General features: G+C 44.8%; 1 protein-coding gene across 1 annotated transcript; it reads right to left on the bottom strand.

The window, feature by feature from the left end:
• Positions 1 to 26,156: 26,156 nt before the first annotated feature.
• LOC109867387 (teashirt homolog 3-like) lies at positions 26,157 to 46,004 on the bottom strand. The gene is made up of 2 exons (XM_020456531.2): positions 45,637 to 46,004; positions 26,157 to 30,436 (listed from the first exon to the last, which is right to left on the bottom strand). The coding sequence occupies exons 1-2, from the start codon at positions 45,674 to 45,676 to the stop codon at positions 27,129 to 27,131; spliced, it is 3,348 nt and encodes a 1,115-aa protein (XP_020312120.1). The 5' UTR covers positions 45,677 to 46,004; the 3' UTR covers positions 26,157 to 27,128.
• Positions 46,005 to 72,089: the final 26,085 nt, after the last annotated feature.

Below are 72,089 nucleotides of genomic sequence, written 5' to 3'. Positions count from 1 at the left end.
GGTCCTTCTCAGGTCAGTCCCAGCGTCACTCCTATAGGCTGAGTCAGTCTCAGGTCAGTCCCAGCATCACTCCTATAGGCTGAGTCAGTCTCAGGTCAGTCCCAGCATCACTCCTATAGGCTGAGTCAGTCTCAGGTTAGTCCCAGCATCAGTCCTATAGGCTGGGTCAGTCTCAGGTCAGTCCCAGCGTCACTCCTATAGGCTGAGTCAGTCTCAGGTTAGTCCCAGCATCAGTCCTATAGGCTGAGTCAGTCTCAGGTCAGTCCCAGCGTCACTCCTATAGGCTGAGTCAGTCTCAGGTCAGTCCCAGCGTCACTCCTATAGGCTGAGTCAATCTCAGGTCAGTCCCAGCGTCACTCCTATAGGCTTGGTCAGTCTCAGGTCAGTCCCAGCATCACTCCTATAGGCTGGGTCAGTCTCAGGTCAATCCCAGCGTCACTCCTATAGGCTGAGTCAGTCTCAGATCAGTCCTAGCGTCACTCCTATAGGCTGGGTCAGTCTCAGGTCAGTCCCAGCATCACTCCTATAGGCTGAGTCAGTCTCAGGTCAGTCCCAGCATCACTCCTATAGGCTGAGTCAGTCTCAGGTTAGTCCCAGCATCAGTCCTATAGGCTGGGTCAGTCTCAGGTCAGTCCCAGCGTCACTCCTATAGGCTGAGTCAGTCTCAGGTTAGTCCCAGCATCAGTCCTATAGGCTGAGTCAGTCTCAGGTCAGTCCCAGCGTCACTCCTATAGGCTGAGTCAGTCTCAGGTCAGTCCCAGCGTCACTCCTATAGGCTGAGTCAATCTCAGGTCAGTCCCAGCGTCACTCCTATAGGCTTGGTCAGTCTCAGGTCAGTCCCAGCATCACTCCTATAGGCTGGGTCAGTCTCAGGTCAATCCCAGCGTCACTCCTATAGGCTGAGTCAGTCTCAGATCAGTCCTAGCGTCACTCCTATAGGCTGGGTCAGTCTCAGGTCAGTCCCAGCGTCACTCCTATAGGCTGGGTCAGTCCCAGCATCACTCCTATAGGCTGAGTCAGTCTCAGATCAGTCCCAGCGTCACTCCTATAGGCTGGGTCAGTCTCAGGTCAGTCCCAGTGTCACTCCTATAGGCTGGGTCAGCCTCAGGTCAGTCCCAGCGTCACTCCTATAGGCTTGGTCAGTCTCAGGTCAGTCCCAGCGTCACTCCTATAGGCTGGGTCAGTCTCAGGTCAGTGGTGGTACTGTGGGCCAGTCATTAGGAATGTTTGTGGGTGTAGTCTCGCTCTCTCTCTCTCTCTCTCTGTCTCTCTCTCTCTCTCTCTCTCTCTCGCTGTGTGTGTGTGTACGTCTGTGTACGTGTGTGCATGCATGTTTGTATTACAGTGTTATCTCTAGAAGTGTGTCCCACTGCACAGATCAATCCATTTCTTTTCAATAATAACTCAATCCATCCCTAAATGGGCATTGTGATGTGTAACATGAAAGTCAGAGGCTACTGTTGTGTAGCCTACCTGGACACTTAGAGGTGTTACAGCAGAGAGACACTGACTGTATTGTTCAGACACCATGCTGATGGATGGACAGAGCTGTAGCCTCTGGTTCACAGCCTCTGACATTATTGGGCCATTTATAATTGAGGGAACATGTGGTCATCTGACACTGCTGTGCTTTGACAAGCTGTAGCACCTCACTGACGACACGTATTCTGAGGGCCTCGCCTCCCTAACACACCATCAGCAGCAGCTCTTCTCACTCACCTCCAGTCTCTGACCTGACTGTGTGTGTGTGTGTGTGTGTGTGTGTGTGTGTGTGTGTGTGTGTGTGTGTGTGTGTGTGTGTGTGTGTGTGTGTGTGTGTGTGTGTGTGTGTGTGTGTGTGTGTGTGTGTGTGTGTGTGTGTGTGTGACAGGAGAATGAGCGGCTTCCAGTTGTTAAACATCTGCAGACATACAGTATTGGAGTCTAGGCAGTGAGGGGAGGTGGGTAAGTGACATGTTTTCTTAAACATTAGCCTTAAACAGTCCTTAGAAGTTATTCCCTTGTGTAGATGAAATCCTTGTGTATCTAGGCATTACTTCTACTGGTCTATTGTTCAAGAGAAACAAGATGTGTGTGTGTGTGTGTTTATGTCTCTCTGTGTCTCTGTCTGTATCTACATATACAGTACAGTTTGTTCATTATGTCACTGAGGGGTCGATCAGTTTCACGTCCCAACCCCGGAGACTGGAAGACATTCCTAGTGAGAACAAACCTTTAATTGTTTGCCCTGTCTCCATGTAAGGGAAATGATGCGTTCTATTGCATCATCACTCTCCCACCAGTCCCCCAGATGACCCCTGAATCAATGTTCCAGCTTAATGGGGCTATTGTTGTATCAAGTTTTAATCTCAAACCTTCAGACAGTTAGCCTGAGTCCCAGATCTGTTTGTGCTGTCTAGCCAATCCCATGACAGCAAGGAAGTTGTCAAAACAGCACAAACAGATATGGGACTCAGGCAATCAGACAATCATTGTCAAACAGACGCTACTTTGTCTTGTGTCTAAAACACCCCCCTCCAATAAGATCTTCAGTTTGACAATCCATGAGGAAGTGTATCTGCTTTTGGGAATTTAGGGTGGTCAATCAGAAAAACGTAAAATATCAGAGCTGTAGTACATCATGCTACACATGGTATACCGTCTATGAAGTACTGCATACACTCCACTTTCCTCTCACCTTCAACTCTAACTCAATTACTATTCAACCACCCAAGAGAGTGCAAGTTTGGATCAGTTACTAGTGACATGCACATCCGGGGAGCTGTGGAATGGGGGTCGGAGAGAGGGTGTAGTGGTGGCATGTTAGTGGTGCTGCTGATTTGGTAGGTGCTATGGCATAGGGATAGATATACAGTACCAGTCAAAGGTTTGGACACACCTACTCATTCAAGGGTTTTTCTTTATTTGTACAATTTTCTACATTATAGAATAATAATGAAGACATCAAAACAATGAAATAACACATATGGAATCATGTAGTAACCAAAAAAGTGTTAAACAAATCAAAATATTTTATATTTTCTTCTACGTAGCCACCCTTTGCCTTGATGACAGCTTTACATTCAACCAGCTTCAGAAGGTAGTCACCTGGAATGCCTTTCCAACAGTCTTGAAGGAGTTCCCACATATGTGACCCGTTTCAGGAATCTAGGCGTATATCGCGGCTCACTACTTGACAGGAGAGGCGTTTGAACGTAAACTTATTTTTTTGATCAAAATGCGTTTTTTGTCAGAAATGCCTTCTCAAACATGTGAACTTTCATGTGCCTTAATAACAAACTTGTATGCCATCTGTAAATACAAATAAAATGGTCAAATTACGAGCCTAGTTGGTTTAGCCAAAGAAAAAGTGGCAACATTCCCGTTAGCCATGATTGGCTGAGATAATGAGTGGGCTGTACATGAGATTGGATTGGTCTGCCATATAGCAGGCTTCTGTCTATTTGAGATGGTCAGTATGTCTAGGTAATCCTGTCTAATGCAGCTTTTTTTTTTTAAATGTACCGTGTATTAAAACTGCATAAGTGTTATTCTCCACTTTCTGGAGGACTGAGTTTTGAAATCAGTGGAATTCGAGTATGGTAGCTTCGGGATTACATCTTCAAACTAAGTGCAACCATGGCATCCGACAGGACACGCGTCCAACCTGAATGATGTATACAGGTATGATAGTCTGGCTAAATACATTATCAGATATGACATTCTAATTTTGACAGGAAGTACCATTTACTTGGCTAACTATAGCCTAATGTTAGCTAGCTAACATTGAATCTGGTTTGTTAGTTACCTGCAGATTCATGTAGGGTAGTAACATCATGAGTTGTGATTATGATTCATTGTTACCTAGCTAACTAGCGAGCTAGCTAATGTTATGTGTATGACTTTATTATTAATATCTCAGAGCTATTTGCTTAGCTAGCTATAGCCTTATGTTAGCTAGCTAACATTGAATCCAGTTGGTTAGCTACCTGCAGATTCCTGCAGGGTAGTAAAGTCAAGAGTTGTGATTTTGGTTCACTGTTGACCTAGCTAGCTAGCTAACGTTAGCTAACTCACTAGCTAACATTACATGTATGACCTTATTATTCATATCTCAGAGCTATTTGCTTAGCTAGCTATAGCCTAATGTTGGCAAGCTAACATTGAACCTGGTTGGTTAGTTACCTGCAGATTCATGCAGGGTAGTAACGTCATGAGTTGTGATTATGATTCATTGTTTACCTAGCTAGCTAGCTACATGTCTTAACAAAACAATTTTGGTGAGTTCGTAAATTCAGTCTGCCATCTACTCTGATTTCACTGCACTCTCGGCTGAGTGTGCCAGAGAGCGCAGAATAACTGATTAATTAACGAAACTCTCTAGTGTCAATAAACGTCAGTAAACTATTGGAGAGCCCTTCTTTGTCTACACCCATTCAGCATCGTGCACACCCTCTTTAAGCTCAGCTGTTCTCTCTCACTTAGTTGTCTGGAAGTAGCTAGAAAGTTAGCTTGGGTGCTTGACTGCTGTTGTTAGTACATTCAGATCAACCCCTGAAGAGATGGGTGGGGCTAAGGCTTAAGAGGGTGTGAACGATGCTGAATGGGTGTAGACAAAGAAGGGCTCTCCAATAGTAGTACCAAATAATTCAAAGGCCATTTTCTCAAAAGTGAGTTTACAAGTTCATCAACTTTCAAAGCAAATTACTTTCTGGTTACTATATGATTCCATATGTGTTATTTCATAGTTTTGATGTCTTGCCTATTATTCTACAATGTAGAAAATAGTAAAAATATAGAAAAACCATTGAATGAGTAGGTGTGTCCAAACCTTTGATTGGTACTCCACACATAATGTTACACAAAGTACAGAACAGTAGACATCTAGCACACCATAGGCTATAGGGACAATCTTAATTTAATCAAATCAAATCTAATATAATGTGTCAGCCAATGACATACTGCCGTAGAGACTGACTATTTCCTTTCTCTTAACATGCTATACATTAGTACAGATATTGGAAGACTAATTAGGCATACAGAAAGACTACCCATTCTTTTCAGAATTCTGAGACATTGTTGAAAGGCAACAACGCGCCAGTGAGTGAAGACATTGTAACATTGTATTCTTCGAAAAGAAAATACATTGTTTGGCCGACCTTATTGATTTCACGACCAAAGGCGGAGATCAATGAAAAGAAACAGGCTGAGACAAAGAATGGCATTTAAGGAGGGGGAGAAATAGCTGACATTTTCCCCATCACTGTCATAACCCTCCCCCATAAAGCAGCCACAAATATTAAAACATTTCTCATCTGCGCGGGAGTATTGGCAGCAGAAATAGTTTTCTTCTCTGTGTGATACTGTGCCTGAACTCCCGGAGCGCTCCCTAGAGACGGCAGATTGGTGCCTGTGACAGATCAGCGGCAGCATTTACACACACCTGCCACTCATCCTACTCATCCCTAACAGCTTTGGTTAGAGTCTGGAGAGTCTGTAGAGGGCAGATAGGAGGAGCACAGGATGTGTGTCTGTTGGATGTTGGACCGACTTCAAGATGGTTGGGTGTGGCTGTATTGTACTTGAGCCTAGGTACTCTCTGAGGCCGACGTGAGTAAGTATTTTAAATGGGTCAACACTCGTAAGGCCGCAGGGCCAGACGGTATTCCAGGGCGTGTCCTCAGAGCATGCGCAGAACAACTGGCTGGCATCCTCATGAAAATGTTCAACCTCTCCCTGTCTCAGTCTGTAATTCCCATGTTTCAAGCTGACTAACCATCATTCCTGTTCCCAAGAACTCTAAGTCAATGTGCCACATTGACTACCGCCCTGTAGCATTCACATCAGTGATCATGAAGTGCTTTGAAAGGCTGATCATGGCACACATCAATATTGACCCTGGACCCACTTCAATTTGCATACTGCTCCAACAGATCCACAGAAGACACAATCTCAATTGCACTCCACTGCCCTCTCCCACCTAGACAAGAGGGATACCTATTTGAGAATGCTGTTCATCGACTACAGCACAGCGTTCAACTGCCAGGTCGCAGTTGTTAATGAGAACTTGTTCTCAACTAGCTTACCTGGTTAAATAAAGGTTAAATAATAAATAAATAAAAACTATTGTGCTCTCCAAGCTTGTCACCAAGCTCGGGACCCTGGGACTGAACATATCCCTCTACAACCAGATCCTGGACTTTCTAACGGCTGACCCCAGGTGGTGAGGGTAGGCAACATCACCTCCGTCAAACTGACCCTCAACACGGGAGCCCCAGAGGGGTGTGTGATTAGTCCCCCGATGAGACAACCTACAGGGAGGAAGTCAGAGACTTGGCAGTGTGGTGCCAAGACAACAATCACTCCCTCAATGTCAACAAGACGAAGGAGGTGATCGTGGACTACAGGAGGCTGAAGAGATTTGGCATGGCCCCTCAAATCCTCAGAAACTTTTACAGGTGCAACATCGAAGCATCCTGAATGGTTGTATCACCGCCTGGTATGACACTGCTCCATGCTCGACTGCAAGGCTCTACATAGGATGGTGCTGGCGGCACAGCGCATCACTGGGGGCAAGCTCCCAGACATTCAAGACTATCATGCCAGGCGGTACCTGAGAAAGCCCCGAAAAATTGCCACCCAAGCCATGGAGGGTTCACTCTGTTCCCGTCCGGTAGGCAGTACCGGAGCATTGGGTCTCAGACCAACAGGCTCTGTGACAGCTTTTGTCTCCAGGCCATAAGACTGTTGAATAGCTAACTACCCCTGCCCTCCTGCTCTCCCACAGACTATCTGCACTGACTACCTCCACGGACTCTATGCCCATCCTCAGGTCTCTACCACTCAGCCACACACACCTACACTGACACACTTCACACTCACGCATACCCACACACACATACACTCATGCACCCACACTCACTATTGACACCTCACACATAGACTCACATTCACTCATTACCATGCACACATATGCTGCTGCTGTAATTGGTTGATTGGAGTGATTAATGGGTTGTTCCACAAATTTGTGTAACTTGATCCAAAACAAACTCTGATTTTACCCATATTCACCATTCTGCCACTTCCTCCCTCCTCATGACTTCCTCCCTCGAGGCTGTCTCATTGGGGGATTAAGCACACACCCCTGTGGGGCCCCAATGTTGAGGGTCAGTGCGGCGTAGGTGATGTTGCAACCCCCCCCCCCCCCCACAGGGTTGACGTGTTACACTATATATACAGAAGTATGTGGACACCCCTTCAAATCAGTGGATTCTGCAATTTCAGCCACACCCATGACAGATGTGTAAAATCGAGCACACAGCCATGCAATCTCCATAGAGAAGCATTGACCGTAGAATGGCTTTATTGTAGAGCTAAGTGACTTTCAACGTGGCACATTCATAGAATGCCACCTTTATAGCAAGTCAGTTTGTCAAATTTCTGCCCTGCTTGAAGTAACCCAGTCAACTGTAAGTGCTGTTATTGTGAAATGGAAACGTCTAGGAGCAACAACAGCTCAGCCCCGAAGTGGTAGGCCACACAAGCTCACAGAATGGGACCACACAAGCTCACAGAATCGTCTGTCCTTGGTTGCAACCCTCACTACCGAGTTCTGCTTCTGGAAGCAACATCAGCACAAGAACTGATCGTCGGGAGCTTCTTGAAATGGGTTTCCATGGCTGAGCAGCCACACACATGCCTAAGATCACAATGCGCATTGCCAGGCGTCGGCTGGAGTGGTGTAAAGCTCGCCGCCATTGGCCTTTGGAGCAGTGGAAACGCGTCCTCTGGAATGATGAATCATGCTTCACCATCTGGCAGTTCGACGGACGAATCTGGGTTTGGCGGATGCCCCGAGAACACTACCTGCCCCAATGTATAGTGCCAACTGTAAAGTTGGTGAAGGAGGAATAATGGTCTGGGGCTGTTTTTCATGGTGCAGTCTAGGCCCCTTAGTTCCAGTGAAGGGAAATCTTAATGCTACAGCATATTATGACATTCCAGACGATTCTGTGCTTCCAACTTTGTGGCAACAGTTTGGGAAAGGGCCTTTCCTGTTTCAGCATGCACAAAGCGAGGTCCATACAGAAATGGTTTGTCGAGATCGGTGTGGAAGAACTTGACTGGCCTGCACAAAGCCCTGACCTCAACCCCACCTTTGGGATGAATTGGAATGCCAACTGCGAGCCAGGCCTAATCACCCAACATCCGTGGTGGACCTTACAAATGCTCTTGTGGCTGAATGGAAGCAAGTCCTTGCAGCAATGTTCCAACATCTGGTGGAAAGCCTTCCCAGAAAAGTGGAGGTTGTTATAGCAGAAAAGGGGGGACCAACTCCATATTAAGGGAAAGGGAAAAGGGGATACCTAGTCAGTTGCACAACTGAATTGAAATGTTTCTTCCGCATTTAACCCAACCCCTCTGAATCAGCCCATGATTTTGGAATGAGATGTTGGACGAGTAGGTGTCCACATACTTTTGGTCATGAAGTCTATGCTCCACCACAAAATACCAGAAAATGGCCAAAAAGAGTAGGACCAGCTCACCTGATTTTACAAAAAAAAAAGAATATTAGATTATTTATAAAATATGAATTTAATTCATGTAACAGGGCTGACCCAAAAATGACTGACAGACTTAAAGGAATCACTAATGACATGAAATAAATAAGAATCTCCAGAAATGACTTTGTCAAAGCAACAAAATAACTAGGGCTTTACAATGATGGTGACATTTTGAAATGTTGGGATTCACCTTTTACTGCAGTGGGCTAAATCAGGGTCACACAGAGTGATTCGTGGTAGTCTTAAACCAATCTTCTGTGAAACAACAGTATACACCTCACACAAGTGGTTATGGGCTTAAAAAAAGACACTTGTACCAAATCAAATATAGAGGTGAAATGTATTACATTTTGAGTTTTCATCCCAATACTAAATTTACAGAAGACTGAAATATAACAAAACTGTTTGACATAGAAACACCGGATTTTCTTTTTTCTTATCATCTTGGTTCATGATGAAATTAGGAAAAATATGACCAACATTCCAACCATGAGGCCAAAGAGGACGCTTTATGTCATTGACTGCAGGAAAGGACTACGTGGGTTAAAATCTTACTAGACATGACAAAATGCTTAATTTGGGCACTTTAACAAAAGTTTACTCATATTAAAAAAACAAATGCATTTAATGTTCCACGTAGTCTATATTAAAGGTCAATTAATTTAATATAACAGGCTTTTAAATGCAATATTGGTGCACAATTTCTACTTGAAATATCAAAGGGACACAAAAGGCATTTGTGCCGACCATTACCCATCGACCATTACCATTCGATGCTGCTATTTTGATTATTAAGATTATCATTACCATTAGTATTTATCCTGCTACCAGCTACTTTTACCCCTGTTTACGTGTACATTCCTTCCTCAATCACTCCAGTACCCCTACACATTGTAATAACAGTACTAGCACTGCACTGACCTCTATATAACTGCATTCACACGTTTCACTGACCTCTATATAACTGCATTCACACGTTTCACTGACCTCTATATAACTGCATTCACACGTTTCACTGACCTCTATATAACTGCATTCACACGTTTCACTGACCTCTATATAACTGCATTCACACGTTTCACTGACCTCTATATAACTGCATTCACACGTTTCACTGACCTCTATATAACTGCATTCACACGTTTCACTGACCTCTATATAACTGCATTCACACGTTTCACTGACCTCTATATAACTGCATTCACACGTTTCACTGACCTCTATATAACTGCATTCACACGTTTCACTGACCTCTATATAACTGCATTCACACGTTTCACTGACCTCTATATAACTGCATTCACACATTTCACTGACCTCTATATAACTACATTCACACGTTTCACTGACCTCTATATAACTGCATTCACACGTTTCACTGACCTCTATATAACTGCATTCACACGTTTCACTGACCTCTATATAACTGCATTCACACGTTTCACTGACCTCTATATAACTGCATTCACACGTTTCACTGACCTCTATATAACTGCATTCACACGTTTCACTGACCTCTATATAACTGCATTCACACGTTTCACTGACCTCTATATAACTGCATTCACACGTTTCACTGACCTCTATATAACTGCATTCACACGTTTCACTGACCTCTATATAACTGCATTCACACGTTTCACTGACCTTTATATAACTGCATTCACACGTTTCACTGACCTCTATATAACTGCATTCACACGTTTCACTGACCTCTATATAACTGCATTCACACGTTTCACTGACCTCTATATAACTGCATTCACACGTTTAACTGACCTCTATATAACTGCATTCACACGTTTCACTGGCCTCTATATAACTGCATTCACACGTTTCACTGACCTCTATATAACTGCATTCACACGTTTCACTGACCTCTATATAACTGCATTCACACGTTTCACTGACCTTTATATAACTGCATTCACACGTTTCACTGACCTCTATATAACTGCATTCACACGTTTCACTGACCTCTATATAACTGCATTCACACGTTTCACTGACCTCTATATAACTGCATTCACACGTTTAACTGACCTCTATATAACTGCATTCACACGTTTCACTGGCCTCTATATAACTGCATTCACACGTTTCACTGACCTCTATATAACTGCATTCACACGTTTCACTGGCCTCTATATAACTGCATTCACACGTTTCACTGACCTCTATATAACTGCATTCACACGTTTCACTGACCTCTATATAACTGCATTCACACGTTTCACTGACCTCTATATAACTGCATTCACACGTTTCACTGACCTCTATATAACTGCATTCACACGTTTCACTGACCTCTATATAACTGCATTCACACGTTTCACTGACCTCTATATAACTGCGTTTCTCTTCTTTTCTTTATTTTCTTTTGTTGTACATCTTTTTTTCTCCTTATCTGAACAAACATATAAACGCAACATGCCACAATTTCAAAGATTTTACTAAGTTACAGTTCATATAAGGAAATCAGTCCATTGAAATAAGTTCATTAGGCCCTAATCTATGGATTTCACGACTGGGAATGCAGATATGCATCTGTTGGTAAAAAAAAAATTTTGTGGCGTGGATCAGAAAACCAGCCAGTATCTGGTGTGACCATCATTTGCCTCATGCAGCGTGACAACTCCTTCACATAGAGTTGATCAGGCTGCTGATTGTGGCTTGTGGAATGTTATCCCACTCCTCTTCAATGGCTGTGCAAACTTGCTGGATATTGGTGGGAACTGGAACGCTCTGTCGTACACGTCGATCCAGAGCTTCCCAAACATGCTCAATGGGTGACATATCTGGCTTCTTGATATGCCACACCTGTCAGGTGGATGGATTATCTTTGCAAAGGAGAAATGCTCACTAACAGGAATGTAAGCAAATTTGTGCACAACAGTTTAGAGAAGTAAGCTTTTTGTGCCTATTGACATTTTCTGGGATCTTTAATTTCAGCTCATGAAACATGAGACCAAAACTTTCCATGTTGCGTTCATATTGTTGTTCAGTGTATATTATTACCTTTATTGCGTATGGTTGGGAAAGACCTTGCAAGCATTTCACTGTACTGTTTTACACCTGCTGTATCTTGTGCATGTAACAATACATCTTTAAATGTGTGTGAACTCGTGCAAATGCCTACACGTGCACATGTGTGTGTGCACGATCCTCTCTTCCTGCACTCTGTCTTGAACTCTGCGTGACACAGGGGTATTGCAGGGTCATTATGTCTATTTGTGAGGATAAATGACACTGCTCTGCTCTAAGAGAATTACATAGAGGATGTTCCCTGGAGTAGTCCTCAGTGATCACTCATAGTTACTCTGTGTTCTTTACAGGCCCTCCATGGCCATCTATGGCCAACTTCTGGTCTATAAGGTGTGTTTAATGGGTCCTAGTCACCATCTCCGTTATAGGCCTTTCTTAGATACTGAGAGAAAGGGGAGAGAGGGAATAGGAGTGATGATAAGAGGAGAAGAGAAAAGAGGAGAGGAGGTATATGACTTCATCTGGGTAGCAGTTTTTTCTCTCTGCATCTCTTTCCCTATGTGTAAATTATCAGCTCTCTCTTCCTCTCCCTCCTTCCCTCCCCCTCTCCCTTTCTCTCTTGCCCCTCTCCTTCACTCCCTCCCTCTCCCTCCTTCCTTTCTACCCCTCCACCTCCCCCTATCTCTCAGTGATGTTTGTATAACTCAGGGTGGATGCAGGAGACCACACAGCAGGTGAACCCTGTCTAATACTCCACTGTACCATCTGCTGTTGGACCTCTCCGCCAACCCGCTCTGCCTTCCATGACGCCCCATCAAAGTCTGACACACCCATCAGTCAAAACCAGGAGAGAGCAGTCAAAAGAGAAAGAAGCATATTAAGGGAAAAATAAACAACTTTCCGCCACTCTAAGGTCTTGATAGGGAGCGAGGAACACATTCAATTAGCACGCTGTTAACCACAGGAAATGATTTCTGTCAAAACTGTCCTTACTGCAATTAGGCTATGTTAATCATGTATTTCATTAAGCAAAGTGGATTAGGGGTTGTGTTGGTGAAATCATGCAGGGGCCTGCTGGAGGATCAGCTATAGAGGACAGAGAGGATGGCAGGCATGTAGGGTTGGACTGATGTCTCTGTCACTTGTCAGTCACACTGTTCTACACCCTGTCATGCGCTTACAAATACTGTGGTTTTACCCATCCAGGGGTCATTGCACTCATTTATATTTACAATTGTTTGTTTGTCTACATTTTACTAGCTGATGCTACTGTACTGCGACTGTACTGTATGTACCTATATTGGACTAAATTGAATCGAGGTCAAATGAATTAAGGGGGGCATACATCCATGAGTGAGACGTTTCATGTACACGTCCTCTTATTTCAGCCAGTCCAGTTCATTACCAGGTGAAAACAACAGCACAGAATGCAGAGCACATTTCCCATCTCTATCTCCCACACACTCTCTCTCCATCCCTTTCTCCCTCATCCCTCTCTCCCTCAAATTCTCTCCCCCTCTTTCTCTGATGTTTTATTTGATATCCCACAATAAAGCCTCCCTTTGAACTGCCATCAATTGTGTATGGATTTTCCCTCCAAGGAGGAGAAGCAGAGAGCTGTCTGAAAGGCCTCCAGTCCCCCAGGCTGTCTGCCCGGCTTCATATTGATGCAGAACACCACTGCCATCCTCATTGCTGGATCAATCAGTCACGTCACTGTTGTTTTATGGCAAGGGCCACTTCACAGAGGAGCAGTCTGAGAACATGACCACTTGGTTTGCTGAGGGTTGCTGAAAACGCTAGAGGAGGAAAAGGAGGGAGGATTCAGATTCCAAACTTGCCATATAATTGTTGTGTATGTCTGTCTCTGTCTGTCTGTCTGTCTGTCTCTGTCTCTCTCTATATATATATATATATATATATATATATATATATATATATATATATATATATATATATATGTATATGTGTGTTGGTCGCCCAGGCCTGGTTTAGCCTAGGCTACAGCTTGCAATGGTAAAACACTAAGCGTTAACACATCAGACACCACAGGATGTCCTGACCTTACCTTGTGATACTGCCTACCTACATACATACCCCCTCTCTTTGGTCACATCGCCTGGGGGACTGCAGGCACAGCTGTGGGGGAGCATCTCACTCACTGTGTGTGTGTGTGTGTGCGTGTGTGTGTGTGTGTGTGTGCGTGTGTGTGTGTGTGTGTGTGTGTGTGTGTGTGTGTGTGTGTGTGTGTGTGTGTGTGTGTGTGTGTGTGCGCATGTGTGTGTGTGTGTGTGCGTGCGCATGTGTGTGTGTGCGTGCGCATGTGTGTGTGTGTGTGCATGTGCATTCTCTGCCTGGGAGAGTTGCAGCAGAGTGAACATGGCAGAGGAGAGCGGACACCAGAGCCCCTCACTATAGCCATCACTCATACTCTCTCACTGCTGAACTCTGCGTGACCTTCCCCTTCTCTCCTCTGGAAGGAACAGTTCACTATTTGGCACCTCAGTGTTTCACCTTAAAGTGACAGAAACCTATTTTCTCTACAATCCCTTTTTAATCAGCTTGAACCCTGTTTAAGGATTGGGATTGAAACAACTACCTGTAAAGATGAACGAACAGTAATTTGGTTCCTTTGTCTAGCTATGTGTTGTCCTCTTCCCCAATCCCTGTAATTTCTCTCCCTGACAGAAGGCAATAGTTGCCTGGAGGAGGGTCAGGACACCAGTTGGCATGAATAGACACATTTTTGTCCCAGCTCCAACTTTCTCTGCTCTGTGTGCCTGCCTCCCTCCACTCACTGTAACATCTCACTTTTTCCCTCCCCGCTGCCCTCTAAGTCACAGCAGTCATTCTTTACATTTACTGGCAGCTCTCTGTGACTCAACAATGAATAGAAGACATTATGCCAAAGCACAAACATGTATAAAGCTGTTCTTTAGAGTGACATTTAAAACAACAGATAGGTCTATAGATCTATAATTGTATTGATTTGTAAACTCAGAATGACTGGATGCAATGACCTGAGAAAGTAGCTTGAAGCCGTTCTATCTTCATGTGGCTACTTCAGAATATATTACATTTCCATTGGGCGGAGTGAATAAAATTGGCTTATTCTGGTAATAGCTTGAGGTGATATATATATATATATATGTAAAATAAAAGAGAGAGAGAAAGAGGGAGTGAGAGAGAGAAAGAGAGAAAGAGAGAGAAAGAGAGAGAGAGAACGAGAGAGATATTAAACTTGACCTGAGGGGACAGAGTTGAATGGAAACCAGAGTCTGGACACACATCACTTTGAATCTGATTTGTATTGGTGAAAGTGACTCATGGCCAGCTGAAGTGTTATTAGGGAAACTCAGAAGGAGAAAACAAAGACATTAAGGCAGAGAAGGGAGGAGGGGGAGTGACAAACTTGATCCCCTCTAAAGTTAAAAGCCTTGTCCACACAAACATTCAAATAAACAGTGCCTTCAGAAAGTATTCATACCCCTTGATTTATTCCACATTTTGTTGTGTTACAGCTTGAATTTGAAATGTATTCAATTTAAAAAAAAAATATCACTGACCTATACACAATACCCCTTTTTGTCAAAGTGGAATCATTTATTAAAGATTGAAAGCTGAAATGTATTGAGTCAATAAGTATTCAACCTCTTTGTTATGGCAAGCCTAAATAAGTTCAGAAGTAAAAATGTGCTTAACAAGTCACATAAGTTGCATGGACTCACTCTGTGTGCAATAATAGTGTTTAACATGATTTTTGATTGCCTTCTTTAAAAATTATACAATTATCTGTAAGGTCCCTCAGTCGAGCAGTGAATTTCAAACACAGATTCAACCACAAAGACCAAAGCCTCGGAATGAAGGGCACCTATTGGAAAGATGGGTAAAATAAAAAATCTGACATTGACTATCCCTTTGAGCGTGGTAAAGTTATTAATTACACTTTGGATTGTGTATCAATACACAAAGATAGAGGCGTCTGTCCTAACTCAGTTGCCGGAGAGGAAGGAAACCGTTCAGGGTTTCATCATGAGGCCAATGGTGACTTTAAAATAGTTACAGAGTTTAATGGCTGAGGATGGGTCAACAGTGTAGTTATTCCACAATACTAACCTAATTGACAGAGTGAAAAGGAAGTTTTTTCAGAATACAAATATTCCAAAACATGCACCCTGGTTGCAACAAGGCACTGAAGTAATACTGCAAAGAATTTGACAAAGCAATTCACTTTTTGTAATGATTACAAATCCAATACAACACATTACTGAGCACAACTCTCCATATTTTCAAGCATAGTGATGGCTGCATCATGTTAATGGTATGCTTCTAATCCTTTGGGACTGGGAAGTTTTTCAGGGGAAAAAACAAACGATATGGAGCTAAGCAGAGGCAAAATCCTAGTGGAAAGCCTGGTTCTGTCTGCTTTTCACCAGACACTGGGAGATTAATTCACATTTCATCAGGACGGTAACATAAAACACAAGGCCAAATCTACACTGGAGTTGCTTACCAAGAAGACAGTGAATGTTCCTGAGTGGACAAGTTACAGACTGACTTAAATCTACTTAAGAATATACGGCAAGACCTGAAAATTGTTGTCTAGCAATGATAAACGACCAATTTGACAGAGCTTGAAGAATTTTGAATAGAATAATGGGCAAATGTGGCACAATCCAGGTGTGGAAGGCTCTTAGAGACTCACACAGAAATACTCACAGCTGTATTCGCTGGCAAAGGTGCTTCTACAAAGTGTTGACGCAAGGGGTTGAATACTTATGTAAATGAGATATTTAATTTTCAATACATTTTCAAAAATGTCTAAAAACATGTTTTCACTTCATGGGGTTATTGTGTGTAGATGGGTAAAGTAAACTCTAGCTGTAACACAACAAAATGTGGAATAAGTCAAGAGGTATTATAAGGGTACAAGGCAAGGCCCAGATGCAGACACGGGAGGCAGATGGTTTGAGTCTTTGATATTTATTATAATCCGAAACGGGTAGGCAAGAGAATGTTAGTGGACAGACAAATGGTCAAAACCAGTTCAGAGTCCAGGAGGTACAGTGTGGCAGGCAGGTTTGAGGTCAAGGCAGGCAGAATGGTCAGGCAGGTGGGTACAGAATCCAGAAACAGGCAAGGGTCAAACTGGGAGGACTAGAAAAATGGGATAGAAAAAGCAGGAGCACGGGAAAAACACGCTGGTTGACTTGAACATACAAGACAAAGTTGCAAAGAGAGACAGGAAACACAGAGATAAATACACCGGGGAAAATAAGTGACACCTGGAAGGGGTGGGGACAATCACAAGGACAGGTTGAACAGATCAGGGCGTGACAGGTATGAATACTTCTTAAGGCAGTCTATGTGTTCAATTTGCCTACTTAAAAGCTGCGACCTACTCTTGTTTATCTAGGAGGGGGATCTGGGTACAAATACATAAAACATACATGATTTGGTATGTAATTGAAAGGCAATGATGTGAGAGTCCTCCCTTTATTGACTCACTATCATCTCTCAAATAAAGAGATACATTAGGCCAAGTAGATAACATATAACCATGTCCAGATAATACACAATGACTGTGGAGGCATAACATGGATACATACATACATGCAGTATTCCCTTCACACTCTGATGATAAGTAGGCATTGGGTTCGTGTGAATGGCTTTTTCTAGCCATCTCTCTCACCCAGACAGGCACTAGCCCTGGTACTGATCTTGACTGAATGGCTCTGCACTACAGTAATGACAGTCAGAAGGGATGGCTGGACGCGGAGACACATGTCTGTTCTGGGCTCTTCAAACGTCCACTCTAAACTCCCACTACGTGTGAATAAAGAGGACAGGAAGTGGCAGTTTGGCAGCTCCAACCAGGAGTGTCACTCTCAATTGCATCCCGTGCCAACTCCAGACACGTCGCATGGCCGAGGAGGTCACGGCGCTGGCTCCGCTCTCTTGCTGCTTCTTTCAGGCGCTCCGTCTCCTCGAGAGGTTGGCAACGCCACCTACACGACACCACGCATTCGGGAGGAGACAGACTGACATACGGAAGACGCAGAGGGAGACCGACGGCCCATTTTTGAAAGCTCTGATAAAACATGAGGATGTCTTGTTGGATTAGCCTGACGCACTGTGTCAAAATGTCTGCCGTGTCTAACCACTGTGTCTGGATTGCAGAGGAGAGAAAAGGATGTCCTGAGCTGGCCTTCTTACCTTCTCTGTCCAGAAGCTGAATCCTCATCCTAAAGGATGACGTTTTCAGATGGAAAAAATACATTCTCAGTCTAGCTAAAAAAAGCTATTTTTTTAGCTTTAAGGAGTGACTTGACTTATCCAAATATTGGTCTCTGTATGCTCTCTCTGTCTCTGGTATACGTTAATGTCAAGATACTGTAAATGTTCATTTTACAGAATTTGTAAGGCCTCTTTTGTTTATACATGTCTATCTTTGACCCATATAAATCTTGTATGCATCTGTGCAGTAGGCTACAATGTGTGTGTGGAGGGAATAAAAGCCACAACATACTGTAAACACATGCCAACAGCATCCCATTGTTGAACTGTAACCCAAACTGTTACCTGCTAAAATGCTTCATAATACAGAGGCTCAAGAATGAGGATTTCAGATTCACAGCTCCATGTGTAAATGGTCTCAAACAGCGTATGATTCTTGAACGTAATAATCCCTTGGCAAATAGAAGGCTTGATAAATTCAAGTAACGCTTTATTAGGATAGTCTGTAGAGCATCTACAGATGGACTATCTACAGTAAACATGTCAACTATCTACGAACCCTAACCATAGCCCTTAACCCTTCTCCTAACCCTAAACTTAACCCTAGTCCTAAACTTTATTTTAAACTTAACCCTAAATGTAACTTTAGCAAGCAGTTGCATATCAACAGATAGTTTGTTGATAGTATGACCATTTGCAGATGGATAATCCGGACTATCCAAATATAGTGTGGCCTAAACTGATTTAGATTTGGGCCAAATCATTCATTTGCTTTCACACTAATGAAACTTGATCAGAGCCTGTCCAAACCATAATGACAGTTGAGATTCATTTTGTCAGCCTTGTAATCATACCTTATTGATGTGGTTGCTCTGAAATGGCACATTGGAAAAAGCAGTCACCACTACAGGCAACAGTTTCATATAGTGGCCATGTCACTGGACATTCAATTCTATTCTGTAATGTGGACCTGTTGCAATAATTGTTTTACACACGCACACACACACACACACACACACACACACACACACACACACACACACACACACACACACACACACACACACACACACACACACACACACACACACACACACACACACACACACACACAGGTGTGCTTGCATTAAGCTGATTTATGGAAGGGTAATGCAATTATTCCTATGCCTTAGCTGGAGGGTATTTTTATCCACAAAAACTCATCAGAAAAACATGATAACAAATCAAAAGTGATTTACCAGATAGTTTAATAAAGGTGGCATCAGAGGTATCTATCAGAGGGGTGGCAGAGTGTGGACGTGGTGCCATGTGGGCAGCGTGGTGCCAGCCAGGCGAGGTGCCAGTCGGTCCGAGATGTATCCTCCATGCCAGCGCCCTGAGGGGGTGTCCTCATCACAAGGACAGGGAGGTCGTTAGGACCAGCTGTACTAAATCACCCCCCCCCCCCACAGGCCCACTGACTGTCATAGTCGACAGGGCAGGAGAACACAAAGACAGAGCCTGCATCCCAATAATCTGTCATTTCTCAGTGTTTACTTCCCTTCGTGGATTTGAAAAGAAATGACTGGTATAAGTAATATGGTGGAAAGTCCCTACTGTAACTACTTTTAAAATTGTGGTAAGCAGTGTACAAGAGGACGCTTCAGAAAGGACAGATTATTGGGATGCATGGAGGGAGGGAGAGCTACAGAGCAATGTGCAGGGTGAGTCAGTGGACTCGTCAGAGGTTTGGATCGCAGACTCTAAGATATGACTCTAAGATATGATATCTCCAGTTTTTGAAAGCTCAGAGTATCAACAAAGCTTTAAATCGAGTGATTTATATGCCTTAAATGCATTCTAGGCTTTCGCACATTGTTTACTTTCCAGTGCGAAGTAAACAATGCCAGCCATTATCTAGATGTATTGTTCATGTTTCTTCCAGTGCCTCTCTAAAAAAGACAGCATGGTGAGCGGAGGTAGATTTTCCATTCAGTCAGCACTTCTGTACTGCTGGAGAGATTTCTTAAGGTACCACTTAATGTGCTAGGAGACAGGATCTAATGGATTGATACACAGGTTTTGACATGCTATTTGAGCATGGAGCTCACTATGATTGGTAATGTCATTGTGCATTAAACTAACGATATAAAGAGTAGTGCCCTGAGAAGAGTGTCTTTAGTAAATCTGTCAGATATCAGAGCAAAATGCTTCTGACAGCTATCTCAGGATGGAGGTGTCGTGCCGGGCCTCACTGCAACTCAGCAGCATGAAACCCTTCCCGCCAGTCACAGGAAATTTGTTACATCTGATTTTTTTTCTCGTTCATCTCCTTGGCTTGTCCTTTAGGATAACTCATGTAATACGCTAAATCAGGACTTTTTAACATTTTCAGGTAAAGCAAAGGGTTAGGTGTTACAAAGGGTTATGTGTAGTAAGAGACAGGCCGTTGACCATGACACCGGCTGTCATCATAGGATGTGTTGATCCCTTTCTTTCAGAGGACACAGAGGTCAAGGGTCAAAGGTAAAGCCATCTCAGCACTACCCATGATTCCCTCTGTACTGTCATTAAGCATCATGTCACCTCGGATGGAGCGGCCGCAGTGGGAAGAGACTCAAAGATCAGAGTGGAGTATGCGATACAGCTGATAATCAAAGTCATCCGTAATCAGATTGGACATATGAGTTGTTGTGTCTTTCTCGTAAATCCATTGTTCTTGTCACCAAGTAATCGTAGGTCATCAATTTTATTTTCCAATGATTGAACGTTAGCAAGAAGAACGAATGGCAGTGGGAGTTTCTCGCTTGCCTCCGGATTCTCAGGAGGCTGCACGATCTGCAGCCCCTTTTCCGGCGTCTTTTCTTCATGCCAAAGGATCTGGGCCTGTTCCAGTAAAAGTGTTTACTCACCACGGACTGGAAGAAACTTTTTCCTTTAACGAGTCCGACGAGAAGGATATCCTGCTTTCACTGGCCCAGACCATCCTACCAACGGGACATTAAAAACTCTAACATGTTCCCTTGAGACATGGCTGAACGAAGATACGGGCAATATAGAGCTAGCGAGATTTTCCATGCACCGGCAGAACAGAGACGCTACCTCTGGTAAGACCAGGGGTGGTGGTGTGTGTCTATTTGTCAATAACGGCTGGTGCACGATGTCTAATATTAAAGAAGTCTTGAGGTATTGCTCGTCTGAGGTAGAGTACCTTATGATAAGCTGTAGACCACACTACCTACCAAGAGAGTTCTCATCTGTATTATTTGTAGCCGTCTATTTACCACAACAGAACGAAGATGGCACTAAGACTGCTCTCAACCAACTCTATAAGGCCATAAGCAAAGAAGAAAATGCTTTCCCAGAAGCGGTGCTCCTAGTGGCCGGGGACTTTAATGCAGGCAAACTTAAATCAGTTTTACCTCATTTTTACCAGCATGTCACATGTGCAGCCAGGGGGGGGGGGAACTCCTAGACCACCTTTACTCCACACACAGAGATGCATACAAAGTTCTCCCCCACCCCCCATTTGGAAAATCAGACCATAATTATAACCTCCTGATTCCTGCTTACAAGCAAAAACTAAAGCAGGTAGTAGCAGTGACTTGCTCAATACGGAAGTTGTCAGATGACGCGGATACTACACTACAGGACTGTTGTGCTACCACAGACTGGAAATATGTTCCGGGATTCATCCAATGGCATTGAGGAGAACACCACCTCAGTCATCGGCTTCATCAATAAGTGCATTGACGACATCGTCCCCACAGTGACTGTACGTACATATCCCAACCAGAAGCCATGGATTACAGGCAACATCCGCATCGAGCTAAATACTAGAGCTGCCACTTTCAAGGAGCGGGACACTAATCCAGACGCTCATAAGAATTCCCGCTATGCCCTCAGACTAACCATCAAACAAGCAAAGCGTCATTACAGGTTTAAGATTGATGAGATGAGCTAAATGCCTTTTATTAACACTGAAGCATGCACGAGAGCACCAGCTGTTCTGGATGACTGTGTGATAACGCTCTTGGTAGCCGATGTGAACAAAACCTTTAAATAGGTCAACATTCACAAAGCCGCTTGGCCAGACGGATTACCAGGACGTGTACTCAAAGCATGCACGGACCAACTGGCAAGTGTCTTATCTGACATTTTCAACCTCTCTCTGACCGAGTCTGTAATACCTAGATGTTTCAAGCAGACCACCATAGTCTGTGCCCAAGGAAGCGAAGGTAACCTGCCTAAATGATTACCGCCCCGTGGCACTCATGTCGGTAGCCATGAAGTTCTTTGAAATAGCTGGTCATGGCTCACATCAACAGCATCCTCCCGGACACCATAGACCCACTCCAATTCGCATACCACCCCAACAGATCCACAGATGACGCAATCTCAATCGCACTCCACACTGCCCTTTCTCACCTGGACAAAAGGAACACCTATGTGAGAATGCTGTTCATTGACTACAGCTGAGCGTTCAACACCATAGTGCCCACTATAGCTCATTACTAAGCTAAGGACCCTGGGACTAAACACCTCCCTCTGCAACTGGATCCTGAACTTCCTGACGGGCTGCCCCCAAGTGGCCAACATCATGTCTGCCACGCTGATCCTTAACACTGGGGCGTTTCAGGGTTGTGTACTTAGTCCCCTCCTGTATTCCCTGTTCACCCACAACTGCGTGGCCAAACACGACTCCAACACCATCATTCAGTTTGCTGACGACACAAGAGTGGTAGGCCTGATCACCGACAACGATGTGACAGCCTATACGGAGGAGGTCAGAGAACTGGCAGTGTGGTGCCAGGACAACAACCTCTCCCTCAATGTGAGCAAGACAAAGGAGCTGGTCGTGGACTACAGGAAAAAGCGGGCCGAACAGGCCCCCATTAACATCGACGGGGCTGTAGTGGAGTGGGTCGAAGAGATTTAAGTACCTGGTGTCCACATCACCAACGAACTATCATGGTCCAAACATACCAAGGGCATGACAAAACCTTTTCCTCCTCAGGAGACTGAAAAGATTTGGCATGGGTCCCCAGATCCTCAAACGGTTGCATCACCGCCTGGTATGGCAACTGTTCGGCATCTGACCGTAAGGCACTACAGAGGGAAGTGTGAATGGCCCAGTACATCACTAGGGCCAAGCTTCCTGCCACCCAGGACCTATATAATAAGCGGTGTCAGAGGAAAGCCCATAAAATTGTCAGAGACTCCAGTCACCCAAGTTATAGACTGTCCTCTCTGCTACCGCACGGCAAGTGGTACCGGAGCGCCAAGTCTACGACCAAAAGGCTCCTCAACAGCTTCTACCCCCAAGCCATAAGACTGTTGAACAACTCATAAAATAGCCGGACAATTAACATTGACCTCCCCCTTTTGTACACTGCTGCTACTCGCTGTTTGTTTGTTAGCTATGCATAGTCACTTCTCCACCATCTACATGTACAGATTACCTCAACTAGCCTGTACCCCCGCCCACTAACTCGGTACCGATGCCCCCTGTATATAGCCTCGCTCTTGTTATTCTTATTGTGTTACTTTTAATTATTACTTTTTATGTCAGGATACTTGGTAAATATCTTCTTAACTCTTCTTGAACTGCTCTGTTGGTTAAGGGCTTGTAAGTAAGCATTTCACTGCACATGTGACAAATAAAGTTGGATTTGATTTGAATCAGTCCCTCCAGGACTCCTTTTTTTAACCAACAGTCCACTCCATATTATGTGACGGCTTTTGCAAATGTGACCAATCACTGCACTATTTCCGCATAAAACAGTAAAATCGCAATGTTATCACATAAAACGGACCCATCTCCGCAATACAAACAGAGGGCTTGCAATTTCAACCAACCACCTCACATTTACCGCGCCTTTTTGCAATGAATTTGACAAAATCATTGCATATTGCCATGCAAAATGTCAGAATTGCCCAGTAACATCAAGCATTTTTGCTTGCAAATCTCACAAAAGATCCCTGCAAAATCCTGAAGGGACTGATATAAATATTTTATTGTTACTTGGCCCAGATAATAACAACACATTCATTGAATCAATGGCCCACAATGTAATTGGTTTCAAGAATGATTTAGACATAGTTTTATCTCTATGGATTTAGACATGCATATATACAGAAATATACACCAAGTATTTTACACTATCACTAGCATTTTGAGACCGGTGCAGTGTATCCATGGCTCGATCCAAATCAACCCCCTGAAACAATGGCAGCCATTTTGTTTTCCTAAAACACTGAGCTGTCTGCCCTGTCAGTCAGCCTCTCTGTTCAGATTGGTGTGATGGCTCTGATGCTCTTCTTTCATTAGTCTGGGCCTGTCTGTCCGCCACACTAACACAAATCACATTGACATTCTAACTCGTCAGATACACACAGAGCAATTTAACTGATATTCATTAGAGAGATGACAAGAGCTGATGGGCCTCTCTGGAGGAGGAGAGGGGACTCATTTCTCCCTCTCTATCTCTCCACCCGCCTGCACGACGCTGAGTGACTTTGTTTTGGGATCAGTGAGGCGTGGCATCGGCTATCCCTTTCCTCGGCTCGGGTATCCTCGAGACAAAGAGACATCTCATCTGAATTACTTTCTACAATATAAAACCATCTAGAATCATTCTCCTCAATCTCCTGACATCTCCTGAAATGTCGCTTTTCAAGGGCTAAGGCAGTTGCTTAGCCTACCTAACGGTCTGTATTAATGCTCATTCAAACAGAAGTCCAATCATTTAGGACTTTCTCCTCAAGCCCCTCATTAACCCCCATAGTGTCAACTATCTTATCTTCGCCACAAAATCTTAGCCGTGTTCCCCAAGAAGTCAATACGATTCACTCACCCATCAATTCCTAAGGCATTAGCAACAAACACTTAGATTCAGGGCTATACCTTTAAGTCACAGAATACTGTATACATGTTCATGTCCTCAGTCGTATGTTCTGCACAACAGTGTTGTCAGCTGAACTATACTATAATCAATGTCGTGTTACGCCCCATCTTTCAATGGTCAGTCTTTATTAGCTATAGACTTTACTCAGCTAGTCTGAAGTGACTGCTCACAAGGTCCCCATGCAACGTTATCACAACATATTCCAAAAGTCTGAGGCGGTAATGAGTTTGTGTGAGAAGACAGGTTCAGGACAGTGTGTGTTAATGTGTTCTCGGATGAGAGGAACTGAAGCGAGAGGAGATTTAAAAGAGTAAATGGTGTGTTGCTTGAGCAGACTTTCCTCTGTGAGTGAGGAGAGAGAACAGGGGGTTAGTCTGGGCAACTGCATCACTCACCATAGTAACCAACCAACTCAAAGTCAGATCACTCAGTTTAGACAATGTAGCATTGTATCGGAATTAAAAATATATTTTAAAAAATTATACAAAAGGCATTTGAGGAAGGCCCAAAAAATGGTCAAACACTCCAGTCACCCAAGTCATAGACTGTTCTCTCTGCTACCACACGGCGAGCAGTACCGGAGGACCAAGTCTAGGTCCAAAAGGCTCCTTAACAGCTTCTACCCCCAAGCCATAACACTGCTGAACAATTTATCAAATGCCGCCCGGACTATTTACATTGACCCCCTTTGTTTTTACACTGCTGCTACTTTCGGTTTATTATCTATGCGTAGTCACTTGACAAATTACCTCAACGAACCTGTACCCACCGCACATTGACTTGTGTTCCGGTACCCCCTGTATATAGCCTTATGTCATTTTCTTGTTACGTTTTGATATTTTTGTAAGTAAGCGGTTCACAGTAAGGTCTACCTGTTGTATTCTGCGCATGTGACATTGTTTTGATACCATAATAACAAACTCTGCATTCATTTGGTAACAGTGTGTGTATATTCACTTTATTCATGGCCTCAAGGATGTAGTGTGACCTAGCAGTTAGTCTGTTGTAAATTACAGTACCTCATGAGACAGAATAGGAGTTTGTTTCATGTCCTAGCTGTTTAGGGATGCAACTGCTAAGTGTAAGTCTGGCTGTGAGGATCATCTGTATGTCTGCCATGACCATTAACCAGTGATGTCCCAGCTCCTGTGCCCCTAGCTGCCTCATGGTAATGACATTGACGCCTGGTAGTAATCAGCCCACTCAGCCTGCTGTTGCTCTCTCCTCCAGTGGCTTGTTTCAGGAACATCTGGTGGTTGACATGCAGCACACAGCACCTGGCAGACTCCTCAGTGCAACACACCCTGCTCTTAGCTCGCACATGCAGCTTGGTTGGCCTGCGCAGACCATACAGTCTACTACACAGATCTGAAGGCTCTGCCTGCAGTAACTAACAGTGTTGTTGTGGATGCAGACTAGTTTCTGTAGTGCGTTTTGGGACTGGGTAAGAGAATAAATTAAGGTGTTAAAAGCATTTGTGATATTTGAAGAAACAACAGTTGCGTGAAGCAATTTAAGTCAATTTAATAATAGAAGCCACAGGGCATGAACAACGTTCCATTTGATATATTTTGTTTTATCAAATAACATTTAGAAAACTATTGTGCAAAACATATTCATGTTAGTCTTCTTCAAAGGCTCTGCACCAGTGGATAGTCATAGTCCTCTTAAATGAGGAAATATAACAAGTATGCATAACAGCAAGTGGTAAGCCTATATACTGTATGTACATTTCTACATAGACCTGGATTTTGAGGTCCCCTGACTTGATGATAAGCAATGTGGCAGATTTGACATATCTGCAACACAAACTGTATATAAAAATCATATAAAATGTGATGTAAGACTACATACTATGTTGTCAATTCATTTGGCAAATTCTCAGAAAGAGCAACTCCCACATTCTTGCCAGATGTCTTACATTAAAAATGGACCAACTAAAAACTGACGCACCAAATTTGTTTTGAACTGTTAACTTGTCAATGCATACATGCAGTTCAACAAATGTATAGAAACTTCACAAAATAAATACCTGAAATGACTATACTTTCCAAAAGGGAGAGTTTACCCAAAACACAAAATGACTTAAATGTTTCCTAACCTCAGCGAAGAAAACAATCTGTGTGTATCGTGGTCCTTCCTGGTCAATAGACAACTTACGGTAAAAGGTAAAGAAACATGGAACTTTGCAATTTGAGGAAACTATCCCTTTGAAAGCTGAATATTCATGACCTATATCTTCAACATATGAAATTAATGTCTTTTGAAAGAGAAAAATACAGATAAGCAAAGGCCATGGAAGTAAATACCATGTGCTGACACTTAACAGTAGTTAATGGCATCATTGTGCATTTTTGTCACACACTTCATTTGTTTTCTTTTTTCCTTTATAAATTCTCTTCTTTTTTTTACAGCGTATATTCCAGTATGTCCAATGCTGGCAGCACTCAAGTGTTTCGATAATGTAATGACAATTCTACTTGTGTTTCTCCATCTCAGAGACATACAGCAGGTGGTCCTCCGGGGACATCCCGTGGCTCTTACTGAGGTGGAGCTTGATGGCATGCTTACTGGCAAACTTACGGATACACAGCTGGCACCGGTACACAGTCCCACTGGCCTCCTCCAGTGACTGGGAGGAGGGTGGAGAAGAGAGGAGGAAGGGGTCCGGTTGGGGCAGTTTATCAGACCCACCCTTCAAGGAGTCCCTCAGGGTCTGTTTGGGGGAGAGCTTGGCCAGGTCCTTCAGTCTGAAGCCCAGGTGGGCCTCAAGGTGGCAAATGTAGGCAGTGGGGGTCCGGATCTGTGAAGCACACTCGCTGCAGAAGAACACTGGGTGGCCCGAGTCCAGGTTCTTGAGGAACTTGGTCCGGCCAGTCCTCCTAAGCTGGTACTTGACATTGGCCAGCCAGTGGCTGATGGTAGTCATGGAAAGGCCAGTGAAACGGGACACGTGCATCCTCTCCTGGGGGCTCAGGTCAGACATGATGTACTTCCCCTCGGTCGTCTGCCTGAGGCTGGAGGAGAACTGGGCCTGCAGGAGGATCAGGTGCTGGGGGTTCCAGTTGGACTGACGCCCCTTCCTCTTATTGGCCATGGACCCCTCAGCATCCTCTGCGGTGGTGGAGCCCACCATGTCTGTGACCCGCTCTGTGATCCTGGTCCGTGAGGGAGGCATGGAGATGTGGTGTGCTGATTGTGTCAGGTTCCTCAACATGTCGGAGATGTCCGACAGGGCGTTTTCATGGTGAGGGCTGCTGGATGTGAAGGGAGAGACCACGGTCATTTTAGCAGGGATCACCATTGAGGAAGGGGAGATAGAAGAGGCTGTTGAGGAGGGAGTCAGAGGAGCAGAGCCAATAGAACCACCTCGATCACTCTTCCCTTTGGTCAGGTCCATGGGCTGGTCATCACTGGACTGACAGACACTACTACGAGCCGCGGGCACTGGGTGTTTTTTGTTGTGCGTGGGGGGAGCGGCCACGGCGGCCCTCTCGGCCATAGTCTGGCTCAGCCTGGACATCAGACTGAGAGGGTCCTGGCTGGGCAGGGTGGGCTTGGCTGCTTTCCCCAGGTGGATATTCATCACAGACTGAAGGGCACTTAAAGGGTTAACAAAGGGCTGCTCCAGAGGGTTGTGGCCTGTTATGAAGGCTGTGCTGCAGCTCAAAGCGGAGGCAGGCGATTGGATCATTTCTCTCATGCACTCTCTCTCGGACAGTGAGACCCTGTCGCTATGGCTACCTCTGTTGCTGCTAGCCAGGGTCACTGACCTCCACTCTCGGGGTGAGTCTGCTCCAGTGGATTCCCACCCCTCACTGCTATAGGGTGAGAGGTTCACCTCTTTCTTGGGGGACACCTCGCTCTTTACCCTCCTCTCCACTTTGGCCACTTTCTCTGTCACCTTCTTCACCAGCTCCTCCATGGCCTGGAAGTTGTTGAGGTGGGGGAGGGCAGAGCTCTGACTATCGGGTGGGAAGATCGGAGACTGGGACATGCTGAGGGAGGAAAGCCCCCCCTCCCCTCCACTGAACAGGTACTTGACAGGGGAGCTCTTCTCAGGGCTACCCTGGGGCATATTCAGGGAGTTGGGGAACTGATAGGCAGCGTGGATACTGGGGTATCCCCCCCAGCTGGGGTTACCACTCTGGGCTTTGTTGATCGCTGATGTCACCGTGTTCTCCAGGGACTTGAGGATGTCGAAGCCGCCTTTGGGGCTCTCTTTCAGGTCCTCCTCAGTCAGATAGTTATACTTGGTGGAGATGTCAAACTTCTCCTCCACCTCATCATCATCGTCCCCGTTCAACACCTGCTTGTCATGGCTAACCATGTCCTGAGTAAACTCTTCCTCCATCTCCTCTTTCTTAATGTCTTTGAGGGGAGGGGAGATAGCTCGGGGTGATACGGCAGAGGGTGGAGGAGGGGAGAATGTAGAAGGAGCTAATGGGATAGATTGAACCTGCTCCTCATTGGTGGGCGTGGCCTGTACAGGGCTGGGGGACGTGGCCTCTGGGACTGGCCTACCTCTCTTACTAGGGGGGTTGCCGTTGGTGACCCTGAGGAAGTGACCTGTCACCATCATGTGGGCGGTCAGCTCCTGCAATGTATTGTGGGAACTCCCGCACTCCATGCACTTGAGGATCTGGGACTTGCGAGATTCGAACTGCCATGTATAGCTGGCGCCGTTCTGGTGGCCAAAGCGGTTGTTGGGGGTGATGTAGGGGTTGGAAGCCTTGTTGGATGGGATGTTGTGGTCACTACCTACAAAGGCTTTGGGTTTGGGGGTCACCTCTCTTGAGCGTGGGGAGCCAGGGAGGTCCAGGCTCCCAGAGAGTGGGCCTCTCTTCCTTGAGATCATTTTGGCTGCCACAGGGGCCAAGGGTTCCTTCAGAGGCACTTTCTGGTAGTGTTTGGTCTTGATCATGTGAACGCTCAGGTCCTGCAGGGACTCGAAGGAGTGGCCACAGTACATGCACTTCAACACCTTCGCGGCATCCTCCTTGCCCTCCAGCTCCAGCAGGGAGCGCTTGCGAGGCTTGGACCAGCGCCCCCTGGCCCCATTGGCTCCCCTATCGTGGTTGTCATCGCGGTAGTGACCCGTATCATTCATGTGCACAGTGAGGTCCACCAGGGTGTCGTAGGCAGCGCTGCAACCCTTGCAGCGAAATTTGCTGGCCCCGGTGAAGATGTTGCCGTACAGTCTGGGGTTCTGCCTGTGGAGCTGCACTGTGCTGAAGATACTGGGCTCTGAGGGAGGAGGGTTGTAGAGGCTCTGAGAGGCCTGCTGCTGCAGGGATTTAGCCACTGCGGACTGGTGCCAGTCATAACTACTGCTGCTGCAGCTACTGCTAGTGCTGCTAGTCCGCGGTGGCTTCTCCACGGGTGATGGTGTCTGTGTCAGGGCTGAGTTAAAGTTCAGGGGTGACCAATAGGAGTTTGTCAGGAAGCTGGAGTAGATTGCCTTCATCTGTTCCAGGGTGTCCTGCGCCAAGGGAGTGTCCAGGCCCAAGGGGGTCCCTACCCTCACCCCTGTGCCATTCAGAAGCTCTTTGGCAGGCCCCTCAGATTTGACTGAGGCGGTCTCAAAGTCTGACAGGGGGTCGCTGGCCTCGCTCACGTGTGATTCACTGTCCATCTCCTGAGCAGAGAGCTCAGCCCCAGCAATGGAGTCCTGGTCACCCAGTGGCTCTTTGGTGAGAAGGTCATTTTCTGAGCTCTCTACCTCCTCTGGAAAGTCCACATCCTCTTCTTCCACCTCCTCCTTCATCTCCTCTGGAGAGTAGGCTGGAGGGAAAACAGAAAAGAGAGTGAGTTATATTAAGGCCAGTGAACACAGTGTTAGTAGAACTACTGTAAAGAAAGTTTATCTTCTACAGGTGCCTGAGGTCTCGCAGGAATAAATGAGCCATCTGCGAGGGATCCGAGTTAAAGCCAAGTTGAGAAATGACAGTCATCCCATTTCACCTCATCAACCGTTAAGGTGTTATTTTCCTCCAAAGGCAAGCCAGTGTTTATATACTACCCCAGCCACATGTATAACTTACTGATGCTCCTTTCACCTTTACTTTGTTTATGGCCGGGAAAAATGTAATCTTGGCAAAAACATAATGTGCCATTTTATGTATCTCAGGGCACAACAGCTTGAAATGAAAGCTGAATCTGAAATTAATGAAGCCCAATCGCGCCGTGGCATTCTCCTCTGGGGTAATAAATGAGTTGGATCAACCTCCATCTGTCAGTTAATATGTGTGACGCCTCTTCATCTGCCTCTGTCTCCTTACATGCACATGCCATCCACATTAACAAGGAAGTTTCACTCATTACTAAAAAAGGGAAGCCGGATTTATGACGATAAGACTATATGGGTCCGCAATAAACCATTTAAAAAGCATTTATGAATTCTGTGTTAACTATTTGTTCATAATTACTCCCACATTAAGAAACTATTGACTAATCACTAGTAAAGCATTGTTGCAGTCCCTAAAGTGAGAGCCATTTATGGTTTATAAATGTTTTGAATGGCCACTCATTTCTCACAAAAAAAATGGGCATGCCATTGGTAGACATTCCTGTCAACACAGGATGTTTAAGGAAATACATACATACATACATACACACATATACACACACACACGTGTGAATAACTATCTTAATAACATTTACAAATGTGGGAGTAATGATTATTAAATGGTGTGTACACGGTTTGTAAATGTTTTATTATGGACCCTTAAAATAAAGTTACTGACTAGGTAAATATTAGAGTGACATTTTTCAATGTCATCTAGATTGAAGCCAGTCACAACAGATTATCAAGAGTGAAGTGGATTATGAGTATTGCAGATAGGACAGGAATGGTTTTTGTAGCAGTCTCCCTGTATGTCCCTACCAGGTGCTGGTGTTAGGAAAACACAGTTTCAGGACATCAGAGACATTTCCTCAGAGAGAAAGAACGGGAGAGAGAAAGACGGAGGGAAGAAGAGTGTGAGGTTGAGGAGGAGACAGCGGCAACACATAAGCGACCGGTCACTTTGCATGCGTGTGCCTTCAGCTCACCTTAGACAGGTGACTTGTTAGTGTGTGTGATGGGTGCCTGGCCCTGACAGATCACAGGGGACACAGACCCCTCCCGCAGTGCCCCCCTCCCGTCCTCAGAGATAGACGGTCCCCTGTAGTGACAGACTGCGTCACCAGCCTCCTCCCTGTGCCCCCTCCCTTTCTGTCCACTTCATTCTGGACTCAACTCCCCCACCCATCTCCAAAACAATGAGCAAAGATACTTGGAACATCTTGTATACTTATGACAGATATAGATGCAGATGAGCATACTGACTCGGCACACACTGATCCACCATCCCAAACACCCACCCATCCAACCAACCACCCACCAGCCATCCACCAGCCCAACCAACCACCAGCCCACCCACCCAACCGCCCATCCATCCAACCATCCATCCATCCAACCAACCGCCCGGCCATCCATCCATCCAACCAACAACCCATCCATCCATCCATCCAACAGCGGATCCATCCAACCAACCGCCCATCCATCCATCCATCCAACCAACCGCCCATCCAGCAATCCAACCACCCATCCATCCATCCATCCACCCAAGCACCCACCAGCCCTACCAAGCACCCACCAGCCATCCACCAGCCCAACCAACTGCCCAACCATCCAATCAACCAACCACCAGCCCAACCAACCAACCACCAGCCCACCCATCGAACCAACCGCCCACCCATCCATCCATCCATCCATCCAACAGCGGATCCATCCACCCATCCAACCGCCCACCCATCCAACAGCGGATCCATCCAACCAACCAACCAACAGCGGATCCATCCACGCATCCAACCAACCAACCGCCCACCCATCCAACCAACCGCCCACCCATCCATCCAACAGCGGATCCATCCATCCAACCGCCCACCCATCCATCCATCCATCCATCCAACAGCGGATCCATCCATCCACCCATCCAACCAACCAACCAACCGCCCACCCATCCATCCAACAGCGGATCCATCCATCCAACCACCAGCCAATCCATCCAACCGCCCACCCATCCATCCATCCATCCAACAGCGGATCCATCCATCCACCCACCCATCCAACCAACCAACCGCCCACCCATCCATCCAACAGCGGATCCATCCATCCAACCACCAGCCAATCCATCCATCCATCCAACCGCCCACCCATCCATCCAACAGCGGATCCATCCAACAGCGGATCCATCCATCCAACCACCAGCCCACCCATCCACCAGCCCACCCATCCAACCAACCACCAGCCCAACCATCCAACCATCCACCCACTCATCCAACCAACCACCAGCCCAACCAACCATCCACTCATCCAACCAACCACCAGCCCAACCAACCATCCAATCAACCACCAGCCCACCCATCCAATCAACCACCAGCCCACCCATCCAACCAACCACCCACCCAACCAACCACCAGCCCACCCATCCAATCAACCACCAGCCCACCCATCCAATCAACCACCAGCCCACCCAACCAACCACCCACCCAACCAACCACCAGCCCACCCATCCAATCAACCACCAGCCCACCCATCCAATCAACCACCAGCAGACCCATCCAATCAACCACCAGCCCACCCATCCAACCAACCACCAGCCCAACCATCCACCCACCCATCCAATCAACCACCAGCCCACCCATCCAATCAACCACCAGCCCACCCATCCAACCAACCACCAGCCCACCCATCCAACCAACCACCAGCCCAACCATCCACCCACCCATCCAACCACCAGCCCAGCCCACCCATCCAACCACCAGCCCACCCATCCAATCAACCACCAGCCCACCCATCCAACCAACCACCAGCCCACCCATCCAACCAACCACCAGCCCACCCATCCAACCAACCACCAGCCCAACCATCCACCCACTCATCCAACCAACCACCAGCCCACCCATCCAACCAACCACCAGCCCAACCATCCACCCACTCATCCAACCAACCACCAGCCCAACCATCCACCCACTCATCCAACCAACCACCAGCCCAACCATCCACCCACTCATCCAACCAACCACCAGCCCAACCAACCATCCACCCACCCATCCAACCACCAGCCCAGCCCATCCAACCACCAGCCCAGCCCACCCAACCACCAGCCCACCCAACCACCAGCCCACCCAACCACCAGCCCAGCCCACCCATCCAATCAACCACCAGCCCACCCATCCAACCAACCACCAGCCCACCCATCCAACCAACCACCAGCCCACCCATCCATCCAACCACCAGCCCACCCATCCATCCAACCACCAGCCCACCCATCCAACCAACCACCAGCCCACCCATCCAACCAACCACCAGCCCACCCATACTATCCACTTCAAATCCCACATCTTCAAATCCCACATCCCCTACACACAAAAACATCCAGTCTAAACAAAAAAAGTAATTGCTGGAATAACTCCCATTTCCAGTGCTAACAGCCAATCTCAGGGCAGGAAGCGGGTGGTGCTGGTCTGATGTGGGCCCTGGGGGTGGTGAGTGTCAGCAGGCAGGCAGCCCCACAGAGGGCCAGTCTAATGGGGACCTGACAGGTGTGGCCTAGTCTCCCATCCTGCCCGTAGATTTGGTTTGTCACTGGGTATCCATTAACTGCCAGTCTCTGCTGATCGCCTGCGACAGCTCTGATCAAAAGATGTCACCGGGCGCTGTGCGCCTGGCAGGGCCTGGCACAGCGCTCGTAAAGAGAGCCAAACAGGCTGTAAATAAGATGACATGATCACTTCCCTGGCCTCCCATGTCCTGGACACAATTATGATAATGTGAAAGGAGGAGGTAAATCGCTCACCGCTCGGCAGGGAAACCGGCAGGGAAGATATCTCGGTCATTTTTTCCCTCTCCTCTTCCGGATGGTGTTTGTGCGAGTGTCTCATTTGAAGGAGGAAATACAGTCAGGATGAGGTAGCTATGTTAATGTATACAGAGCATCTGGTCACAGATGTCAGGTTTAATCACTGAGGTTATGACTCTGGCATTAGCAGGCTGGTTGAACGAGTCCTTAAGTCGCTCTTATAGTCTTGACCTATCATGAACATACATATTTCTCACGTATTTCTTCAAATCTCTGTTCTATCTTTATATGACCACTTTTGGTGAAAGTGAACCAGTCATCTAGCCATTCTTTCTTACTGTTGCATAAAAATATCCCAATTTCAAGGTCCTTATTTTTTTTACAAATGTTTTTTTAAATAGACACATACAACCTACTGTAGGTTACTGTTCATAAGTGTGAAGTCTAGACAGCCAAAGAAAGCAAAACTAGACTAAAAGGTGGCCCAAAGGGCCTCGCAAAGACAAAACAAAAATGGCCGACCAGCAGTCAACGGTCCCAGGCAATTTAAAATGCCAAACAGCCATTACATCTGAGCACTATCTGTTAATTTGATCCCCAATGACTGATCATCCATCACTGTGGGTGACAACCACCATCCAATTATTCTCCCTGGCTTGACTGACAACAGAGGTGATTTATCACACTAATAAAATATGATGGGTTTTGTGGGTTCATTCTGAGAAACAGAATGGATTATTAAGAAATAAGAATACACCTGGATGGATAAAAAAATATATATATATTTTTTAACCTTTATTTAACTAGGCAAGTCAGTTAAGAACAAATTCTTATTTTCAATGACGGCCTAGGAACAGTGGGTTAACTGCCTGTTCAGGGGCAGAAAGACAGATTTGTACCTTGTCAGCTCGGGGGTTCGAACTTGCAACCTTCCAGTTACTAGTCCAACGCTCTAACCACTAGGCTACCCTGCCGCCCCGATTAAGATAGCTACACTCTCATGGGTTCTTAAAAAGGTTATTTGTGGTGGGGTAGGGTTCTACATGGACGTTTTGTCATCTGAGGAACCCTTTATGGTTCTAGCTAACACCTGTTTTTTTCTAAGAGTGTAAAGTATCTGGGTGGTGTATTTGCTAATAGTGGTTGTGTGGGCTTCATCATGATTAAATCTGCCAAACGCTGCACTTTGGACTTAGTGTGGGAGAGAGTTTCACATCTCAGTCACGCTTCACACAGAAATAGCAAGACCAGAACACAGAAATAGCAAGACCAGAAGACACACACACACACACACACACAAATCTTTCACATGTAGAGAAACACATCCTGCACGAACACAAACTCAACCCTACAAATATAGTCTGTGGTCGGTTGCAACACACACACATACAGGCGATGAGAAAAGACAGTGACATCTTTGGCGTGCTCACGGCATTCCTGTGGAGTATCAATTTCATAAACATTAGGGCCGCAGACGCGGAAGGATAGATCCTTTGATAGAAATGCTGCAGAGACATGGGGTAAAAAGCTACAACAACAGTAAAAGAACCAAAACCAGGCCGTCTCTGACGGTAGATGGTATAATCAAAGCAGAGCATGTCTCAAAGTAGGAGGCACACACCCTAGTTCATCATCAGTAATCATATAGTCACAGTCTGGACGGGAAAGCAAGACACGATTTAGTCTACAACCAGATTTTTTCGATGTTGAAAGAAAACAAAACATGCAAACTGAAGTTATCAATTTGTAAGAATGGTAAAGGTGTTGGAGGATCTCTGTTGCCCCTCAGTCCCCTGCTCCCTCCGCAACTAACCTCCTCAGTCATCCTACACAGCTGGGGAAACAGTAGAGCTGGGAGCCAAATCACACACACAAAACCGGGGTAAACAGGATGTGTAATCAAGACACTACTACCCAAGTCTGCACTACAACCACTTCATGACATGCTGTAGCAGCTTACAGCTACAGGAGCTGAGCAGAGAGCAGCTGAAATGTGGGAGAGGAGGGAGAAGAGGAGTATTATATTCATTGGTGGTCCAACCACCGCCTAGCCTAGAGCTGCAGACGTAGATCATCATCTAGCATCGCAGCTAAATGTGGGTCGTGAATATTCATAGGAAAGGGATGCCATCACTAAACGCTCTCGTTCTGCAACTGTACCACATAACAACAACAGCTCCACAGCAAGGAGGCTAGGGTTGTCCGGTTAGAATTGGCTAATGCTAACTCGAGTTAGGAGTGGCTATTTAAACAAATCCAAACTGTAGATTAATCTATTCTGCACCATATACTGCTTTCAGGGTAACTGGAAAAAGAGGTAGGTGTGAAAAAAAGAGGTTAATTAAAAAGGAAAAATCTTTTGAGGATCCTGAGGTGGTAAGGAACAACACTCTACAGTAGAGTTATGATCATAGCTAGATCACAGGGAGGGTACTGAGAGCGCAGAGAGTTAAACGGGGCCTCACTACACAGCGGAGTAGTTTCTTATTCTTGATGTGTTCTTTAACTGGGACCTCTCGCCCTGGATGGGTGGGCTGGCGGGGGGGGGGTTACTGACAGGAAGATGCCTTAAAACACTTAGAACCTCCAGGCAGGAAATCACTTCTGCCTCAATCACACAACCGCAAGCCACTGACTTCCACTAGCTCGTTTCCCAGCAGTCGACTGAGTAGAGGCTTTAGAAGAGGGGAATAATTTCATACAACAACAGCCTTGTTTGGTTCTGTTAAACTGTCCCGAGATTAGTGGGTAAAGGAGGAGAGTATTATACTCATTGAAATGTCTTTATTCCATTAGCATTTGTCATGCTAGGCTAACCACTCCTTGCTCTAGCAGTGGTGCTCCCCTGGTGGTCTCTGTTGCTAGGAAGGAGGAAGCAGGATGAAGTGAAATGACACTCACTGTCAAAACAAATAGGCTACAGGTGTCATAAGGAATGGGAATTGCCAGGAACCGCATGATACGATACTATCACGATACCTAGGTGCTATAACGATATGTATACTATCAAGATATGTATTGCGATTCTCATGATTCTATATGTATTGCGATTCAATACTGCAATCTTATTGTGATCGGATGTTCCAAATATATTGCTCATTATGTGGCTGCTGCAAAGAGACAAGAGAGAGCATGAGAAAATTAGTTTTGATCAGTCAGAAATAAAAGTGCTGAAAACAGCTTGGCTCACCATTTGAAAAGAAGATGGAGAAAAAAACTCCTGTGTTTTTCATCCTATAGTTTTGGCACATGTACAGCAGACTAGCGCTTGCTACCACTACCTAGCAATTATTATTGTCATTTTACAAATCGATACTTGGGAGTCAAAGTATCTATATAATATCGTCCAAAATCATTTGCCGATATCTAACTATAGATTTTGTCCCCCATCACTACTAATATGTGCCTGCGTCTGGTCGCTCAGAAAGAGATGCTCACGACAGTCTATTGTAACTGTACATCTCTGTTCCTATTTTTAGCCCCTACTGAACGAGGTAATACACATTGTCCACTGATTGTAGTGCAGGATGTGTACTCTGGGAGATGGGAAAAATCAGAGATATCCCTCTCGCTCCAGGCAAGCCTTAGGGCTGTACCATGTCAAAGCAGGGGAAGAGAGAGAGGCTGAGCAGGCATATATATTCAACTGTACTGTGCTCCCAGAAAGCTGCATTGTTGTTTTATGACTGTACCTCCAACAGGCAGCTGTGTATACAGACCTTTAGGACCTGAGCTATATTGGTTTCAAACGGGTACAGTTCAAAAACATTACAATCTTCCACACACAAAAAGATTGGAAGGGAGAGAGAGACCGTTTCAGATGTTCTGTTCTCGCCCTATCAAAGTGTTTAGAACTAGACCCAGTCACAATAACTGATGGATAAATGGAAACAAACAAATGAACACCACATAAACAGCTTACACAGGTTCAGAATCAAGTGGCAATGGGTTCACAAGTTCAAACATCAGAGTGGAAGAATTCTACTTTACAGGAAAGCTGTGCTCTCAGATCTACCCCAAACCGATCAGCCAAGACCAAGCACTATAACATAGGGTCACATATTATCCAGTACTTGTAGAGTTTTCTACCCATATCACCCAGTTATTCCTCTCAGCTCTACATCAATCATATATCCTTCAAGATCTACCATGTATGATAGGATGATATATTATCCACTCCAGTACACTTGTCTTACAGTTGCTCTACCCACATAACACCTACTTCCTTGTATTTGTTCTCATCTCGCTTGTCCACCCCACTATAGCTAGCTCCATAGGTCATTTGTTAACTGCTCTTTAGATTAATGTTCTGATGGTGTAACTCCAGCACAGGTCACTTGCCTGTGACTTAGCCTGTACCTAAGCCTCTGCCAGGACATAGGGCCAACTTCGCTCCCAACAAACAGCTGTTGCGATGATCACCTAGCAACGAGGTGGTGATGGACGACCCTAAGATGAATGCCCACCATAAATCACACAACACCAGGGGGAAGTTGGGGGGGGGGGGGGGGGGGGGGGGGGGAGAAGAGAGAGAAACTAAAGAAAGACGGACAAAAACAAAATAACCTTTTCTCTCTTTGTGGAAGAGAATGGAAGCGGTAGTGGTGCTGGCCTTGCCTTGACCTCTAACGGAGCTCTTATTGGTGATAGTGGTGTAACTGCACAGAGCACGATGGGTCAGACGCCTGACGACCTCCTCAGGAAAGAGTCAAAAAGGGTTTTGGTCTGACACCTAATGCATTGTATTTCTAATCTATGCTACACTATCAACTGACTGATTATACATTAAAACGAACCATCACTATTTTTTTTCCGTCTAGGAAGAAAGCGCCAATTTCACGCACATTGTTCGCTTTGCAAGCACATTGTTTGTTTAAAAGACTGGGATCTACTCTTTCAAAAGGGCAGAACCCTCCCGGCAAAGCAAAGCAACCTGGGTAGTGTAGTTGAAGGATAAACATCATATCATCCACTATAGCTGGGCCATCTGATTCGGCCCAACTGCTGTGGCACGGGTGTCTAGTTACACTCAGGCAGAGAGCATGGTCATCCATCACACAGTGAGTGTCTGTCTAAGGCTTTCCACCCTGCCTCTGCTCGTCCTGCTCTCCAGTTACAGCCCTACACGGCCAGCCTAAATAATATTCTCCATGATAAATGGCACTATAAGCCTGGTATCCATCATTAATCTGCCTTTTAAAGAAGCATCCCCGGTTAGGACCACAGGAGAGCAGAGCAGCTTGAGTTCATTTTGAGGCCAGCCTAGCATGAGTGATACCCGTCAGCCCGCTCATCAGGGAGTTAGGCTACAGATACACCATCTCCCTCTCTCACGCACAGCCACAGATACACACACATACTCCCATTACACACAGCACACATTACACAAGGTGTAATTACACACAGATAACACACATATCCAAGAACCAGATATTGTTCAGATTTGTACAAACATCCAGAGATCGTCATGGAAAAACAGTCACTCATCAAAACATTGTCACTCATCAAAACATAACTCATGCACCTCAATCCTCTGTCATCCAAAAACACCTCGTCATCCTCCCCATCCCCTCTAGTGCTTTGTACAGTCCCACACTGTTGTGAAACTTTTAAAAGTGCTCTCTTCTGTCTCTTTCCTTCTTGTGCCTCCCTTTCTCACTACTCACCCTTCCCCTCTTTCTCCATTCCTTCTTTCTTTTTGTTTCTCTCAGTCCTCTCTGTCTATTTCTCTCCTCTTTCATTATCTCCCTCACCCCCTCCCTGTGTGTCTGCTAAAGCCAGTATGATAAATGACACACGTCAGTTTGTCAGGAGCGAAGGGTGGGCCAGTGATAAATGACTCTGTTGAAAAGGAAAATCTGCTTTTTGGCATGGCCGGGCTATTCTCCGCCTGGATTCGGTTTCAGGACCCCTGAAGACCAGAGCGGGCTCAGTTTCCTGAAAAGAGCACACATCCGACTAGGCTCTGACGCGTTACCCCCGGGGGGAGGGTTTGAGTGAGCGAACCTACTCCAATTGTCACCATAGCACAGCTGCATCTATAACAACAAACAGTGGGACGTTTTTTTATAAAGTACCTACGTAGGCCTACTCCAGTCCAGACAGAGGTCTCTGACATACAGATGAGGATGGCGAAAGTTGTTTATTTCTGTGACACGGTTGGCTTTTCTTTTCTGGAGCCCGGCCCTATGGTCTGACATATGTCAAGTGGGGTTTAAAAGGGAGAGGAGCCCGTTCCACCTCTCCTCCCTCTTTCACTCATTCACTGGCAGTTCAGGGTGGCATTGTTATCATTACACTGGGTGGATTTATGGAGTCAGGCCCTATGGCAAAAACAAAAAGGCATCTGTCAATACCAGTGGGAAGCACTCTGTCACCCACCCCTCCATGGCCTGGCAGACAGGCGTGGAGCACTCATTAGGTATGCACTTATCAGACACATAGATCACAGACATGACTCAACCTCGCCGGAATCTAACCACCGTAACGTTCATTAGCAATGGGCTGAGTGGTGTAAAAAACAAGACTTCCTCAAGACTCGGACCTGCACTGTCTAGCCCCATCTATTGTTTAGTGGAACAATTACGAGCCCATATGTCCCCTCATTCCCGTAATGACATATACAGAACAAACACACATACAAACAACACCCAGTCACCCACAGAGAAAAACAATGTTTTGTTTTGGTGTGATTTCAAATCCAGACACTATATAAATGTGTCTGTCTACAATAGCTGTTGGTCTCTGTAATCCATATGTCTCTAAGCAAGTTTGTAAGTAAGCACATGAGTTTTCAATTTCAATGTATATTTTACCTATTTGTGTAATGTGCACTAATGACAATCTACAGTATCTGAGCCCATTTCTGTCTAAGTATAAGAGATTCTGCAATGACGACAATGGTTGAGTGACGATGGGGTGAGGAGGAGGCATGAGGGGGGGAGGAGCGAGAGAAGAGGGATAAAGGGCGAAAAGGGATCAGAGAAACGATGGCCTATGACTAGAGGTCGACCGATTATGATTTTTCAACGCCAATACCGATTATTGGAGGACCAAAAAAAGCCAATACAGATTCATTTTATTTGTAATAATGACAATTACAACAATACTGAATTAACACTTATTTTAACTTAATATAATACATCAATAAAAATCTATTTAGCCTCAAATAAATAATGAAACATGTTCAATTTGGTTTAAATAATGCAAAAACAAAGTGTTGGAAAAGTAAAAGTGCAACATGTGCCATGTAAAAAGCTAACGTTTGAGTTCCTTGCTCAGAACATGAGAACATATGAAAGCTGGTGGTTCCTTTTAACATGAGACTTCAATATTCCAAGGTAAGAGGTTTTAGGTTGTAGTTAATATAGTATTTATAGGACTATTTCTCTCTATACCATTTGTATTTCATATACCTTTGACTATTGGATGTTATTATATGCACTATAGTATTGCCAGTGTAACAGTATGGCTTCCGTCCCTCTCCTCGATCCTACCTGGGCTCGAACCAGGAACACATAGACAACAGCCACCCTTGAAGCAACGTTACCCATCGCTCCACAAAAGCTGCGGGGAATAACTACGCCAAGGGGAATAACTACGCCAAGTCTCAGAGCGAATTACATTTGAAACGCTATTAGCGCGCACCCCACTAACTAGCTAGCCATTTCACATCAGTTACACTAGCCATTAGGCTGATAGGCTTGAAGTCATAAACAGCGCTGTGCTTGCGAAGAGCTGCTGGCAAAACGCACGAAAGTGCTGTTTGAATGAATGCTTACGAGCCTGCTGCTGCCTACCATCGCTCAGTCAGACTGCTCTATCAAATCATAGACTTAATTATAAACACAACACATAGAAATACGAGCCTTTGGTCATTAATATGGTCGAATCCGGAAACTATCATTTTGAAAACAAAACGTTTATTATTTCAGTGAAATACGGAACCGTTCGGTATTTTTTCTAACGGGTGGTATCCCTAAGTCTAAATATTCTTGTTATATTGCACAACCTTCAATGTTATGTCATAATTATGTACAATTCTGGCAAATTAGTTCACAATGAGCCAGGCTGCCCAAACGGTTGCATATACCCTGACTCTGCGTGCAATGAAAGCAAGAGAAGTGACACAATTTCAGCTGGTTAATATTGCCTGTTAACCTGGATTTCTTTTAGCTAAATATGGAGGTTTAAAAATAAATACTTCTGTGTATTGATTTTAAAGGCATTGGTGTTTATGGTTAGGTACACATTGGAGCAACGATACGCACCGCATCGATTATATGCAACGCAGGACACGCTAGATAAACGAGTAATATCATCAACCATGTGTAGTTATAACTAGTAATTATGATTGATTGATTGTTTTTATAAGATAAGTTTAATGCTAGCTAGCAACTTACCTTGGCTTCTACTGCATTCTCCTCGTGGAGTGCAATGAGGCATGTAGTTAGAGTGTTGGACTAGTTAACTGTAAGGTTGCAAGATTGAATCCCCCGAGCTGACAAGGTGAAAATCTGTCGTTCTGCCCCTGAACAGGGCAGTTAACCCACCGTTCCTAGGCCGTCATTGGAAATAAGAATGTGTTCTTAACTGACTTGCCTAGTTAATAAAAAATTATATGTATATATGTGCCCAAAAATACCGATTTCTGATTGTTATGAAAACTTGAAAATCTGCCCTAATTAATCGGCCATTCCGATTAATCGGCCGACCTCTACCTATGACTGACACTCCTCACTGCCATTCCTTTCATTACCCCTGCCATCCAAACTGCACAGACGACTGATTGCTGCCACAGCTGACCTGGAAGCCATAGGCCTGACCCTGCAGAAACAGGAGACCTCTAGCCATAGAGCCCAGTCTAAACCAAAACCCCACCTCCTGTCGCTAGCTCTGCTCACACACGACTGGAGCACAGGCCGGATTTGAGCAGTGGCCTGGATTTCACTACGCTGGCCTGAGTATGAGACTCGATACCTGGCTGGGACAGAGTAACTCTCACATCCATAGAAACACCCACACACACCAAATATAGCCACTAACTGTGAGGAGGCTAACCTAGGGGCCATCCTGTTAGGTTCCAGTCACTACACAGAGTACACTCACTACAATGCTTTAAAAGCAAAAAGAATAGCCCCTGGTCCTATAGTCTAAGCCAATCACAAGCCATTTGAATGCATCCCGAGTTTCCTCCCCAGCTGTTTGAGTTTCTCCTGTTAGGCTGTCTTCAGAGCACTCAACCTGACCCATGCAGGTACACTGGACCATTTGTCACCTGCAGCGGAGAATTGAGTTACAGCACGACCAAATGTGAGTGCTGCGCCGGGAACCGAGGCACTGTGTAATATCAACTTCATTACATCAAAGTGGTGGCAAACCTAGTTGGTTGGGGCCGGGCACACCAAGGCTTGTCATCTCCAATCATTAAGCCCGTCAAGACTCCATCAGTCCTTCCAACTAATTAGGTTAACTCTAATTAAGCTAGCGAAATAACTTAGCTTTTTCTACCAGCCAAGAACAAGGCAGAGAGAAAAGTGGGGCCGAGAAAGGAGTGGGGTAGAGAGAGAGAGAGAGAGGTTTTTCATGGAAGTCTCAAGGTTGCTTTGGGCCGGCTCTCTCCCGAAGTCCCTAATCAAGACCCACCATCGGTCATCCTTTTCTCTCTCCATCCCCATTTTCTGTGCTGCAATCAATTCATCATCACCCTTTGTGTGCAACTGAACAGTTGACAACTTTATAACTTGCAGCTGCAAGGGACCCACTGACTAAGAGGTTAAAAAAACAAAGAGAATCAATGGATAAATGAATGAACAAAGAAATAAAATAAAGTTTCCTAACATTTCCACAACTAACACAGAATGGGTCTATATTACAACATGCCATGATCCTGCCTCAGAGACAACAAAACAAGCAGATAGGAAAGGAAAAGAGGAAAAACAAGATATTCCACTGATCTCAAATCAGAAAGCTTTCAGTCATTCTTTATGTGCTCCCCCAAACCTCTCTCTCTCTGGGAGAGATTGAGGGTGTACATTAGGCAGGGGCATTCTGATGAAATAAAAGCCCGGGCCAGCGTATGGCTAAACAGAATGGGAGCACTCACTCAGCCTGTCTCTGATTGACCATTAAAGCCATTGATGAATGGGGCTGTCAGAGGAGAGAATTAAATCAAACATGAAACAAAGCCGTCCTGACGGCCAGTCTGACAGAGCAAACCATTCCTCCCTTCCATTACATAGCGCACGTCTCCTTTTACAACCCCCCCCAGTGTGTGTGTGTGGTAGGCAATGTGTGTGTGTGTGTGTGTGTGTGTGTGTGTGTGTGTTATAGAGCCAGTGATGTCTGACTGTGAAACCACTTTACCCCTTTGCTTTTTCGTGAGTCACTTGACCATTGCAGAGGAGAGGGAGGAAAAAGTACACAATGCTTTCAAAGTGGTTTTAATGTGACGTCAAGGGGCTGCATCACATGGTGGAGTGAATTCCTGATGTAGATCGGGAAGGAACAGATCAAAGCCGGATGACAGCCAATCAATCAACCGTCAAATCAGACATGGCAACTGTCGATTATAGCTTCTTCCAGTCCACATAATCCCTTTGTCTGTACCCAATTGTTTATTTTATCCCCAAAAAAGAGAGGTCATTCTTCCACCTCCCAATTCCAAAGTTAACCGCTTGGCTCAAATGTTCACAAAGACCCTACTACAGAGACAGTAGGCTCTGGCACCGCCTTGGGCATTCCGTTATAGCAGACTGAGCACCGTTTCCCCATATTCTAATTCCTCCACCACGGTAAGTTAACGTTTACCGGGAAAGTGAGCTATCCATGGGAACAATGGGAAGAGGAAAGTTGACTGTAGCTATCGGATGTGAGTGCTACTGAGAAAAATAGTATGGCTACTTTGTAACATGGGGAAACAAATGGCAACATTCGAGGGATAGTTACAGTAGCGTGCTACTCCTGGGATAGTAGGCTCGCGTTAGTGTTACAAATCAAGTTAGCCTATACATCGAGTGAAAGCACTAGCAATCCTATGAAAAAACTACTGGAAACGGAAATCCAGAGGTTTGAGAACAAATCTTTCAGCTGCTATAACTACATATAAAACCATTCCCATCGTAGTAGCCTACGTACCTGCAGCGCGCTTGGGCGCTTCTTGCTTCCTCCGCGGCATGTTTGGTTTCCCAAAGAAGAGTTTTCTTTGGCCTCACAGAATCAGAGCTACTCCACTACAACGATTACGCCTTCATACACGAAACAGTGAGTGTTATCCGTAGAAAAAAGAAGCTAAGAGCATTGTTTTTCCAAATAGCACAGAAAAACGAAGCAAGTCGGGAAAAAACTGCGATTATCTGTCTTTCGTCCCCCTATGCGCGACCACAGGTAATGATCAACAGCGTTAAACGCGATCACCTCGGATCCTCTCTTGTCGAGGCAACAGGCAAACTTCAGCGAAAGCGAGACGATAGCGTCATTCAAAGCATGAGACTGGGCAAACCCACTTTACACCTCGAGAGGGGAGGGACATTATAACACGAGCCTGTCTGTCTTATTCTCTTTACTGTCAATAATGTGTGGGCTAACGTTACGTATGTTGACAGTGGGAACACGACTAGTAATTAGAACAGTTTATGTTTTGATAGGGACATAATTTTAGTTTAGTCTACATTAGGCCTATACCTTCATGATCACTAATCTGGACGGTTCTGATTTAGAATATGTGGACAACTATAAATACCTAGGTGTCTGGTTAGACTGTAAACTCTCCTTCCAGACCCACATTAAGCATCTCTAATCCAAAATTAAATCTAGAATCGGCTTCCTATTTCGCAACAAAGCATCCTTAACTCATGCTGCCAAACATACCCTAGTAAAACTGACTATCCTTGACTTCGGGGATGTCATTTACAAAATAGCCTCCAACACTCTAGCAAATGGGATGTAGTTCATCACAGTGCCATCCGTTTTGTCACCAAAGCCCCATATACTACCCACCACAGCGACCTGTATGCTCTCCTTGGCTGGCCCTAGCTTTAAATTCATAGCCAGACCCACTGGCTCCAGGTCATCTATAAGTCTTTGCTAGGTAAAGCCCTGCCTTATCTCAGCTCACTGGTCACCATAGCAGCACCCACCCGTAACACTTGCTCCAGCAGGTATATTTCACTGGTCATCCCCAAAGCCAATTCCTACCTTTGGCCGCCTTTCCTTCCAGTTCTCTGCTGCTAGTGACTGAAACAAAATGCAAAAATCACTGAAGCTGGAGACTTATATCTCCCTCACTAACTTTAAGCATCAGCTGTCAGAGCAGCTTACCGATCTTTGAACCTGTACATAGCCTATCTGTAAATAGCCCACCCAACTACCTCATCCCCGTATTGTTTTTTTTCTTCTTTCCTTTGCACCCCAGTATCTCTACTTGCACATTCATCTTCTGCACGTCTATCACTTCAGTGTTTAATTGCTAAATTGTAATTATTTCGCCACTATGGCCTATGCCTTAACTCCCTAATCTTACTACATTTGCACACATTGTATATAGACTTTTCTATTGTGTTATTGACTGTACGTTTGTTTATCCTGTGTAATGCTGTGTTGTTTGTGTCGCACTGCTTTGCTCTATCTTGGCCAGGTTGCAGTTGTAAATGAGAACTTGTTCTCAACTGGCCTACCTGGTTAAATAAATGTGAAATAAAAAAATTCAATACAAATTAAAGTTTACAATGTTCTTTACACTTGACCATAACTCTCAGTTCCATTACACATAAATCATTGGATGAAGTTTTGTGAAGAGCCGCTGTTTTGTGAACATTGCTTGCTGTATGGTTTTGGAAGTATAAGGACCTTATCTTTCATGTCAGTGAGATAATACAAAAATATATATATATTTTAAATTGATACACCTTTTATAGGGTTAGGGTTCCCACATTGCCACATATTTTCATGTTACAGTGATTGTTTACAGAAAACAGATGGGAGACAATAGTGGACCGACTTAACTGTGCTAATTAGCTATTTGCGTACCTGTGTGTAAACGAAAGAAGGACGCAACAAACGTAGAGACACTGAAATACTCTCGGCTGCAACTGGGTTGAAACAGTGTAAAGTAACTGTATATTTTGCATTTGTGAAATTATTTTGATGTGATATGAAAGTAGAGGGATTTATGTTTCTAGAACCACACCGCATTTGAGAATCGATTCACTTTTACAGTGGCGACCCATCATTCAGGTCCGGTCGGGCATTTAATAAAGCCACATACAAACAGGCAGCTCCAAAATGCAGGTGTTGCAGCCTAGCTCAGTGCTTTCCGTGGTGGTGGGGCAGGCCAGCAGAAAATAGGAGCATTGCACTGTGATTGGCTCAGCATTGCACCATGATTGGCTCAGTGTTCTGTCACTCATGGGGACACTACATCACCCGCCTTTAGTAAGGGTAGACATCAAGAATGTGAGCCCTTTGGGTTCTGCCATAGATTTAGATTAGAAATGCCCTTCCAAGAAGGCTCATTGGCCACAGATAAAATTATGTCAAATCATATTATATCTACAGTAGCTTTGATTGGACTGATCATGTCAACACCTTACTTTCAAAGTCTTAGCTAGCAGTCATCATCAGTTGTCATACACAACAAGTTGGAAATCACAAATTCAACAATGACTCATTTGGAAGGAATCGGTGGCTAACTGCAAGTGTTGCAAAGAAACCACTAACGCTAACCTGCTATTCAATGGAGTGTCTGTGTTTTTTTTCTTCAGAGTTCCCACCACAAATCCAGAGAATGCCAGACTGATGACAAAGTTTTATGACCAAATTTGCCCACAAAGGACCTTGTATACTGCTGCATAAATTATGTAATATGCAAGGCAGAAATGTATACTGATTTTTTAAACTATTTTCTTCTTAACTGACTTGCCTAGTTAAATAAAGGTTATAGAAATATATATTCTAAAGATTATTTAACGCTTCAAATAGTGTTATATGATGTATCTTTTTTGACACGCAAAGACCCATACGGCGTTCATTGTGCTTCACCCTAATCATTTGGTCTATTTTCACCTCTTAATTTTGCCTACTTTTCTAACTTGGTGGTGCACATATAGCCTATAACTTGTTTTAGAGAAATTTAATAATTGAATATTGTAAGAGCTTTCATTGTCTGTTTATATGCCACCTTTATTTATCCTACGGTTCTGACTTGGTGTACAGGGAGAATACTGTAAGAAAGGCCCATGCTCTGAATTCTGTTGCTGTACATTTCAAAAGTGCTGAACAAATAGTTATATTGACTACGTCCGTCGTCGGTTGCTCATCAATGTCTTAATCGAAATTCCGGATTGCCTCTTATCCTCCTTGCTGTTCTCTTATGCCGTAGTTTGTACATCTCAATTGTCAGTAGAAACCACATTTGTTTCAGCAAGTCTGCCATATCAGCTGTGTTTTTAAAAAGGCAGTAAATGAGGCTGAATGAACTGTTTCGCTACCAGACAAGGTTTAGCTGAAAGCCAGGTGTAAGGTGTTGGGACTCTGCCGTTGGGACTCTGCTTTCGGGAGAGCTTTATGTAGGCCCTAACAGGTTGTGGGCACCGTTTGTCACCATTATAGTGCAATTAATGTATTGTGTAGTGGGTTTGCTGGCATGCACGTGGGAACTCATTCAAGACAGTTGGAGAAGCATTCCAGGTGAAGCCAAGAGTGTGCAAAGTTGTCATCAAGGCAAAGGGTGTCTACTTTGAAGAATCACAAATATAAAATGTAAAAAATAGTTTAAAAAATCAAAACAACTTGAATGATTAGGTGTGTCCGAAATTTAGCTATAATATAACATTTAATTAGAGTAGAAAATAATATAATAAAATAACTACAATAACACATCATTTTCAGATAGAATAGAAGTCAATTTACTAGATATGCAAGTGGTCAGAGGTGACAATATTGCATGCTCCTCTTTATAATAACCTCATAATAATCAAAGTCCATTTGAAAACTGAAAGAAAGTATGGTGCTGCTTTTTTTCTGGTCAACTACCAGTTATGGCACTGGAAGGATGCAACTGAATCATTTTTAGTGTTGGACTAGGATAATGATTACATGGCCATGTTAATTTCCCCTACCCTTCAAGGGGGTTAAGGTCCTTGGATTCCCCTTTTCGCCTTTGACCAATGCTGACCCATGTCAACAATACACACACACACACACACACACACACACACACACACACACACACACACACACACACACACACACACACACACACACACACACACACACACACACACACACACACACACACACACACACACACACACACACACACACACACAATTATTGACCAAACACACACACAAAATATTGCCTGCACAAGGAAACAAACACACACAAACACAAATTAAAGCATTAAGCCCCCTGATCTGGCCGTGTCCACTTCTAACAGCACAGTGGCTGCAGTCTCAGCCTTAGTGTCACTTTAACAACATGAAATTACAACCCAAAAGGGACGTCAGAGGTTAGAATTGTCTAGTTGCAGTATATGACTATATTTTCTCCCATGGATTCACCCTCATCATGACCTTCCCAAGGAAAAACAAGTAACTGGCTGATTGGCATTTTTATGGCCAAATTAAACTGTCTCAGGGCCTGTCGGAGGCGGGGAAAGCATCCTCTCCAAAATTAGTGAGTCATCATGGTGACAGAAAGTAACAGGAACATGGTGTCATCTCGAAGGTGTATCGATTAACCCATAAATACTGCAGCATCCTTTGCACTTTTCCTCCAATATCTGTGCCTTATGTCTTGTTGGGGGAGACTGTAGAACACCTGCACATAAAATACCTTCTAGCCTATATACAACCTTATAGATAACCTACACTGTACCCCAATGGGGGGAACATTACATTTGCATATTGTGTTACAGATTCTGTAAATGTCCTTGAATCATGGGCATAAAACATGATGAATTATGAAATAAAACATATGCTCCTGATAGTTGTAAAATAAAAAGCATGGAAAATCAATTTGTTTCTTTGATAAGGCACAAACAACACTTTTCATTTGAACTCTGTTTCACATTGTGTCAAACAATATAATTTACATCAGGGCAGGTTTTTTCTGATTTAGAGATGATCATTTCTTAGTTATTTTTGTAGAAGGCTCATGTGCTCCTCTTTGTGCGTGAGGTAGCCTTTCTGTTCTCTCCTCCTTGTTCTCGACACGAGGATTACCATAAAAGAGGACGTCTGTCAGAGTTGCATTGATTTGCACACATAAGTTCAACCAATCAATCTAAAAGTTGTGATTAAAAAGCATGCACTGCTTCTTTCTTCTATTGAAATCTTCTGAAACAAATGGGGAGAGGCCTTTCAATTCCATAGCCTCCAGAACACTCAACTATTCATTGCGCTCTACTTTTCTCTTTCAACCTCTCCACAGGAGGCAGGACTTATGACATTCTACTGTATGCATGCCGCTCTGTTTCAAGATGCTTTTCAGCCTTCAGAGGAGTGTTGCCAGTGATCCCTCAATACCATCAGATCTCTCTTAATGCGTTTGCACCCAGTTGTGGGCCCATCCAGACATACCAGAGTGTACTGCACTATGACTGTACTCTTCTCTCATAAGAAGAAGGCACATCAGTCCCAACTGGATATAACTAAAAAAGTAGAATTAAACTAAAGAAGTGGAAGAAAAATAGATTGTATATTCGTTATTGTAAACAATTATCTGGTTATTTTCAGCAATGTGATTGGAAATACTGAATTAGATAAATATTCAGGAGTTATATTCACACTGTATCTCAATGACATACATACAGAAGTGTGTGTGTGTATCATTGTGTGGGTGTGTACTGTGTAATGCATCGTCCTGTAGAGAAGAGTGATTGCTTTATTCCGGCCTTTGAGGGCTACAGGGGCCAGGGCTGTGTCTTTGGGCAGCTGTATGGATGACTTGAGGAGGTCTCCATCATTCATAAAGCCCACTCCTACATGTAGAATTGATCTATTAAAGAAGCAGGGTGGCAACAGCACTTCATCAGTCTTGCAGCACCACAAATCACATGGCGGTATCCCCCAGGGGATAGGTGACGCCATGGTCTATGCAATGTCCCTCTCAAACACCAGAGGGGGCCATTCTAGTCATCTGGTAGGGCCTAGTGTCCCCAAACTGTACTACACCGGTACATCACTGTTCAATTTATTTTAACATAAATTCAATCTGTTATTGTTTAAAATAGTTTTTTAATGTTTTGAATTATGATAACATTGAAAGACAACAGAATGGCAAGAAAATTGGCCTAAAATAAAATGCACACATTTCTAAATTTGTTTTCAATATAGTGAAAAAAGGCATGATTTGAAATATACATACATTTCAGGGTGCATCTGACCATCAGATCATTGGAATCACAAGATCAGTAACTTGGGAAAACAGACTTTTATGTCTGCTTGCCAACCCTAGTGTTGTTGTGGGTGAGTAATAATGAATGGCCCAAAACAACCAGTCCCATAGCCTAGCAGTCACTGAAGTTAAACACGTTTCAGAATACATACATAATTAAAGCTACCTTTACTCATTTTGTTTAATATATGCATTTCTAACTATTAATAACTTGATGGTCATAAATCGGCGGTGTATGACGTGGGGTATTTTTACTAACTGGTAGAGGGAGCATGAGATGACTGTCTTGCCTTGGGTTACGTATCTCCTTTCATTCCTTAGCTTTCACAGTCACACTTACCTTTCAGGCGTTGTCATTGATCTTTTTGCTAAAATAATCTCTCATCATTGCTCATTGTAAGCCTGCAGAGTAACATTTCCAGAACCAGATTCATTAGTTTCACACTGAAAATAGAAACGCTTGGGAAAACCTGATGAGGATTCAGAATTTGTTAACCTATCCAATCCAGTCCCATCCTATCATATCCCATCCTATCATATCCCATCCTATCATATCCCATCCTATCATATCTCATCCTATCATATCCCATCCTATCATATCTCATCCTATCATATCTCATCCTATCATATCTCATCCTATCATATCTCATCCTATCATATCCCATCCTATCATATCCCATCCTATCATATCCCATCCTATCATATTCCCATCCTATCATATCCCATCCTATCATATCCCATCCTATCATATCCCATCCTATCATATCCCATCCTATCATATTCTCATACTTTACTATCCCATCCTATCATATCCCATCCTATCCTATCCCATCCTATCATATTCCCATCCTATCCCATCCCATCCTATCACATTCCCATCCTATCATATCCCATCCTATCATATTCCCATCCTATCCTATCCCATCCTATCCCATGCTATCACATTCCCATCCTATCATATCCCATCCTATCATATTCCCATCCTATAATATCCCACCCTATCATATCCCATCCTATTATATCCCATCCTATCATATTCCCATCCTATCCCATCCTATCCCATCCTATCACATCCCATCCTATCATATTCCCATACTTTACTATCCCATCCTATCCTATCCCATCCTATCCTATCCTATCCCATCCTATCATATTCCCATCCTATCCTATCCCATCCTATCCCATGCTATCACATTCCCATCCTATCATATCCCATCCTATCATATTCCCATCCTATCATATCCCATCCTATCATATCCCATCCTATCATATTCCCATCCGATCATATTCCCATCCTATCATATCCCATCCTATCATATTCCCATCCTATCATATCCCATCCTATCATATTCCCATCCTATCATATCCCATCCTATCATATTCCAATACTTTACTATCCCATATTCATTTATTTTCCATCAACTGTTTTTGGTCATTTTTCCAGTAGCTACAGTATTCATCAAATGATTCTTCCCTGTCCCGTTTCTTCCCTGTTTTGTTTTTCATAAGGTTGTTTAGTTCAGAGACTTCTGCTAATGTCTTCATTAGGAACATTAACATTCACATACTGTGCTGAGTGTGACAGTTAAAAGGTCTCCCTAATATTTCTCAGTGCAGAAAAATCCTCCCTAGACAACAACAGCTAACTGTCTCAATCAATGTCTCTATCAATTCCCGGACAGATTATTAGAGGCATTTGTAATAGGAGAGTAGCTTTTAGATTTTGCCTCAAGTGCGTTGCTACTAGCCTTTGGACTGCTAACATGTTTGGCATGACAATTTCATAAGGAGTTGACAAGAGAGCAGAAACAGACTGGTGCCCAGGCTATCATGCTACTACTGTAATGTTAAATCTACTGAACTGAGTCTCATCATTACTACATGGTGTTAACATGTGGTAGAATAGATGATACCACAGTTCTAATTAGCACGTTTCTGATTGTGGAGGTGGAACTCAGACGATTGATCAAGTCTTTTCTCTCTCTCGTCGCCCAAAGATCCCATTAAATATTCAGGCAGATTATGAATGGTTACATGCCTATCTATTTATATCTCTTATATTGACAGAATTACATTTATATGGAGAGTCAAGGTGAAGGATTTAATTTAGTTCAGGGCACTATTGCTCAGATCCTTTGGGAGGAGACTGATTAAAGGACTAGGATGTATATTAATAGCATTTCAGAAAAATTGTGTGGTGTTGTTTAATGACAACACACTATATAAAACAGGCATCAGTTCAGATATCAGTCTACTGTTAGCCATTGCTGTCAGTTTGTACATTGTGATACGTCAGGTTTCTCTCTTCTTCTTCCTGTCTGAGACAGGTGGGGAACATAAAAGAGAACAAGTTTATGATGGACAGGCAGATTTTAAAATAAAAGAATCACAGTGGCGGGTGGGAGAGAGGGAGTGGAGTCAGGACATCTGTGATGTGACGAGACAGGAACATTCTTTTTCCACGTGTCGAGATGTCGGGTTGATGCCGGGGAATCAGAGCTGAGACAACAGACAGCATCATCACTCCTCCAGAGAGAGGGTGATGGATCCAGAAGACAGGGAAGCAGAGAACGAGAGAGGGTGACAGAGGGGTAGGGAGGACATTATAGTTACCATTTCAATCAATGACTGATTTCTATGACTTCTGTCATTTAAAAGCTGTGATGTTTGAAGGTGTAAAAAGTGTACTTTCTTCCCACTCACAATCACATATGGTATGGATACGGTTAAAGTTTGCATGATAAAATACATCAGCTGTTATTTGACATTGAATAGGCCTACATGGCATCCACAGCAGGCTACATCTACATCATTATTTAACTAGGCAAGTCAGTTAAGAACAAATTCTTATTTTTATCAATGACCCTCCCATTATCAAACCCTCCCATAATCCGTACGACGCTGGGCCAATTGTGCGCCACCCTATAGGACTCCCGATCACGGCCAGTTGTGATACAGCCCGGGATCGAAGCAGGATCTGTAGTGATACCTCTAGCACTGAGATGCAGTGCCTTAGACCGCTGCGCCAATCAGGAACTCCTTGACAAGTACAGTACCTTGACAAGTTGAGTTTTTCAGAGTTTTAGGCAAAAGCATGCTGGTTGAACAATCTTGGAAATAATCTCATAAATTCACACCCTCCAAAAAGTATTTAATACCCCTTCGTATTTCTTATCATATTCACCAATTACCCTTTGATCTTCCTGGGCTTAGAAAGGTGTGAAGATAGAAAGGAAAGATAGTTTAAGAGAGGGATTTGTTGTCGAAAATATCTCATCAGCCAGAAATCTGAGGGCAAAGCTGCCTGTTAATACATACAGATCATGGAGGCCAATTGTACCAACCTCATCTTTCATACTGACTCCATTTTCTGGGATTGTAAAGTTTTCCCCTTGACTTTGCCATGTGTCATAAACCACTCTGTATGTGGCCCGTATCGTATATCACCTGTCATTATCAGTAGGGCTGGAAATTGCCAGGGACCTCACAATACAATATTGTCACGATACTTAGGTACTGTTACGATGTGTATTACAATTATCACGTATGTACTGCGATTCAATACTGTGATTTTATTGCGATTCGATGTTCCAAACATATTTCTCACCATACTGTATGTCTGCTTCAGAGGGTCAAGAGAGAGCCATGATAAAATGAGTTTTGATCAGTCATGGAAATAAAAGTGCTGAAAAGCAACTGGCTCCCTATTTAAAAAGAAGATGGGAAACAATCTTTGAGGGAGAAATACTGGAGTTTAGTACAAAAATAATACTGCGATATTGTCAAAATGATGTTGAAAATAATATCCCGAAAACGTTAACTGTATCAATTTTTTTTCTCCCATCACTTATTATCAGTGAGTGAACATAATTCAGATTCCCATCTTAACACGCTGATGACATGCAGTCACTCCATATGCCAAGTGGTCTCCTTGGACTTCAGTGCCACACAGGCTGGAAACACTGGCTGAGGTCCTCTTCATCTAGTCAGACAGAAACAGAGAAGGCTGTGTTTATGTTACATTGCCCAAAGGCTATAGTAATACTGAAATAAAACCTGATGCTCACATGATGTTTTTCACTGGGTATTTTTGCAGTGCACATAGAGGACTGCATTCTATTAGTCCCCGGATTCAATTGTATTGGATTCTTTGTTCATATCATGAGATTAATGACACTGTCACCCACTTTTGAGGCGTCCTTAACTAAGATTCAGTGGTGTAATGTCCACTCCATCTTGGTTCCATTTTCCTCTTCAGAGACATACCAATCAGCATTAGGCCATTTTGAATCCCTCTTCTCTTCTTGTACCTGAGGAGCATGCAGCATTTCTACCAAACAGATGGGAAAGCATCACAGCATCACAGATCTTAATTTGAGCCCGTTTGCTACAGCAGGAAAACTATGCAGCAACAGGAAATGTGAATTATTATATGGATTATAATTAATGGACATTTATGTAAGGGTTGACATATTTTTCTTAAGGGAAGATCAAGTCTGAAATTTCAAAGGGGAAATTACAAACTTCAGAAGCCTTTTAAACCTCTAATAACAACTCAATAAAAATGTCCTGCATTGCAGGAAAGTTATCCTGCAACAGGGTGATCAAATTAAGATCCTATATCTGTACACACAGCAGACATACTTTCCTCTTTCTAAATTCAGGGCCTGAATCTTTGTCTGACACCTTACTCATTGTGAATTCATGTGCAGTAGTTAGTTTCCCTTTCAAAACAGATGCCACCAGAACATCTTGCTAAGTAACATACCATGTTTTTGAGCTCTTTGGTCTGTCCTATTTTGTCTCTCTCTGTACTGTAACTCTAGATACATTTCCACCTAGTCCGACGTCTTTCAGAATGAAGCGATATCTCATCTCATTGAGGTGTTTTGACTCTGACCTCATCTCAGCCCCCAATAACTTAAATCACCATTTAAATTATTCACACAATAACGACCTGGCCGGGAGCCCTACATTATGAAGCGTTAGTGCTGAGAAATGGGTTTGGGTGAGTTGAGGGATGACTCTTATCTTTCCCTGTCAGCAGAGACATTATTCATGGTGAATGTTCCTTCTGATCTGTGTTCAGGGGCTTCCATTGACGCTTTACATAGCAGATCAATCATAGATCACAGTGGGATGGAGCTGTCTGGGCTGGTTCAGCTACACACGACTCTCTAGGGGTGGTAGAGGTGTGCGATGTCACTCTGTGACACTGAGGTCCTGCTATAGTACATTCAGATGGCGACACTTGATCTGACTTGAGCTCTCTGTCATGCATGCATATGGTCTAGTAGACACACAAACATACTGTATATGTACACGCACCATATACACATGCATATACACCAGAGAGGGCTGGTGGGAGGAGCTATAGGAGGAAGGGCTCATTGAAAATGCCTGGAATGGAATTGATGGTACGGAGTCAAACGTGGTTTCCATATGTTTGTTGTGTTTAATACCGTTCCATTAATTCCATTGCAATGAGCACATCCTCCTATAGGTCCTCCCACCAGCCTCTTCTGATGTACACATGGACGCGCATGCACGCGCTCACACACACGCGCTCACACCCATGCATTTACATCTCAATCTCATTTCTTAGCTCAGACAAGAACAAAACAAAGTACATTACTGGATCAGGAAAAAAAAAAGTTTTTAGCTGAGGCAAAAGCGAAGAAGGACATCAATTGTTTCCTCAGTCATTTCTTTTTTCTCTCTCCAAAAGCCAAACTCAATTTATGTCAACCAAGGTTAAAATGGAATGGAATTAAAGTCGTAAACTGACTGCTGTCAGAGCTAAAGCCCTGCTAACAATTTAGTGCCAAACTGGTGTTGTTCAATATCATTTCATATTATTTCATGTCACGGCACGGTGACAGCTACACATCAGCCCAGTCACAGCTGGTTTGCCCCGAAGAACTCCTAGTTGTCTGGTGCAATCGAAGCTGACTTCAGTTTGCTCTGATCTCAAATGGGAAATCTATCTGAACTACTCTGCAGGGAGCCCTGGCCAGGCTTTTTGTGTAACGAATGCACTTCCTCGGTCCCTCCAGGTCGATCAGGTAATGAGAAGAGATATTTGGGGGATGGAGGGACTAAAGCTGTAATGGGGCTGCCATGTCTTCACTGGCTCCATTGTAACTACTGGAGACAGCCTTAATGGACTAGTGACCTAAACAGGGACTGCAATAACGCCAAGCACTGTAATATAACTGTCTCAGAATGGAACTTAAAGCTTAGTCAAATGAAACGTCTAAGCCATGGTTTTTGACTATCATCTAAAATGTAGTCATATATGATTTGTATACTGTGTATGTGTTGACATAGCATTTCCCCAGAATCACTATCTCTGCTATCAGAATGTTGACTCAACTGGGCGGCTACAGAAAACCCTCACCTTCAAATATCTCCTTTTCCTCTGCCTCAGTCCCCCCCCCCCCCGCCCCCAGCTTTGCTAGGTGAAGAGGAGGAGTATAAATTAATGTTAGTGGGTGTAGCCTACAGTTATATGTATTTGATGGTGCTTGGCGACACCACTTAGCACACAACAAGGGTGAGGAACATGACAACAACATCACTGTGTGATGAGTGTATGTATAAAGGCTGTCCTCACACAGCTGAGTGGCAATTTGAATCATCCTCACCATACACACATGCAGATTTCACTTCACATTTTCCGTCCTAATGTCACTTTAAAGCAACAGAGGAGGTTCAATGAGACAGAGAGATCTGTGTGTAAAGATGGGCTCATTTTGTCAGTCAGTATAATTAGGATACAACATCAAGATGGTCTCTGTTGTTTTTACTGTAGTGAGTGTAGTCTGTGAGTTGCAATGGTTGAGAAACACACACTTCAGACTTTAACTGAGAAGCAGCGATCACAATAGAGTGACACATAGTAGAGGCAAGATGGCTTCATCGCTGGCACCCAGCCACTCTAACAGGAAGATAACACAGAAAGCATTACTTTGTAGAGAACTCTCTCTCCTTTTAACTCCCTCTCTCTCCTTCTCCCCCCACTCTCTTCTCTCTCTTTATCGCAGCAAATATAACTGGTTGACAACTCATTTGTCTATGGCCATTCCACAGCACTATGCATTCATTATTTGGCTTCTCATTAGGATAATGTGATTTTACACAGTGAAAGTGGAGGTGCTCACACTCTGGGGCAGTGGGGATCCGTGAACTATGGGTCGGCCTGACCAGCTCAGACAGCAGCAGAGTCTGCCAGCCTGAGAGGCCTGATTGCTGGCTTAAACAGCTACAAGTGAATGGTGAATACTGGCATCATTCTGCAAATCACTGCAAACAACAATAAAATACAACCGATCCCCCATACATGTATGCATCACGTCCTATGTTTAATGGCCCACTATAAAGTTGTATACTGTAGCTCTAAACAAACATGCCTGGTATGAGTGGCCTAGCCTGGTTCCACATCTGTTAATACTGTCTTGCCAACATGAATGACACTAGGAGTTAGCAAGACACCACAAACAGATCTGGGCCCAGACTATGACTGTGGTTGAACTTTCCCCAACAACATCCAGTCAAAAGTATTGTGCTTTCAGTGTGGTCTGATACACTGATGCAAACCATCAGTTGTCCAATCCTCTGCATCGCCATCATTTCGTATTGCCTGGCTAAGAAATGGCTTGTGTCAGGAACAGTGTCAGTCTTTTCCTTCCCCATCCGAGTTTGTCTTGGGATACAGGGAGGGATTTGCATTCACAGTGGCTCTGCTAGGTTGACTTTCAAGATTTTTCTCCTTAGTGCTCTTTGTCAAAATATCAAACCCCAGACCTTTACAGACCTTGTCACCTCCTAGACACACACACACGTGGCTCTCCTTATAGAAGTCGTCTCCTCTTCTTGTTCGACGTCACCGGCTTTCTAGCCATCGCCGCTCCATTTTCTCATTGTTCCATTTGTTTTGTATTGTTCCCTGCACACCTGGTTTACATTTCCTAATCACACTGCATGTATTTATTCCTCTGTTTCCCCCCCCCCATGTCTTTGTGTGAAATTGTTTTATTACGTGTTTAGTGTGATGCGCCAGACTGGTGTTTCCCCCAGGGGATCATTTTTTGACCCGTTGTATGTATTTTGTCATACATTTGTATATTTGTGAGTGTTTTCGCGCTGATTGGCTTTTACCTGTGGTTGGATGATTTTTGACGCAGTTGTGTCTGTCTTTTGTGCTTTTCCCAAATAAAAGTGTGCCTGATCACAACTCACTGCTCTCCTGCACCTGACTTCGTACCAGTAGCGCACAAGCCTGACAGAATTTCACACCACCCATGGAGTCTGCAGGAGCAGGTACCCCGGTTAGAGGAGTAGAGGAGGGTGACGCGATGGATCACATAGTCCAGACCGCCTCAACCAGCGCAACCGGGGTTACCTCTACCCGTCCCTCCTGGATCCAGTCCCAGTGGTATGCGTCTCTCCCTTCCCAGGGAGTATGATGGGACGGCAGCATGGACCTATACAACTGGACCTATACCTGGCCACCGTTCACCCAGCTCCCTCGGGAAGGGAGAGAGTGTGTCCGCCCTCGTCTCATGCCTCTCGGGGAGAGCTCTGGAGTGGGCAAACGCCATGTGGGGAGAAGAAGATGCGGCGTTGAACCACTTCGAGGAGTTCACCCTCCACTTCCGGGCCGTCTTCGACCATCCGCCCGAGGCTAGAGCGGCTCTTCCACTTGAGGCAGGGGACGAGGTTAGACCTTTCCTGATACACGCTCTGGATAGTCGACCATTAGGGTCCGGGCTAATAAGGGAAGTCACCATCTCCCTGGTCATGGTGACGCAGGGGGGTCATGAGGAGAGAATTAGTCTCTTCCTCATTGACTCTCCTGCATTTCTCGTGACTCTCCTTCCCTGGTTAGCTCATCATGACCCCACCATTTCATGGCAACAGAGGGCTCTCACAGGGTGGTCACGAGAGTGCTCAAAGAGGTGTGTAGGGGTTTCCGTTGGTGATACCACGGTGGAAAGTCCAGACCAGGTCTCCACTGTACGCATTCAGAGACATATGTCTCTGAATCCCTGCGTCAGGGGTACATTCGGTCCTCCACTTCACCCGCCTCCTCAAGTTTATTTTTTGTGAAGAAGAAGGATGGAGTTCTGCGCCCGTGCATTGACTATCGAGGTGAGGTACAGTTACCCGCTACCTCTTATCGCCACGGCGATTGAGTCAATGCACGGGGCGCGCTTCTTCACTGAATTGGATCTCAGGAGCGCGTACAACCTGGTGCGTATCCGGGAGGGAGACGAGTGGAAGACTGCGTTTAGTACCACCTCAGGGCATTATGAGTACCTCGTCATGCTTTTCGGGTTGATGAATTCACCATCAGTCTCCCAATCCTTTGAGATTTTCAGGGACCTGCACGGGCAGGGTGTAGTGGTGTATATCGATGACATTCTGATATACTCCGCTACACGCGCCGAGCATGTGTCCTTGGGGCGCAGGGTACTTGGACGACTGTTGGAGCATGACCTGTACGTCAAGGCTGAGTAATGCCTGTTCTTTCAGCAGGCCGTCTCCTTCCTAGGGTATCGCATTTCCATATCAGGGGTGGAGATGGTCAGTGACTGCATTTCAGCCGTGCGTAATTGGCCGACTCCCACCACGGTAAAGGAGGTGAAGCGGTTTTTAGGGTTTGCCAATTACTACCTGAGATTTATCAGGGTTTTGCCCAGGTGGCTGCTCCCATTACCTCACTGCTGAAGGGGGGGGTCCTGTATGTCTGCAGTGGTCGGTTGAGGCGAACTGTGCTTTTGGGCACCTAAGAGTTCTGTTTATCTCGGCTCCCGTGCTGGCCTATCCGGATCCCTCTTTGGCGTTCATAGTGGAACTATGACGTGGGGGACCGGGAGCTGTTGGCTGTGGTTAAAGCTTTGAAGGCGTGGAGACATTGGCTTGAGGGGGCTAAACACACTTTCCTTATCTGGACTGACCACCGCAACCTGGAGTACATCCGGGCAGCGAGGAGAATGAATCCTCGTCAGGCAAGGAGGGCCATGTTCTTTACCCGTTTTGTGTTTACCCTGTCCTACAGACCAGGTTCCCAGAATGTGAAGGCAGACGCACTGTCTCGGCTGTATGACACGGAGGAGCGGCCCATGAATCAGACTTCCACACTCCCGGCCTCCTGCCTGGTAGCGCCGGTCGTGTGGGAGCTGGAGGCGGACATTGAGAAGGCTTTGCGTATGGAGCCCGCTCCCCTCCAGTGTCCCGTCGGGCGTCTGTACGTTCCGTCTGCTGTCCGTGACCAGTTGATCTATTGGGCCCACATGTCATCCTCCTCTGGTCATCCGGGGATCGGTCGGACGGGGCGCTGTCTGACTGGGAAGTACTGGTGGCCCACTTTGGCTAAGGAAGTGAGGGTTTATGTTTCCTCCTGCTCAGTGTGCGTCCAGTGCAAGGCTCCTAGGCACCTGCCCAGAGGTAAGTTACAACCCTTACCCGTTCCATAACGGCCGTGGTCGCATCTGTCGGTAGATTTCCTGACCGATCCTCCTCCCTCACAGGGGAACACCGTGATCCTGGTCGTTGTGGATCGTTTTTCTAAGTCCTGTCGTCTCCTCTCTTTGCCCAGTCTCCCTACAGCCATAAAGCCTGCGGAGGCCTTGTTTACACACGTCTTCTGGCACTACGGGGTGCCTGAGGATATAGTGTCTGATCGGGGTCCCCAATTCACGTCGAGGGTCTGGAAGGCATTCATGGAACGTCTGGGGGTCTCAGTCAGCCTTACCTCAGGTTTTCACCCCGAGAGTAACGGGCATGTGGAGAGAGGAAACCAGGATGTGGGTAGGTTTCTGAGGTCCTATTGCCAGGTCCGGCCGGGGGAGTGGGCAGCGTTCGTGCCCTGAGCAGAGATGGCCCAGAACTCGCTCCGCCACTCCTCCACTAACCTCACCCCCTTCCAGTGTGTATTGGGGTATCAGCCGGTTCTGGCTCCTTGGCATCAGAGTCGACCGAGGCTCCTGCGGTGGATGACTGGTTCCGGCACACGGAGGGACCATGGGACGCCGCCCATGTCCACCTCCAGTGCGCTGTACCACTAGAAAGTGGGCACAGACCGGCACCGCAGTGAGGCCCTAGTGTTCGCACCGGGGAACAGGGTCTGGCTCTTGACCCAAAACCTGCCCCTCCGCCTGCCCTGCCGGAAGCTGGGCCCGCGGTTTGTGGGGCCATACAAAGTCCTGAGGAGAGTGAACAAGGTGTGTTACAGGTTACAGCTTCCCCCCGATTACCGTATTAACCCCTCGTTCCATGTGTCTCTCCTCAGGCCGGTGGTGGTTGGTCCGCTCCAGGAATCTGAGGTACGGGAGGTTCCTCCGCCCCCTCAGGACATCGAGGGGGCCCCGGCGTACTCTGTTCATTCCATCCTTGATTCGAGGCGTCGGGCTGGGGGCCTTCAGTACCTCGTGGAGTTGGAGGGGTACGGTCCGGAGGAGAGGTGCTGGGTGCCGGTGGCAGATGTGTTGGACCCTGAACTGCTGCGGGAGTTCCACCGTCGCCGGCCGGGTCGCCCTGCGCCTCGCCCTCCGGGTCGTCCCCGAGGCCGGTGTCGGCGCGCGGGGGTATTGTCAAGACTTCTGCCGAAGTCAGCTCATCTCCTTGTTCGGGCGGTGTTCGGAGGTCGACGTCACCGGCTTTCTAGCCATCGCCACTCCATTTTCTCATTGTTACATTTGTTTTGTCTTGTTCCCTGCACACCTGGTTTACATTTCCTAATCACACTGCATTTATTTATTCCTCTGTTCCTTCCCATGTCTTTGTGTGAAATTGTTTTGTTACATGTTTAGTGTGATGCGCCAGACTGGTTTTTCCCCCTGGATATCGTATTTTGTCCCGTTGTATGAATTTTGTCATACATTTGTATATTTGTGAGTGTTTTCATGCTGATTGACTTTTGGCTGGAGCATTTGGCTGGAGCATTTTTGACGCAGTTGCGTCTGTCTTTTGTGCTTTTCCCAAATAAAAGTGTGCCTGATCACAGCTCACTGCTTTCCTGCACCTGACTTCGTACCAGTAGCGCACAAGCCTGACAAGAACAAATATTACATGATGACTGGCTCCCGTTGAATCCACATTGTGAATCATCGGCCAAGCAGCTAAATTGCACCAGGTCTGCCAAAATACTTCCCAGGACTACGCAGGAGATGTGAAAAATTAAATGTAATTTTGACACAGTGGAAAACTTTCACCTCTCATCGAAGCAGAATCATTTTATGCTACGTTCATTCCTGTCGTGATGTATGATGGCTTCAGGCTATACTTAACCTACTTAGTAATGTCATCTACACGAGAATGTGTTTACTTTTGAAAAATAGCGAGAAAACATCAACTCTATCAGAGCCTGACATCAACACATTCTTCCTACCCGAATAAAGTGGCTTTTTATGTTGATTCAGGGAATCAATTTCCCCCCTCATCAGACTTGTTTGCAGTGTATCATGCGGCAACGCTTGAAGTGTGAAAAAAGGATGTAGGCCAGAGGAGAAGAAAGATGCTATTTGGAAATACTGAGGGATGTCTGTTTGACTTTATACTGCTTCAGGTTGAAGATGGAAATGGAATAGCGATTGTTTCAGATGGCATCATGGTAAATTCTCATCCACCAACTTTAGTAAAGCATTATTATGGAGCAGTAAAATACCCAGTAAATAAGGTGACAAATCAAAGTGAGAATAAGGGAAAGACAATGGGGGGAGAAAAGCAAGAGAAAGAAAGGGATGAGGTTTAGACAAAGAGAAGAGGGTAGCAAAACTGGCTGAGCAATAACTGGCTACTTTAGCAATTAAAATGTGGGGCAAAGACACAGCAGCTTGGTTTGACCGAGAGACTGCACCATTCATCATAGCAGCTGCCATAAAGCAGCACTAGATGGAATCTTTGATTTCAGCTTCACAGGAACATAAATCAAAAATCCAAACCATGGCTTGTCAGGGGCATCGCCAGAATTACCCATTTGAGAGAGAGAGAGAAAAAGGAAAGGGGGAGAGGTGAGGTTGGAGAGTTAGTACATTCTCTCATCGTTTCACACTCTCTTACCCCCCCCCCCCCCCCCCCAACACACACAACACACAACCGAATCCTGGGATCATTGATCAAGAGGCTGGCTTCTGTCACTGGCCGGTGGTGTACCTGACCTGCACAGCCCTGCCACGTCCCCCCTCCCTCACACCCTCGCTTACAAGGAAGTGAGGTCACGCCACGTGTACAGCCATCAATCTAAATGGGATGACAACGACAGCTAATAAATCATTCATTCATTGTTTAATCTATTGTCTGGACGGGCTAAAGTCAGCGGCCTGATATGAAGACAGATTTACCCCATGCAGGTGAGGCACAGCGAGGGAGAGGTTAATGTTTCTACTCTGCTCGGGTTTCATTATTAATTAGTTATGTCTTCATTATACCTGGGTGCAATTAAAGCCTTTAATGATTGAAATAAACACGGGGAGTCCTCGATCAAGAAGTGCCATGCCTTGCCAATTGGTTGAACATTTGATTTTAGTTTGAAACACACAAGGAAAGTAATCTGTAGCCTTTTAGTTTTAGTCCGACCACCACAGAGCAGTTACAAACCGTGTTTTTCTATTCACAACTACCGGTCCTACTAATTTAGCAGTCATTTATGCATCTGGAATGAAAAGACTCCATGTCATGCACTAGAGAGGTCATGTTGCAGAAAAGTTTTGGTTTTTCAAACAAAACCATGAATATTCAGCTTCTGAGCTTCAACCTTAATGAACGTTACATAGGCTAGCAGGCCTGATTTCCATTAATTACAGAAGGTCTAGCTCTAAAGGTGAAGCATAATGGAAGAGGTAACAACCCTGACATAACCCTATTACAGGGACAGTATTCTTCCCCAGTGTCAAATCAATGAAAAGCTAGTGACCTGAAACAGCTCAGGACAGGTTAATGGGGTCACAGTGGGATGTGCATATCATTACCACAGCTAGCTTACCACAGCCAGCCAGAGGGGAGGTCAGGAAAGGGACATTCTGATGTTCATGGAACAACAACCACAGCCTTGAACAGAGGCCAAAATGAACCAAATGAATATCAAATGAATGAAAAAGGAAATCAGTTGGAATTTCATGTAATATTCAGCGTTGAAAAGAGGCCAAGATGAACCAAATAATATCTAATAAAAGAGTGAGGAAGTTGTCTGTTCAACTCTTGTAATGTTCAACCTTGAAAAGGAGAAGAAAATCACCTTCAAAAATCATTTTGGGCACCATTGTTTTTTTTAAAGAAAATGGTCTGTGTACTCCATATTTAGGCTATAGAACATGCGGTAGAAAAACACTATGGAGGTTCGTACACAACAACATCATCTATATTGTAGAGATCAGAAATCTCAGCTATGTTACGACTGATCTTTAAGAGTTTTCATCTCTGAGGTCAATAGAATGAGTTTGGGCTCCAACAAGACCAGTTACAGGGCAACCCAACCTGTTGTTTGTGTGGTAAGGCAGTGTGTGGCACTCCTGTCTGTGCCCACGTGCAGAGTGTGGCATTAGTCAGTGGGTGTAAGGCCCTGACAGCGAGACAGGGTGAAGGAGATGAATGGGAGGCAGGTTCACTTTATTACTGTCACTCTGCTCTCTCTCTCTCTCTCTCTCGATTCCAGGCTGTATCATAACAGGCCGTGATTGGGAGTCCCATAGGGCGGCGCACAACTGGCCCAGTGTTGGCCGGGGTAGGCCGTAATTGTAAATAAGAATTTGTTCTTAAATTACTTGCCTAGTTAAATAAAGGTTAAATAAAAAACAAAATAAAACATTTTTCAAGACCGGTCTAAAGTAATCCCATCCTCTGGTACAGATTCAGCAGGCAGTTAGAGACCGGTCTAAAGTAATCCCATCCTCTGGTACAGATTCAGCTGGCAGTTAGAGACCGGTCTAAAGTAATCCCATCCTCTGGTACAGATTCAGCAGGCAGTTAGAGACCGGTCTAAAGTAATCCCATCCTCTGGTACAGATTCAGCTGGCAGTTAGAGACCGGTCTAAAGTAATCCCATCCTCTGGTACAGATTCAGCTGGCAGTTAGAGACCGGTCTAAAGTAATCCCATCCTCTGGTACAGATTCAGCTGGCAGTTAGAGACCGGTCTAAAGTAATCCCATCCTCTGGTACAGATTCAGCTGGCAGTTAGAGACCGGTCTAAAGTAATCCCATCCTCTGGTACAGATTCAGCTGGCAGTTAGAGACCGGTCTAAAGTAATCCCATCCTCTGGTACAGATTCAGCTGGCAGTTAGAGACCGGTCTAAAGTAATCCCATCCTCTGGTACAGATTCAGCTGGCAGTTAGAGACCGGTCTAAAGTAATCCCATCCTCTGGTACAGATTCAGCTGGCAGTTAGAGACCGGTCTAAAGTAATCCCATCCTCTGGTACAGATTCAGCTGGCAGTTAGAGACCGGTCTAAAGTAATCCCATCCTCTGGTACAGATTCAGCTGGCAGTTAGAGACCGGGGTCCCCTGCTGGAATCATCCCCGAGACCGGTCTAAAGTAATCCCATCCTCTGGTACAGATTCAGCTGGCAGTTAGAGACCGGGGTCCCCTGCTGGAATCATCCCAGAGACCGGTCTAAAGTAATCCCATCCTCTGGTACAGATTCAGCTGGCAGTTAGAGACCGGGGTCCCCTGCTGGAATCATCCCCGAGACCGGTCTAAAGTAATCCCATCCTCTGGTACAGATTCAGCTGGCAGTTAGAGACCGGGGTCCCCTGCTGGAATCATCCCCGAGACCGGTCTAAAGTAATCCCATCCTCTGGTACAGATTCAGCTGGCAGTTAGAGACCGGGGTCCCCTGCTGGAATCATCCCCGAGACCGGTCTAAAGTAATCCCATCCTCTGGTACAGATTCAGCTGGCAGTTAGAGACCGGGGTCCCCTGCTGGAATCATCCCCGAGACCGGTCTAAAGTAATCCCATCCTCTGGTACAGATTCAGCTGGCAGTTAGACTGGACCAGACCCTAGAGCCTTCTCTAACAGCACAACAGCTATCCGGCTCTCTCTCCCCCTCTCCATGTCCCAATAGTGATCAACTACTCCGAAGCTCCCCTCTCCCATGGGTCCGTGTCAGACAGTTGTGCTGTGGTGATGTTTTTGTCATATGTTATATATAGAGCTAGCTAGCTCTCTGGGGTACTTGGGTACCACTACCTGGATACCAAAGGATACCAGGCGGGCTCCCAGGGCCCTGAAGCAGGCTGAGCCCATCTCCCATAGGCTGGCCGCGCTGCCGCTCCCCGGATCCTTGCGCCTAATGGGTCGGGTGGGATTTGGGGAGGGGGAGAGGGCGGACAGAGACAGATGGCTGCTGACAAACAGCCACTGACAGCCAGTGAGTACAGGGCACCCTTGCAGAAAGGTCAGAGCAGGGAAGGATAAAGGACCGCTTGACTTTCAAAGTTTCATCCTTTATGGGGGGAGAAATGCATGCACAGGATAGACTGGTTACTCTTGTGGTATAGTGAACATACAAATATCTTGTTAGAATTGTGTTTTTTATCCACCTAAAATGCCTCTGTTAGAAACAACATAACACATTTTTATGGATTGCGTTAACAGTTTCGATCATCAAAACATTTTACAAATCACAAAGATGGAATTGATGAAATGGGACAGGAAATCTAGATGATTACTTATTACATTCTTTACCTTCACAAAGACAAACAGTTTCCACCAAATGAATGTGCCCACCCCTTGGTGGCCAGTTTCACAGTGTAGGTGCTGTGCTTATTGACTCCAGTGGATAAGAGGAGGGCAGCAGTCTGAAGCAGCGGTGATCTAGTCAGATGTCACCAGCCCACAGCAAAGCCACACTAATGGAACCTCAGGGACATTGTCTTTGGCCTCTCACTAGGAGGAGGATCTCCATGAGCATACTGCTGCTCCATGTGGAAGTTAGGGGAGATGCATGTCACAGGTGTGAACTATTTGAATGCAATCTATATTAATAACTCCTATTGGTTAAGTGATAGTTCATATGATTTGAACTGCATGTATTTAAACCCCGTATTAATTTTTTTCCAGGTGGCTGCCCACAGGAAGTGATGCAGTCCGGAGGCATGGTGGAGCCTTGTGTCAGAGAGCTTATGGCTGAAGTGTTTGGTGAGGGAGCACCTGGATAATGGAGTTTTTTCTGTAGTGACTAAGTCTGAGATAATGGATGCCGGCATGCTGGACCGCATCGGTTCCTGTGCCCTTTTTTTGCCAACATGGTCTTTAGTGTAAAAAGAAAGATAAATGACATTGACGGTCAACTATATTTTCATAGTAACTTTCCCTGGTTTTATGTAAGATGGCACAGTGTGTGTGTGTGTGTGTGTGTGTGTCAAGGTGGAAAGTGACAGGGTCTATGTCTGAGTTGAGCAGGCAGACTGGAGCAGAGGTAGACAAAGGGACAGTTTTCAACATTTATTTTCTATTATTGGTTTTCTATTATTCCGTTTAAACACACTACAGTTTTTAATTTCCGTTAAATTGCTTGGTTTCCAAGTTACCAATTGGTTCACATTGGAAGAAGTTAAGCTACACTAAAGTTACCCTTAAGAAAGACATAGTTCACCTAAAGAAAGTTACTTTGAAAAAGTAGTTCGCTTCGTATGTAAATCTGAAATGTCATGAACTCACTTTGGGGTCATAATGTTAACAGAATGACTAGTGGAGCTACATGTACTTCACTGCTCCCCAACACTGCATAAAATACAAAGCTGCATCTTCACTCACTCCACCATCATACCACTTTGCATTCTGTCTGTCTATTCATATTCATTTCTGATCAGTGATGGTGGCTTATATCACTATAGTGGAATGGTAGCTTCAAGCAACTGTGTTTGTTTCAGACAATTTCTTAGGCCAAAAAGCTATGCAGCTTTTACAGGCAATGTTCCCGCGGAGACTGCATTCACGGTAAATGCTGCATATGTTGTCTCAATTTGAAATTACCTTTAAATGTCAAGCATGCTACAGTGCCGATCTTCCACGGTCCGGATTGAATCTAGGCCTTAGTTCTTTTTTAAAAACTCTTGTTTGATATACTTAGTAGGAAAATTACATACACCTTAGCCAACTACATTTAAACTCAGTTTTTCCACAATTCCTGACTCAAATGTCAATTAGCCTATCAGAAGCTTATTTTTTACACACTGTTTAAAGGCACAGTCAATTAAGTGTATGTAAACTTCTGACCCACTGGAATTGTGATACAGTGAAATAATCTGTCTGTAAACAGTTGTTGGAAAAATTACTTGTGTCATGCACAAAGTAGATGTCCTAACCGACTTGCCAAAACTATAGTTTGTTAACAAGACATTTGTGGAGTGGTTGAAAAATGAGTTTTAATGACTCCAACCTAAGTGTATGTAAACTTCCCACTGTAGCTCTACATTAATATGGTACTGGTACTCCCTGTATATAGCTCTACATTGATCTGGTACCGGTACTCCCTGTATATAGCTCCACATTGATCTGGTACTGGTACTCCCTGTATATAGCGCTACATTGATCTGGTACTGGTACTCCCTGTATATAGCTCCACATTGATCTGGTACTGGTACTCCCTGTATATAGCTCCACATTGATCTGGTACTGGTACTCCCTGTATATAGCTCCACATTGATCTGGTACTGGTACTCCCTGTATATAGCGCTACATTGATCTGGTACTGGTACTCCCTGTATATAGCGCTACATTGATCTGGTACTGGTACTCCCTGTATGTAGAGCTACATTGATCTGGTACTGGTACTCCCTGTATATAGCTCCACATTGATCTGGTACTGGTACTCCCTGTATATAGCGCTACATTGATCTGGTACTGGTACTCCCTGTATATAGCTCCACATTGATCTGGTACTGGTACTCCCTGTATATAGCGCTACATTGATCTGGTACTGGTACTCCCTGTATATAGCTCCACATTGATCTGGTACTGGTACTCCCTGTATATAGCGCTACATTGATCTGGTACTGGTACTCCCTGTATATAGCTCCACATTGATCTGGTACTGGTACTCCCTGTATATAGCGCTACATTGATCTGGTACTGGTACTCCCTGTATATAGCTCCACATTGATCTGGTACTGGTACTCCCTGTATATAGCGCTACATTGATCTGGTACTGGTACTCTCTGTATACAGTCGTGGCCAAAGGTTTTGAGAATGGAAATTAATATTTGTGTCAAAGTTTGCTGCTTCAGTGTCTTTAGATATTGTTGTCAGATGTTACTATGGAATACTGAAGTATAATTACAAACATTTCATAAGTGTTTTATTGACAATTGCATGAAGTTGATGCAAAGGGTCAATATTTGCAGTGTTGACCCTTCTTTTTCAAGACCTCTGCAATCCGTCCTGGCATGCTGTCAATTAACTTCCACATCCTGACTGATGGTATCCCATTCTTGCATAATCAATGCTTGGAGTTTGTCAGAATTTGTGTGTTTTTGTTTGTCCTCCCGCCTCTTGAGGATTGACCACAAGTTCTCAATGGCATTAAGGTCTGGGGAGTTTTCTTGCCATTTCCTTGCCATGGACCCAAAATATTGATGTTTTGTTCCCTGAGCCACTTAGTTATCACTTTTGCCTTGCTCCATCATGCTGGAAAAGGCATTGTTGGTTACCAAACTGTTCCTGGATGGTTGGGAGAAGTTGCTTTCACATGATGTGTTGGTACCATTCTTTATTCATGGCTGTGTTCTTAGGCAAAATTGTGACTGAGCCCACTCCCTTGGCTGAGAAGCAACCCCACACATGAATGGTCTCAGGATGCTTTACTGTTGGCATGACACAGGACTGATGGTAGCACTCACCTTGTCTTCTCCGGACAAGCTTTTTTCCGAATGCCCCAAACAATCGTAAAGGGGATTCATCAGAAAAAATTACTTTACCCCAGTCCTCAGCAGTCCAATCCCTGTACCTTTTGCAGAATATCAGTATGTCCCTGATGTTTTTCCTGGAGAGAAGTGGCTTCTTTGCTGCCCTTCTTGACACCAGTTGTATTCGGCGCATGATACAAATATAAATGTATTTGATTTGATTTCCTTAAACATCCTGTGTTTCTGTGATTTTTTTTACCAGGTACTGCAAGAATGTCTACCAATGGCATGCCCATCTTTTGTGATACATTTCACTGGTCACTCAAAACATTTATAAAGCA

The sequence above is a fragment of the Oncorhynchus kisutch genome, linkage group LG22 (assembly GCF_002021735.2).
Source record: "Oncorhynchus kisutch isolate 150728-3 linkage group LG22, Okis_V2, whole genome shotgun sequence".
NCBI lineage: Eukaryota > Metazoa > Chordata > Actinopteri > Salmoniformes > Salmonidae > Oncorhynchus > Oncorhynchus kisutch.
This window is presented reverse-complemented; position numbering and strand designations above follow the sequence as displayed.

Coding starts and splice junctions, on each gene's coding strand:
- LOC109867387 (XM_020456531.2), bottom strand. CDS start 45,676: ATGCCGCGGAGGAAGCAAGAAGCGCCCAAGCGCGCTGCAG. Junction 30,437..45,636: donor AGCGCCCAAGCGCGCTGCAG/GTACGTAGGCTA, acceptor TTTTCCCTCCAG/CCTACTCTCCAGAGGAGATG.